Source organism: Rhinolophus hipposideros, assembly GCF_964194185.1.
Source record: "Rhinolophus hipposideros genome assembly, chromosome: 23".
Taxonomy (NCBI): Eukaryota; Metazoa; Chordata; class Mammalia; order Chiroptera; family Rhinolophidae; genus Rhinolophus; species Rhinolophus hipposideros.
The window spans coordinates 25,020,344-25,092,432 of NC_138069.1; the positions used below are offsets into that span (position 1 = coordinate 25,020,344).

Genomic DNA, 72,089 nt, shown 5'->3' on the forward strand with positions numbered 1-72,089 from the left:
AGCCAAAATGATCCATCATAACAAAATAAAAGCAATAAAAAAATAGTGATAGGGATGGCTGTCCCTGATACAGCATTTACCAGGCACCAGATCTTTTTTTTTTTTTTCAAAATAGCTTTATCAAGATATAATTCACATATCATAAAATTCACCTGTGGTGTCCAGAAATGATTCTGTTTCACAATGTAATTTCACGGAGTGACAAATGCTCTTTGTGGTGGAGCTCTTTGTGGCACACTCAGTCCACATGGCCCTGGGTGCCTGAAGGAAATGGATTTTACTCTGTGGAATTACCTTGGGAATCGCTGAAGCACCTGGGAAGCCATTTCTGCCAAGCAATACTTCGTTCTCTTTCTCCTCGGAAAGTGAAGGCGGGGTGGAGGTCTGGCTGGGGAATCTGTCTCCAGTGAGAATTTGCAATTTGAGTAAAGAGAATCCCATGAGTTACTCAATCTATTAACTCATGTAGAAATGCTTCTGTGGCTTAGAGCAGCCATTCGTCGAAGGCACAGTCTTGGTTTTATGCTTAAAAGATATACAGACAGTAACAGCTTGGGAGAGCAGAAATATATTTGTTTATTGACTTTAAGGAAAGGATTTTAAAAGAGAGAGAGAGAAAGAAAGGAATGGTGTTTTTCAGATTAGATTATTGGGACAAAGTATTGCCCCTAGGCAAATGTTGTGTTCATTTAAAATGTAAATGAATTTCCACCAGCATTCACTCTGAGCCCTCTCAGCCTCCATTATGTGAAATCAAATGGGTTTTTATATTGAGAAGCTGTTCAACTAACAGCAGGCGATTCCTTCTCCACACACTGACAGTTGTCCTGCCTCAAATTCTCGCAGGCTTCCTGCCTATTCTGTGTGGTGCTGCCAGGGCCAGCTCAGTAGGATGGGCCCATTCCTACCTGCTAAAGAGTCACAGAAGCGTCCTGTCAGTTAAGAAGAACCTTCGGGCGCCTTCCTCTGAGGGAACCAAGCAGGGAGCACTGTGCAGAGGATGAGAAAGTCAGCAAAGATAATGCTTTAATGAGGGACAGGTAGTTTAAGAAAGTGATGGTTTCTGGGGCCATGGCTTCAGAAACCTGGCAAGTGGTGAGAAGCAATGGGTTCGAACTAACAGGGATCGCATTATGAGGGAGAGGCCAGCACAGTGAGGAAGAAAGATCAGCAAATAGCAAATCTGGAAACTGGGTGTGAGCCTAGGTTCAGAATTAGCCATCTGTGGCTTTTCCTGTCTGTGACATGGGTGGTTTGGATAAGCTGACCGCCAAGGCTTCTCCCAACTTTAATACTCTGCCAGACAGAAAAGGCCATGTATTTCAATTTCCATTCAGTTATGTGTTTATGGGATTGTCCACAGTCTTTTATGATTTCCACATACCTTGCATTTACATGAGATTTTCTGTCTGTGGAAGAACTTTAATATGTCTCAGCACCCTTCGTTGTAATTTGTGGTCTATAAATGTAAGGTATGTAAGGTAGACAGAGCAGTTATTACCTGAGATCTGGATGTGTGTGAACTTTAACAGTGCTTCAAGGCAAGGGATTAAGACGCACTGCCATGGGAGAAGGAGGTGATTGGTTACCTGGATGTCTGACCTTGGAAGTATCCTTCAACCCCTGTGAAATCCACAGTGGTGGTGACGCTTGCCCTGCCACGAAGCACAGGGTACAACCACGTTGCCATTTTAGGGTGTCTAAAACACCAAATTCCATAGTGTGGATCGCTTGTATCTCTGGTTGCTGTGAGAATTTAACTCAATCCTGGGGTGCCTCTTGCTTTCATTGAGGCCATCCCCACAACTGTCTTTTCAGCCTACCCAGAGAGGCAGCATGGTGCAGTGATTGAGTCTAAATCCCCGAGTCTGAATCTTGATTATGTCACCTGCTGGCTCTTTAACCTTGTACCCCTCTGGGCCTTAGTTTCCACACCTCTAGATAAGAGCCACAATAATAGTAAATTTAAACATTTTCCTAAGAGTAAACTTAAATCATTCATATAAATCACCTATCTCAGGATCTAATGTTTAGTAAGAACATAGTAAAAAAGTAATAATCAAATAGTTATTATTCTCATATATTTTAGAGCCAACCTTAGGTGTCACCTTCTCAATTAAGGCACTTTTTATGACTTTGACCCGTAGAGATCTAGTCTTAAATGATAGCAATTAATATTTTTACAGCCTAATTTAGCTCTTGCCTGCACACGGTCTTGGACTAGTCCTTAACAGCAATATTTCCCGATCAGATAATAAGCTCTCTAATGAAAGAGGAGGGACCTGAGGCAAGTTGAGTGTCTTCATCACAGTGAAGCAGCTAATAAATGACTCAGTTCTTGTTTTCGGGCTCCAAGGCCACTCTGTCCCACACTGCTTCTCAGAACACTCCCCCACTTCTTCAAATGAAGTCTGGATGTGTTTTCTCGTAGATGGTACTAAGGAGAAAGCACTTTACTGGGAGGTTGTAAACAGGTTTGAGGACGTCACTGCGAAACTTATTCTGGAAATATGGGTCTGGAAATATGGGTCTGGAAATTGCCTTCTCTGAGCCTCAGTGTCCCTTTAAAATAAGATGGTAGGGAGGGTAACTGATAAGAGCTTGGGTGCTAGAGCTTAGTCAGGACTGGCGCCATCCTGGTGTTGTCACCAGTTGCATAGCACTGAGCAAGTTACAGGACCTCTCTAAAGCTCAGTTTCTTCAGGTAAGGTGAAGTTATTGACACCACGGCCCGGGCGATAGTGCCAGGCCCCTGGCTGTGTGTTGTTCCTGGTATGTTCAGCATCTCCTGTAGCTCTTACAGCACAATGGGAAAGGACACAGGCTATGGAGTCAGACTCTACTTGGATTTTAAGACCCAGTCCATTTCTTACTAGTGGTGTGACCTTGGGCAAGTGACTTTGTCCATCTGATTCTTAATTTATTCATCTGTAGAATGGAGGATTTGATAACGCCTACTTTACAGGGTTGTTGTGAGGATTGAAGCAGGTGTTATTAAGTGTTTCGTATATTGCCTCGCATGTGAGTATTCAAATGTTAGCTGAAGTACATCATATTGACAATATCTATGCAGCTACAACTTCCATGATCTCCTAGTTATAAGTTGAAGCTTTGGGAAGAAGTAGAAGGCTGGGGAACTTGGTAAAGCCATCTGTGGGTAGGCGTGGAGTAAATAGTATCCTCAGATGAAGCCTGCCAGACATCTGTCCACAGCCAGTGCAGTGGCCTTTGAAGGAAAACAAATGGGATGTGGCAGGCTTTTGGCGTCCTTCCCTAGGACCTGCATCTTGGCACTGCTGCCCAGACCTTCGCAGACCAGCTGGCCAAATGAAGTCCAGCTGACTTTCTCCCCACCTCGCTCCTCACATTACCAAATGGAGGAGAACACACAGAGGGTATATGCAAGGTGTGATGAAGCCTGAGATCCTGTAATCAATAATGAAATGCAACATTGATGAAGACTTTCTGGCGGGAATAAGGGAGGCCAGGAAGTAATGGCTACTGGGAATGAGTGTTCTTTGCAAAAGTACTTCCCTTTTATTCAAAGTGACCTCTGATTAGATGCATTTGAACAGAACCCTCAGGTGATTCACATTCATGTTTGGAAAGCACTAGGCTAAAGAATTTCTAAGGTCCCTTTCTAGTCTAACTTTTTAGGACTAAAAGGATTTAGAAGACTAAGAAACAAAAGCAAAACAGCTTGGGTGATATTGATATTTTATTCTCTCTGAGGAAAAAAGAAAGTATTTGTGATATAGATTGCAATGCCCCCTACAGATATAGTCAATAGGATTTCTTTTTTTGTTAGTTGAAAATTAGGGAGGCAAAAAATGCCCAGGGATACAAGATTACTTATTGTATTTTGTGATCTTATAGCTCTGTTGTAGTTTCCAGCCATCTCCTTTTCTACCTCCTTGGATCTTCCCATCTGTCAGCTTCTCAAGGTTGCTTTCAAGAATTATATTAGAAACAAGCTGGAAAAAGGAAGTAGAAGGCAATGCTGAAAATGCCAGTGACAGTGGATGACAGCACTGCCCCAGAAAGTGCCCCCAAATAGGCTGGGGATTTAGTTAAATGAAGCCTAGAACAGTAAGTGGGTTCCAGGTGACTGATGACATGGTTGAATAAGTACGGGAAAGGGAGTTACTGCATTCATATTTTAAAAATATTTCTCCCTCATTGTAGCCCAGTATCTGTATGCAATGGGGCTTATTACTAGTGAATTTATTCTTTCTTTAATCCTTTCAACAAATGTTTATTGGGCATCTATTAGGTGTCAGGGGCTGTGCTGTGAAAAAGGACAGGGGTTTCATCTTTTGTTTTTAATAGCTTTATCAAGATACAAGTCACGTGCTATACAATCTACACATTAAAAGTGTAGAACTCAATGGTTTTATTGTATTTACCAATATATGCAACTGTCACCATAGTCAATTTTGGAACAACTTCATCCCCTCAAAAAGAAATCCCATACCAGTTAGATATTGCTCCCATCCTCCGCACCCCTCCCAGCCCTAAACTATCATTAATGTGGTTTCTATCTACAGTTTTATCTGTTCTGGTCATTTTATATGAATGGAATCGTATAACATGGTCTTTTGTGACTGGCTTATTTCACTTAGCATAATGTTTTCAGGGTTCATTCGTGTTATAACACACATCAGTACTTCATTCCTCTTTATGGTAAAATACTCTGTTATTTGGATATATCACATTTTTCTTATTAATTCAGTTGATGGACATTGGGTTGTTTCTATTTTTTGATTACTAAGAATAATACCGTGTACACATCTGCATACAAGTTTTCTGTGTTTTAATTTCTCTTGGATACATAACCAGTAGTAGAATTGCTAGGTCATATGGTAACTCTACGTTTAATCATTTGAAGAACTCTCAGACTGTTTTCCAAAGTGGCGGCGTGAAACTTCACACTTGGCGAACTTAAAGAAATAGAGTCACATTGGAGTTGGCAGTGTGTGGGACGTTTGACAATATGTAGTCTGTCTCTCATCACCCCATCCATTTCATTCTTCCCACCTCCATCTGTATGGGCTCCTCAGAACATCTCTTTCAAAATGTTATTTCCCTGCTCAAGAATCTACCATGGAAACCCGATGACTAGTCAGATTAAACCCTCAAGGATATGATTCTCAAGGCCCCCATATTTGTGACATAAATAGAGCATAGTGGTTTGAATATAAAACTTAACATGAAAAAGACTTAGGTTTTAACTCAGCTTTGGAACTTGATTTGCTTTAAGTCTTTGGCTATATAATTAAATTATTTCTGCCTCAGTGGCCTTGTCTCTTAAATAGATTGCTATGAAGATTTTAGTAGAGAATGTTTAGTATAGTTTCTGGCACATTGTAAGTACTCAGTGGATAATGATTGATATAATATCAATGTAAAATAATAAGTTGTATTTCTGTATACTAGCTTCAAACATTTGAAAAATGAAATTTAAACATGACATTTACAAGAGGATAAAAGATAGCCATAAAATCTAGGGTTAAATTTAACAATAAAGATATGTCAGACCTCTCTACTAAAAACTCTAAAATATTCTTAGGAAATTTAAAGAAGACCTAAATAGATGGAGGTAACATGTTAATGAATTGGGGGATTCAGTATTGTTTCCATTAAGCACAATCCAAAATAAAATTGCAAGGCTTTTTTTTTTTTGGAAACAGAAAATCCTATTCTAAAATTTACATAAAAATGCAAGGACTATACAACATTCAAAGCCATCTTGAAAAAAAACAATCAGATGAATTATATTATTTGATATAAAGAGTTATAAGCCATAATAATCAAGACAATATTTATATCAACGTAAGGATATACAAGTTGAGTAATGGGACAAAGTAGAATTCAGGAATAGATCAATACACGTATAGTTAATTTCAATAAAAGCTCAAAGGTAATTCAATGAGAAAAGGAAAGTCCTTTTAACAAGTGGTGCTGGAATAACTGGATAAACAGATGGAAAAAAATAATTCTTACCACCATTCACAAAATTAATTTAGATAAATTACAGACCTAAACAAAAACGTTACAACTTTTAAGGTTTTGAGGTAAACATAGAATAATATATTTATAATCTTCGGGTTGGGAAAGGTTTTTCGAGAGGAAAGAAAAAGCATTAACTACAAAAAAAGTGATACATTGAATTTCACCAAAAGAAAAAAGAAAAATCCTCTGCTCATCAAAAAGAAATAAGTTTAGCAACAATCTGGGGAAAATATTTACACTGTATATTTTACAGTGAACTGGATCCAGAATAAATAAAGAACAAGCCAAAAATAAAAAGAGAAGCCGTTTTTTTTTTACAGTTAGGCAAAATATTTGGACGCTTCACAAGAAAGGATATATGCATGGTCAGTATGCCCATGAAAAAGTACTTGACGCCATTATTCATCAGAGAAATGCACATTAAAAACACTCCGTTGTAGCAACACCAAATGTTGGGGAGGGTGTGGATGAACCAGAGCTCTCATATTGCTCAGGGAAGTATTTATGTATGTTCCCTCCACTAGTAAACAGTTTAGTAGTTTCTCATAAAGTTCAACATAAACCTATATCTAGTCACCCAGAAAATCCACTTCTAAGTATTTACCCAACAGAAATGAACATATTATTTTCACAAAAAGATTTGAACAAGAATGTTTACAGCAGCTTTACTAATAAATAGCCAAAAAGCTTTACTAATCATAGCAAAAGGGCCATAAACAGGATAATGGGTGAAGAAATTGTGGCATATTCATACAACAAAATACTCCTCCGCTGCATGAAGGTAACAAACTACTGATCCTTGGTATAATGTGGATGAAGCTCAAAGAAAATTATGTTGAGCAAACCAATGAGAAACAAATGAGAACACACTATGATTTTATTTATGTGAAGTTCTAATTCATGGTGATAGAAATCGGAACCACAGTTACCTATGAGGAGTGGAATGACTGGAAAGGGATGTGGGGGACTTTTCTAGGGTAATGGGAATTTTCCACGTATTGATTGCAGTATTGGTTACATGGGTGTATCCACTTGCGAAATTCATGTAGCTGTGTGCTGACATCTGTGCATTTCTCTTCATATAAATTTCACCTCAAATAAAAAGATAGACTTTAATCCATCCTTGGAATTTCATCAGCTTTGTGTACTTGGCAAACTAAGTCATCTCTCTGTTCCTCAGTGTCTTATCTCTTTAATGGATGGTTATAGGATATGAAGAGAGAATGTACGTTAAATGTTTAGCTATTTTTGGCATGTCATAGGCACTAAGAAGGTGCATTGTATCAGTAATGCAACTAAACCTCCAACTAGCCAAATAGGTGCTGTAGTCAAGAACCTGACAGGTTTTGCACATTTCCCTTCTATTATTACTTTCTCTATGCATTTGCTTCTGCACGTCTTCTAGTTTGGAACCTCTGAGTTACTCATTGATAATTAAGGCAGCACTTGCTGCCTGCCGAGTGCCTGGATGATCTTGGACAAACCCTTTTACTCCTTTCAGCTTTCGTTTTCTCTTCTCCTTTCTCATGCCTGTACATTAGCATCTTCTGTTCCATCCGTGTTGTCACCCTAATACACCTTTTTAAAACGCAAACAGAATCCCTGGTGAAATTTTTAAATCACACTGATGCTTGGTTCTCACTTCTACAGATGCTCATCTACTTGATATGGTAGGGGGCCCAGGCATTGGCTGCTTTTAAAAGCTGTCCAGGGATTTCAATATGATGGCAGAGTTGAGAACCACTGGATCAGGTGGTCTTTAAAGATGGGATTCTACAAGCTGAAAGCATTCAAGCATTTGGTGAAGCCACACTATTTTATCATTGTTGTTACTGATATTGTTGTTGAATTACAATATGCTTAGGGAGGACACAGAATTTCCAACTAGACACCAACACTGTGCTTCCTACTGCCTCATACCCAGCTTTTCCACCTCATCTTCCTGGGCTGTTATGCTAGTAGACTTTCTTATTATGGCTGTATTTGTAGTCTTTGGTTCTAAATATATTCAGCGCCTACTATAAGGAAAGGATTTTTTTTTATGTTCCTATTTGTAGCCATTGTTATTTGTATTGTCCTCTTTGCTGAATGGAAGCCATGATTTTACGCATCTGGAAAGGCGAATTGTGATACTGAATTTTGAATACAGTCTCTCATCCTGTGGCAAGTTGGCTAGAAAATGGCCCCACGCAGCTATTGTGTCTACCACTGTATCAGCAAAGTAAGGAAAAGGAAATCGGATATAAAACCTTCTGATTAGCAGAAAGATTTATTTTTTAAAAAAGCCTGGAAGTCGCTGAACAGATGAAAAAGTAGCTTCATTCTTTCTACCCATGTATAATAAGGTATTACATTGGGGTGGGGGAGATGAGGTCCCTGACTGCATTACAAATAGCTTGAACAGGTGGGCTGATTTGCAAGGATAATGACAGAATTCACAAAGAGAGAGAAGAATGGGATACTGGAATTGCCCCTGAGCCTCCTTCAGTTCAAGGGAACTGGACTAATACTCCCCTCCAGTGTTAAGTGAATGATTTGCTATCATCCAATTTTCCAGAATGGCTGACAGTGTAATCTATTTCTCAGAAACTCAGAAGTAGATATAGATGGCACAATTTTTACTCTTATGTGGGGAAAAATAAAAGAGTAAATCCTATGATGATGGAAGTAGGTGATCTCTCATCTCAGCCATCTGAGTCCATTCAGTAATGTGACATGCCTCCACTCTCCTTAATTTTGGTTTAAAAAAATTCTGCTGCTTCTTATGGAAAAACCCTCACTCCTTTTCCTGCCCCATGACTTCTTGTGCTTAGCAAATAAAGCATACCAAATCTTTCACACCAGTGCCTAGTCAAGGTGAAAAGATATCTTAGATTGTCTATGATCCTGAGGTAGTTAAATGCGTGATATTCTCAAGTCCCTTCTAGCCACCTGACATACAGCATTTGTAGAGTCATTTGGAAATGAACAGCTCAGATATTACTGGCACTCACTACATCATAGACAGTTTTAAAAAATTTTTTGGACAGGTTTTGGAATTTCTAGTACCCATGTTCTAGTACCCTAGTACCCATATTCTCTTTTCTAAAACCATATTTAAAAACCTAATCCGTTTTCAATATGATAGAACTTCTAAGTATCAGGTAAAACATGATAACTGGTGGCTCAGGTGGTTAGAGCTCTATGTTCCTAACTCCGGAGGCTGGCGGTTTGATTCCCACATGGGCCAGTGGGCTCTCAACCACAAGGTTGCTGGTTCAACTCCTCAACTCCCGCAAGGGATGGTGAGCAGTGCCCCCTGCAACTAAGATTGAACACAGCACCTTGAGCTGAGCTGCCCCTGAGCTCCTGGATGGCTCAGTTGGTTGGAGCACGTTCTCTCAACCACAAGGTTGCCGGTTCGACTCCCTCAAGGGATGGTGGGCTGTGCCCCTGCAACTAGAAAACGGCAACTAGATCTGGAGCTGAGCTGCGCCCTTCACAACTAAGATTGAAAGGGCAACAACTTGACTTGAAAAAAAAACAAAAAACGTCCTGGAAGTACACACTGTTCCCCAATAAAGTCCTGTTCCCCTTCCCCAATGAAATCTTTAAAAAAAAAAGTTTAAAACATGATAACTGTTTTCAGGTCTTAAATCTTTCTTGAAGGAAGGCAGGGAATAAATAAATGGCTGTTGTTCTATTTAACAGATTTAGATTGCATTAACTTTTTTTTTTTTTTTTTGCAACCTCATTTTTCCTGTTCAGTGAACTCAAGTTTTGTGGCTGGTTAATTCTGTCACTTGAGAGTGCGATTCAAATGAAGCCAGGCTGACTGCCAAGCCTTCCATGGTCACAGTCCACAGCCCTCTTTCTTGCCAGTCGTCAGCGCATAGACCCTGGTTATAATAGAGATTGAGACATGCTTGGTTCATCCCACACTGCAAAAGCAAACTTGGGGCCATGGGGAAAATAAACTGGTTCTAGCAGTTTGGGATAATAGTTCTGAATCTGTTTGGAATGGCTCAATGACCTTGGTAAGTTATCTAAACAGGGCTTTTGGAAGTTGTCGTAAATTTTAAATTGACACAGCATACTCTCTTTACCCATATCAATGTTCATATTAAGCATCATATTGTTTTAGGAAGGTGGGCGCAGTGTTACATTTTTGGATGGGTAGAACGGTCATACCTTTTGAGCATTGTTTAAGTGTTAAAATTTCACTTCCATTTCCTTGTCTTCTCCACTGAGGATTTTTGTTTGTTTGTTTGTTTTTTTCTTGTTGTTGTTGTTTTGGGTATGAAAAGGTCACTTTCTTTAACTGTCATATGACTTTTAGGCATGTATTTAAATCCCCACTGTATTATAAGCACACACAAGAGCTTTATTGTTTATTTTTAGTAATAGACATGGGCATGGACAGAGTTTAAAAAACCAAGATTGTAGCTATGAAATCATGTTGTAATCTGGAGGATAATAATCTAAGATCTTAAGATATTAAACTGTTCTAGCCATCTAGCACTGTACTAGGAGGTCCTTGCTTATATTCAAACCCATAAAAATGTTGCTATTATCTTTGATTCTTCACTTCTCACCTATCATATTTGGGCAAGGTCGCGCATATGATTAGTGTTGCTTATCTTCTGGAATCCAGGTCAATGTTGCAAATACTCACTATGCATGTTTCCATTCACCTCCCTACCTGTGGCACACGTCATTGACTACAGCACTCCTTCTTGTCAAGCCCAGATGCAGTCAGAAGTACCTCTCTATATAGCATTATAGACATACCAGTTGGTAGTTGGCATCGGAATGAAATATCCTCATTTTAGAATGGTCTTTCAGGATTAGACCACCTGGATTCAAATTCAAGCTCTGCCTCTTCCTCAGCATACTATTTGTGATATTACGCATAATATGTCCTCAGCATAATTTCTCCATGTCTCAGTTTCCTCATCTACAACATAGAGATAAAAGTTGTACCTACTCCATAGAATTGTTGTCAGGATTAAATGAGATCACGTGAAAATGTGGGGACAGTGACTACACAGAGTACTTAATAAATGGTCGCTCTCAAGTGAACTCAGTAGCCCTTTCCTTTATGTAGTAGCACATTCAGATATACAATTAAAAGCCTATTTAATAATTCAAAGCCAATATGGGCATTAGGAGTAACATATTTGATAATTACAGATGTTCCCAAGGGTGCGTTTGTATGTTTGTGTCACAGTTGATTCCTATGTGCATTTGGGGAGATGAATCTAGAAGGATAATGATGTATGTTCCTAGAACTTCCTATTTTAGCTAGCATTTGAATAGGACCATTTGGTAAACATGTCACTAAAATATCCTTTCCAAAATAGGCACCAATCTGGCTAATGATAGTGCTCAGCCATTAACCTCAATTTCTTCCATCTTCAGTTCTATTTTCAGAAGCACAGAAAAATTACCACTTGCTTTAGGAAGCAGGAGTCAGTCATGCTGACCTTTCTGTTGGCATTTGATTAGGTCTTTCTGTTTTCCTGATCGACTCTTGGCCAGACAGCCTCTGTCTTTAAGCCTGTCTTTAGAGAACCTCTATGCTCCATTTCCACGCTTGTTTCAGATACCTCTGCTCAGATGCTGTTGCCACTCTCATGGATGAAAGGAAACAAGCAGGGGGCAGAGTGTGTGTGTGTGTGGGGGGGTATTACTTGTGGCAGTGTATTTATGTGTGTGAGTGGACACGAGTTCATATTGAAGATGAGATTGTGTGTACATCACAGTGTCTGTTGGGTGAGGGAACGTGTCCCTACGTGTGTCCGCATTTGTATGTTTGCACATGTGCACCTTTGAGAATGTAAAGAACAGCCACTCCTCAAGTGGTTATTTTCTTTTTAAACTTTCAGTCTGTTCAATGTTATTGTGCGTTTTCTTTCTCCCTTCGCCTCCTTTTTCATAGTCCATCTCTTATCACTTTTCCTTCCTCAGCTCCACAAGTTTTACTTGCTCAGATGGTTACTACGACTCAATAATCTGAACTGTACCCTCCTTCTTGTAGAGCTGAGAGCCTTTTGTATTTACCTGAATAGGGTTTCACATGTTGGATCTACCTAGTTTCTCACTGGTTCTGTGCAACATAGCTCATGTTTACCAGGGCACATATCACTCCAGGTTTTCTTGGAAAAAAACATGCCTGAAACCTTGAATTTCAACTCTTCTCTGCTGCTCCTTATAATTATGACCCCTGAATGGTGATGAATTTGAGGCCCGTAGTTAGGGAGTCAGAACTAGAATCTGGTTGGTGGGTGTTCTTTTTACAAAGTCACTTCTATGGAGGGTTGGGGGGAAAATCCAGATCAGACATAGGTGGGGAGGGGTGTCTATCAATAAAATACTTCTAGAATATTATTTCACATCCTAGCCCTTTCCTAAACCCCAACATTGTTGCTAAGTCTTTGCCTATCACAGGCCTTAGTAGAGATCTTTTGATGGATTGATTATAATCTCAGGGCTTTAGTGAGCTGTGTAGCCTTTCCTTTTTCAGTGACATTCCTTGGAGAATTAAGTTTTGGGTAGAGGAGTCTTGCTTGCTTCATACTTAGTACCCATGTTGACAACCTACCCTGGCAAAATAAGTAGTAATATTAATAATTATGGCAGGTCATGAACCAAATCTGTCAGTATCACAAAAGATTCATGCATTCTGCACTCCGTACGTTCTGTTTACCGTTTTAATAATTCAGCATCTCAGAGCTCTGTTAGAGAAATAACAACGGAGTTTATTAATGATAACAATTATGAATATGAAATTATACAAGGTATCGTTTACATAATGCAAATAAGAGAGTTGATTACACACTTAGAGAGCAAGAGGTTCTGACTTGTCAGTGAATTCTAAACCCATACATTTGCATTAGGAAAGTGGTTTTTTGTTTTGTTTGTTTTTTTGTTTTCTGGCAATGACATTCACCTACCAGGTATCCATGGAAGGAGTACTACAGTACTCAGCTTAGGAATCCAGAGGATATAGGCTTAAATATGACTGCTTTACATCTGACTCACAGAGTGACTTAAGTTTAAAGCTTGTGCCTGACAAATATAAAGCCCTTTGCATTTCACAATTTTTTTTCCTGTACATGGAATCATTTAAGACTCAAAACCACACAAGGGAAGAGAAGTCAGGTTTTACTCTTGAAGGAATAAAACTAGTGGATGCTTTTGAAAATGTTGCCTCAGCTCACAAACAGTCCCCCTGCCATGGGAACGAAATTCACCTTCTTCTATTGGGTCACAGAAGAGGGCCTCAGGCATGGTATCTACAAGTGATATGCCCTCTATTCACACCCTTGGGGTCTGGGGAAGACAATTGGCACTAGTTTGGCCAACCAGATCTTTGGCTGGAAATTAGACGTGGAAGCGAGAATGAGAATTGAGATTCAGTCTCTCCTGGTGGTTGGACCTATACCATGAAAACTTGGGTTAGCTTGTCTTCTACCAGGCTGACTAGGAGAAAACAAAAGACAGAAAAGAGGAGGAAGCAAATTCACCGAAAGAAGTAATAATGAAAGAAGAAGTGAGTTTTCTTCCTGAAGTCCTAGCCTGCAGTCCATTTTTAAGCTCCCTTATCCACTACTTTTGATATCCTGCTGTGTTCCTGCCTTTAGCTTCCATGAAACGCCCATGGATCCTTGAATGAAACTACTTGTTTTACTATTTTTGATTAAGGTAGCTTTAGAGTATGTTTATTGTTAATAAACAGAGTCTCTATTAAGACAAATAATTCGCCTACGTCACAAAGCTGGGGAGTAGCACAGAGAGAGAGAGAATTCAGGTTTCCTCACCACTTCTCTGCAGCTTTTCTATAGCTCTGCAGCTGCTGCGTGTATTTCCCAGTCCTCAGTCCTCCATCCGGGACCAATCCAGCCCCGTTAGGCGGGTGGAGCCCACCACAGGTTTCTCAGGTCACAGAGTTTGGAATGAGAGCATTCTGCTTTGCTTCTAGCATGTACAGATGTACTCTATCGCGATGCGCCTTGATTCATTAAAATTCTCCATGAAGGAAATGCAGCCAGCTGCCATTCTCCTTGCTCGTCTTCTTTCCTGGTGTCACTAGCACCTCATTGCACTTGGCAACGTTCTTGACGTGAGTGACATTAGCCAGAGCACAAATCAGGTAGCATCTGCTGAGGAGTAAGAAAAAAGACTCACACAAACATTTATAAAAGGGAAAACAAAATCGGGGTGACATCCAATTGTCTTTTTGATAGACTCTGTTTCCGGGTTTGTGTTTAGGATAGATGGCTCCATTTTTTGGTGTTCCAATTTCACTGTTTTAAAGGTGGTCTCTAACTTTTATCTCAGAGGGAATTCATACCACTGAATAGATATGGCAGGAGAACATGGGGTTATAACTGGAATCACCACGTGGCCCGGTTTGTCTAGGATAATCTCTATTTGTAGCTGTTGTCCTGGCAAAATTTTAGTAGGAACCCTTTCCTTCTCAAACATTCTCTGATTTGGATGACAAGTTATTTGATTACCCCAATCTTTGTCCCCATTTGACAAACCACCTACCAATGATATTTACTGAGGTCCTACAATACATGATTGGAGGAGGTGTGTGTGTGTGTGTGTGTGTGTGTGTGTGTGTGTGTAAATGTATCATGATCTCTGTCTTTAATGAACATTCTTCCAGTTTAGGGTCACCACAAAAGCAAAACTGAACTGAAAGTCCAGGAAACAAAATCTTTGTAATTGTGGGACTGGAGAGTGCAAGTCAATTGGTTCTCAGTTTACCTGTGGGAGGCAGCATGAGCATTGGTCAAGGAAAGAGAGTCTGGACACATATAACTTGGGCTCACATTCCAACTCTGCCACTTGCCAGCTGCGTGACTATAATTCACCCGTCTTCACAAGCCTCTGGTTTCTCGACTATACATGTGGATGGTAACAGTGCTATCTTCCTTTTGGAGTGTTGTGTGTGTGGATTGTGTTGTACGTGGAAGGTAATTAACATAGTGCCCAGTGCAAACTAAGAACTCAGTAAATAAGAGCTAAGGTAGGATTCGTAGCAGCAGGTTCTGGATTGAAAAATCTTTAGAATGAGCCCTTGTCTCTGTCATTCCAACTCTGTCACATATCTGATAGGGCTAATCATAGAATCCCAGTGTTGTAAGACTGTACTGTTATCCAGCCGCATCCCTACCACTCAGTGGTGGATGGTTGGTAGGTAAACAACATTCCTCAGACTCATTCATCACATTTCTTCTCGACATTTTCAAGTAGGCTTGTGCAGCAAGGCAAACTGTGTTGTGGGCTTAGGAGAACAGATGGTGTCGGAAGAATCTAGCATGTGATGGAAAAACATGGTAGGTTCCCATCCAGCACAGGGAGGGGCAGGAACAGTGTGTACTGAATAATTCCTCCTTCCAGGTGGTGGGGATGGAAAAAAGAAAGGAGATAGTGGGGCTCCCAACAACAAACTCCATGGAAAAAGTATAGACTGCTACTTCTCTAGAATTTCCTCCCTGGACCTAGTGAGGTACTAAATTTTGTTAAATGCTGTTTGAACACATTTCTTAGAAATGTACTAGGGACTCTTTCCATGAATCAATTGAAAAGTTTGAGACATCTTAGGACTTTGGTCAAAGGACATGGGCCCCTCAAAAAAACAAATAACCAATATGTACTTATTTAAATTACTATTATTATTATTTAAACTAATGCCTAGCATTTATTGAGCTCTATAGGCCAGACTGAGCTAAAACCTTTATAAGAATTATCTCATTAAGTGTTTACAACCACATTCTGACACAGGTGCTGTATGCAAACCAGTTTGCTTATAAGGAAACCAGTTTGAAGAGGCCTAAGGGTCACACATTTACCTAGGTCAATCTGATTCTGAATTTTAGGCTTTGACTATTACGCTCTGTGGTATGATGAACTTGCCCTCATAATAATAGATTAGGAACGAGGTAATTTCTTTGATGATCATTGTATTCAAGGATGGATTACTATTGAATTATAGTAAGAAGAAGAAGAAGAGGAATTATAATACTGGGGGGTCTAAAAGTGCGTTTCTGGTTTGGCTGAATCTTCCTCTTGTTCCCAGTCTGAATTATACAAGCTCTGGCCTTAGAGTTGGGCAGCTAGTCTTGTTTCACAGGGAAGATCTTTTATCTTCCTCTGGAAAACATTCCAAGACTTTAGCACTATTAAAATGCCAGAAAGGTCTTCCTGATTTTGAACCTAAGGTAATGGTATGTAGCCTAATTGATGATATGAGGTAGGAATTTGAACACAAGCTCTTTTGGTTGTATTGGGGAAGACACTGGTTCCTTATTTTTTTCTTTATTTCTATTCTATAGTTCTATAAATATTTATGGTATGAGGTCTATAGACCAGGCTCTGCGGAGCATATAGAAGGCACAAAGTCAAAGAAAATGCCTATCCTCATTAAGTTAGTTATCTCGCTTTTTCTTAGAAAAACAAAAAAAAGATTATGAATCCCTGCCATATTCAATAGTGGGTGTATTAACTGCATTTTGCCCATCATCTATATTTAAAATTATTTCCTTGCCTCTCTTTCTAAATGTATCCTCATGCTGTCTCATGATAAAACCACAGAGACATCAGTAATATAGTGTTTAATGGCTGATTGCCTCGATTCAGAAAGATAAGAGGGTGACAGCTTTGCTGAGTAAACCAGAATAAGTTGTTATATTTCTCCAAGCTTATTTACTAGTTTAGAGAATGACCCTCCCCCTCCCTCCTTTCTCTGCAGACAAGCCACCAATATCAAATTAGTTTTCACATGAAGATACATCTGTCCCAGAGTTGAACAAGCCCCTGGAGCCAGAAGACTCTGAAGGGTTGGTCTTAAAGAACAAGCTTCGTCTCCTTTTCCCTGTCTACCTGTGGGTGAGTCACCTTATCTTCTGTTAAGTGGGAATGCCCTGCCTACCATGTCCTGTCTGCCTTGGAGATAACACAATGTTAGGATCCAGTGGGAGGGATTTGAAAGTGCTCTACGGATTCAAGGTTTTTAGTTAAATGGAGCTTAAATCTAAGCCACTTAATGGATAGGTGTGAAATAATTTCAAACTATGTACATGAATATCTTGCAATATTAGATGATTTCTAATCATCTAATGGGCTGTATGGGACAAGTATAATAGATGGCAATGTGAAGTATTCTCTGAATTCAGACGCCACTGTGACAAAACATCTCCTGTAAAGTAATTTCTGGTGAGTGACCCGAAATTACATGCACACACATCTATGCATACAGAAAATAGTCTGTGTACGATAGTGAGTTGGGCCTCACACTTCCATTCCTTCTCCCTGTTTAGAAGAGCTGTGTATAGCTCCTGGCACCAAGTTCCCAAACCTGCCTCCAGAATACAGAGTATGCTCAGCAAAGAGTTGTTCCTTTGTCAACAACGAGCATTAGTACAGCAGTTGGACTGGAAGGAAAAGCCTTTGTCTATTAGGAAGCCTGCAGAGCTTGGTTGCTAGGCAACCCAGTCTGGAGACAGCAACCAGTGTGCACCACACAGGAACCAGAGAGGTGGGCCTGGAAAACAAGGAGAAACAATTCTTAGAGTCAGCTGAGGCAGAAGAAGAAAAACTGCTTGTTACTTAAGAAAAGAAGTGGTGCATGCATTGAACTAAGTTGTGCATTTCGGCATAAAAGTACTAAGTGACAGCACTCACAGGTGACTAATTATACTGTCACCTGGAAAACTGTGTGACCTAGAGTAGGTGGCTTTTTCCAGCCTCAGGTTGTCTGGCAAAAGGAGAGAGCCAAGGAGCCAGGTATCACTAACTTTCCCCAACCCTGCCACTGCTGCCACCACACACACATTCCTTCTGAAAAAGAGAGAAACATGGTCTTTTACATACTGTATTTGTGAGAAAGGATTCAAAGAAAAAGATATATTACTAAAAACTGTGATGGTCTTCGGGATTCCTTAAGCTAAGGTTATAAGCAAAATGACAATTTCTTATTCATAAACAGAACTAAGTCTTTGCACAGGACAGAATGTGCCAAAATACAGATATAGGGGAAGTTCTCTTTCATATAGCCACGCTCTTATATATCTCCTCTATCTTAAAATACGTTCCTCAGGAGTCTGCCAGCTGATTTGAAAAATGCACAATTAGATACTTTTGGGTGAATTAAGGCATGAACTATTCCCGAGCCGCACGGAGGTCTGACATATCAAGCAAATATTCACTAATTCTCAGTGTAAGCCTGACAGTGAATTTGAATTTGAACTCAAAGCAATGAGGTACCTCCTAGTGAAATTTGCTGTGAAGGGGTATCCAGCATTGAGAATCGGGCTGAGGTTGGCACATGCAGGCCCATGTGAGGCAGGCCCATCTATTGTGATGCCAGTCTTCAGGCATCACAAAGAGAAGGCCCTAGGTCACAGATTTGCAGACGGGAAGACAGAGATGAGAAGCAGGACTTCACTTATTTTAGCTGCTCACCTTGGATATGTTACCGAAATTCCCTGATGTTTAGTTTACTCACCAGTACAATGGGAACAAGAATAGTATTTACCCCTAAGAGATGCTATGAACTTTAAATGAAATAATGCACGGTAACCACTTCGCAGAGGGCTTGACATATTGTAAATGATGAATAGAGGCTGGTGAGTGTGTCCATGTCGGTGCTTGGATCGTATCACAGAGTAAAACTGGCTGAGATTATGGTTTAGAAAAAAAAGAAATGCTCACACAGCTCAGAGGCAGGATGTTGTCGTGGAAAAGTACTGTATAGTAGGAGTTGTGAGACCAGGCCTCTGTGAAGGTATAGACCACTGTCAAGCAATTAGAGTCCCGACGTGCGATTGTGACAACTCAGAGGTTGCACAGAAAAAGCAGGCTTATGCCCAAGACCACCGTCCCCAGCACCATGGAGACCTACTCCAACCAGACTTCAGCTCCAAGTGCAGACGCTTCCGGTCTGAAATCTTATTTGCCGATATCACTTAACTTTGAGTACTTTCGGAGCCTTCTGTGTCCTTGAATCTGGGACCTGGGCTCTGAGTGGCTGGCTTTCCAGAACACCACGTTGGCAGATTCTTATCTTTTGTATAGGCCTTGCTCTACGTCATGTGTGTTCTTTTCCTCTCTGGGTTTACCATTTTCCTCCCCAATAACAAGAAAGTTTGGCCTACTTGATCTTTGATTCTGCTCCAGCTTGTCTTTTATACATTTTCCCTCAACTTGTCTTAAGAGTCTTGGAGCTTTTTATTCATTCATCCACCAAACAAATTTTCTTGCGCACCTAATAGGTGCCAGGCACTGTCAGAGACACTGAAGATACGGACCGTGGTAAACCATCGGGCAGGATTTCTGATTGTCATGCAGCTGACCATGGCGGGAGATGGGCAATGGCAGGAATGTCTGTTTATTTCCGACGGTGGTAAACGCTACTATGAAGTACATTGAAAGATAGAACTCTTTCAGTTACCTAGTGCAGTGTAAAGAGCACCCTAACTTGTCTACTGCCTTACGACAACTATTTATTAATTCTCATGAATCTTGAGCTGACTGCCTCAGCTGAGTAATTCTCCTCCTCTATGTGCGATAGCTGAAGGGACGCATGCAACTGCATTCATAGGGGAGGCTGGTTGTGGCTGGAACACCCAAGACATCTCATCCTCCAGGGTCTCTTTACCTTGTCATCGTTCCGTATTCCTCCCCAAAGTTCTTTATAGAACGGCAGCTGGACATTAAGCCCTGAGGTGTGAGGGCTCTCAAAGCATATCTGGTTGTGAGTTTTTTGATGTCTCATTGGCCAAATCAAATCATGTGGGCAAGCCCAGAGTCAGTCTGGAAGAGGACTACACAAGCACATGAAAACAGGGCCATGTTTCATAAGGACTTACCAAAGAGAGGGGTCAGTGACTCATTTATATTGGAAAGTGGGTGAAGCCTCTCAGAAGCAGTGCTATGTGAACTGAGACTGGAGGCTAGGAGAGTATCAGCGAGAAGAGGGCAAATACAAAGGAGTTGAGGTGAGAAAAGCTTGGGGTTTTGGGGGGTCAGAGATTAGGCCTGTATAACTGGTACTTTGTGAGAAGAGGGAGGAGTGTGAGAGGATCAAATCAGTGAGGTTGGGCAGAAGCCAGATCATAAGGCCGATAGGCCATAATAGGAGTTTCAATTTTATTCTACGGTGAGCAGCCATTAATATGTTTAAGAAAGAGAGTCAACTGATCTGATTTTACAGAAACAAACATCGAACATATTCATGTAAAAAGGATGTTAAGAAAATTAGCTCAGTCTTTTCAGTAAGTCCAAAACTTAAGAAAGAGACTGTACTAAATTAAGAGTGTGATTAAAGTATGATGCTGGAATAGGGGAGAAATAGCTGTAATGACATTTCAGGATGACTGGAGAAATTTGTAAAATTACCAAAATGCAGAGGTGATAGCAACTAGAAAAAAGTTACAAGACTGGGATATAATGTTCTTACTTTGGCTAAAAAAACGACCCATGCACGCACAGAAAAAGGTGCACAAAGACATATACTAACCTTGGTGACCATCCCTGAGTGTAAGATTGCGATGTGTTTATTTGCCTAAAAATAATGGATGGTAAGGAGACTAGAGTAAAACCTGGGAGACCAGGTAGGAAGCTGTTACAGATAAGAGATAATGGTCATTTTTAAAGGCTGATTGCAGTGGAGTTGGTGAGAAGTTGTTATATTGGAAATGAAGTTTGGAGATTGAGGGGTTAGGACTTACTGATGTTTTAGAGAGTCAAAAAGTAATCAAGAATGACTTCTAGGGCTTTGGCTTGAGAAATGGTTAGAAGTGGTAACATTTTCTGTGAGGAGAAAGAACCAAAGAAGCCTGGGTTGGGTGTCTTTCTTAGAGGGAGCTTCAAAGGTGACCAAAGGCCCTATGAATAGGTCATCTATAAAGTGATGTGCCATTCTAAGTTTCTAATCTTCTTGGATGTGTTCCCTTCAGTCTCCAGAGTTCTATTCAGGCCAAGCCTTATTTATTAAGTGGTTACCAAAACATTTCGTTAAGCAGAGGCTGAATGAATGAGAACATGTCTTGAAAAGTCGCCTGGAATGCTAGGTAGAATATAAATAATATAGCATAGGATGGTGTGACAAACAATGGTTGCCTTCATAAGCCTCTCCATTTTAGAAAGTAAGTGCCAACACTTAAGATGGTCCAGAGGAAAGCAACCCAACTTTTTATGACAGATGAAAACGAAACCACTGAAGAACAGGAAGAGAAATAAAAGTTACTGGGTCAGAAAGTGAAATTGCACGTTTTGGAAAGAGATTATCAAGATAAATAATCAATGATCAGAAGAGGATTTTTAGCCAGCAATCAGTTACCCAAATCCCCAGTTAATCCAAACGCCTATCATCTATGTGATTGTGATTTTTATCTTGATAATTTCACAACTTTGTATGATTGCCTGGAAGACTTCCCTGTCTATGCTAAAGTTAAACAATGCAATGTAGCCTTTTTATTAATTGTAGCAAGAAAAAGTTTGGCTAGTTGTGAAGAAGAGTTTCTTAAATAGTAAGTCAAGACAAAAATAGGTGACTCTTTGAAAGGGTTTTCACCCATTGAGAGTATTTCTTAATTTATGATTTTATGGCCAAGTCTGTAGAGCAAAAATAACTGAACTCTTGAAAGGCAATTCCATCCAGTGTATTTTTTTTTTAACCTGGCCCATAACCATTCTACCCAGAAGCACCACGGCTGAATCAATCCAGGCAGTACTTTGAAACAGACAAACTGAGCATTTCAGATGTGTCACCCGTTTGGATACTGAGATCTCAGACCTTTCGCTGAACAGAAAATCTGAGGTGTCAATTACAGAAGCTCAAGGACAACCTGAATGAAAAGGGCCGGAGTAAAATGTGAAGTCATGAGCAGGTGTGGATTTTAATGTAAAAAAAAAAAAATTCCCCAGCCTTCACTTGAGTTCAGGTATTCAACATAGTTCCCTCATTAACGTTTATCTAATTTTTATTAATAATTTTTTTTTTACACTCTCTGAACAACAAAGTTTCTCAGGATACAGGCTTTCAGTGTTCTTATTATATTTAAGAAACAAATTCCGAGTGGAAAGAAGAGACTGTCCAAATGTCTTAACAACCTGTACAGAATATTTGGATGTATACTCTGAAGGTTTGCTTTCTTTAGCAGAGCTGGACTATTAAATTATAACTGTTCTAAACATTTTATTTCAAAACACACACACGTGGAGTCATAATGTTTCTTACTGTCTCACTTAGAAAATACCGAGGTCAGACATACCACATTTCATTCCATAGTTATGAAATACAGGATTAGAAAGTGACCACTGTGGAACTAGGATTCAGGGTACTTACTGCATGTCCATCCGATAAGGACAAGCCAGATGAACCACTAGGGTTCAAGATGTTTCTAGCTGGTTTCTATGGTGAGCAGAGGACCAAGAAATATGCCAGAATGGATGAGAAATTGTAAAGAATCCAGAGAAGCCTTTAAATGCTGAGTGAAGAAGCCCAGAGGTGGGCCATAGCCGCTCTGCTGGATCGCTCCTTGTCGGTAGTTCTGTCTTTATAGAGGGAAGAGCAATGCCAGAGACAAAAATAACTCAGGTCATGAACACTCTCTTTCCAGACTCATACTGAACTAAGTTCATGTTCTGATGCCATCAGTTAGATTCAACTGGACTCTATCAATTGGGTCTGGTACTTCCCTTCTCTAAGTTTCCATTTCCTCATCAGTAGAAGGGGTGATCATGATAATTAAATAAGATACTTCTATACAAAATATTGGTACACAGTGTTTGAGATCTAAGAAGTCTCAATGTTAGCCATTTCTAATATAATCAATGGTAATGAAGAGAGCAGATGAACCAAAAGTAAAGGTTCACAGAGAACAAATATTACTGATTTTTCAATTTTATAAGAACCACGTTTCTGAGAATGCCACACAGTAGTCCTCCAACTCTCCTCTCTCTCTGATAACTGACATGGCTACTCAGTGACTAACGGGTGGGGAGAGTACACAGCGTGGAGACTCTGGACAAAGGGTTGATTGTACGTCCAGGTCGGAATGAGTGGGATGGTGCAAGATGTCATCATGCTAATCAGAGCAATATGCAGTTTATGAATTGTTTATTTCTGGAATTTTCCTTAGACCACTGTTGACCACCGGTAACTGAAACCAAGGTTAAGTGGGACTACAGTATTTCCTTCAGCTCTGGTAGGGGATTGAATTACATTGAAAGGTACTAACAGTTAGCAAGGTTGTGGGTCTCTGAACATTTATCTCCTGCAATTTTGGGGGGCATCTGTTGATATCTATATCTATATCTATATCTATATCTATATCTATATCTATATCTATATCTATATCTATATCTATATCTATCTATATCTATATCTATATATTTAACCACTAGCCCAAATTTTAAATTTTATGAGAAACAGTTGTCTTAAAGCTTCATGGGACCACCAGAGATAAAATGACTAAACCCCAGGGTGGACTCACCCTTAGCTCCCTATCTTTCTGGCTTTGTTTAATAACTTTGTGTTGAGGCCGTTTAGCTGGGAGGGCAAAGAGGGCACAATGATCTACAGCTTCTGCCCTGGGGCAGAGTTCAGTCCTGCCCACTAGAGCTATTCTTATCAACCCATAACTGCCCCAAATCTCAATTTTGCATTTTTCTCTGCGGGTCTGGAATCTGTCTTCATCTTATACGGACTTGAACACCTTGTAACATGGTGGCTGTATTTCTTTACCTTAACTCCATTCCTTATAATACTCCTTCTCTGACAGGCCAATCAGGTTTTAACAAGTCACACCTACTGAAAATAATGGGCAGACAATTACAAGGCAGTGTTTGTAACATGCTGTAGTTCTAATACTGTGTTGCCCTGAAAATAAGACCTAGCTGGACCATCAATTCTAATGTGTCTTTTTCAGCAAAAATTAATATAAGACGCAGTGTCTTGTTTTAATACAATATGTGACCGGGTCTTATATAATATAAGACTGGGTCTTATGTTAATTTTTGCTCCAAAAGACGCATTAGAGCTGATGGTCCAGCCGTCTTATTCTCAGGGAAATATGGTAATAGCAGGTGTATTTATATGACACCCTGTTTTACTGATGTGGGATCTGAGGTTCAGTAAAGACCCAGTCACATGGTAGAGCAGAAGGGGATTATCATTCCAGTTCTTGTGTTCTGACTGTACATTCAGTATTATTTCTATTCCCTCATTCTGCCCGAATGTTTTGACCTGAGGAGTTGGGATACACAGAATGATAGGAGTGTGATAGAGCTAATCAGAGAAAACTGGACAGAAATGAGTCTCGAAGGCCGTGATAGACAAGAGATGGGTCAGGAAAGCATTTTAATTCAGGCCAAGCCTCACATATCCTAGTCAGAGGGTGAAAACTCACACCTTGCATTTCGAGGGAAATTCTAAGTCTCTCATTTGGAATTCTTTTTATCCTCATGACAGTTATGTTACTGTCTAGCGAGGAATACTTTCCTGCTCAGGAGGTGGTCTAGCTGTGTTGCCTAATCTTCCACTGACTATATTCCCTCAGATACAGGGTCTTGGTGGACAGTTATTAAACACCTGGTTGACACCAGACCTGGAAGGATTGAGGAAGAACCATTCGATGCGGCAGCCTCATTTAGCAATCAAAGAACTGCTGGGTAAAGAACGCCCAGAGCAGATTTGTTTTCAGGATGAATGGCTAGTTGCTGTATGAATTGCAGTTCCTGAATTTGTGCTCTTCATCAGCCTGCCAGAACACTCCAGAGGCACTTGTCTGAGGCCTTCCAGAGATTGGCTTTTCAATTCTTACTGCTGCTTCGTGATCAGTCTTCTTGGAGGCCGAAATGCATTTTCTTCTCGCGTGCATTTTCCTTTCCTCCTCCACCGTGCGTTTGGTTTTCCTTGTTATCCTAGCTGGTGTACCGCCTGTTACTTATCAGTTCCTGGGCCCTGGTACCTATAGAAAGGGGATTGGTCAGATCCTGTCCTCATTTTCCACTGCGTCGTGGATTGGTCAGATCCTGTCCTCATTTTCCACTGCGTCGTTTGAAGAGCTAGCAGAGTGGCAGCTGCTCTAGAATATCAGGCAAAGTCTCATGAAACCATGCACTTGGTGCTGTTCTTTGCATTCTGAGTTGGAAATGTGGCTAGATGTCCGCCCTCCCAGATTTCTACTTCCTCACCCTGCAGGGTCGGCCTTCTGCTCCATTAGTATTTTACAGAAGGTTGGGTCAAACGGGGGACATAAGTGAAGTTCATTGTATACTGTCTTGATCATAAAGGGTGGTGAGTATATAGTAAAGGAACAAACACAAATGCCTGCAAAGGAGAGACAGGTAGCAGAAATATAGGCTGGGATGGGTGGCAGCAACGGTGAACAGAGGAGAGCAGGCTCTGCTGACAAATCATTCTCATTGTCTCTCATCATCATCATATCATCTTTTTTTTTGAAGGGCCCCTCTTTCAGGCCAACCTTGAAATATCTGGGGGCCAGATTGGCCCTGGGCCTCCCTTTTGTAACTCCTTAATTAATACTTTACAGTTTGCAAAGCCGTCTCATTTATATGTATGTTTGATCCCCAGGACAACTCACAGATAGACAATAATGGTTACTTCTCTTATGCAAATGAGAGCAGTCAGCTCAGCAACTTAGAGGGGACCAGGGAAGAGTTAGGGCTCAAACCCAGTGCTTTCATCTACAACTACTAGATGGAGTTCTTCTCTTAGAAGAACTCAAGAAGAACTCTAGTTCTTCTCCTTGTGGCATGTCTCTCTCTCTGCCTCATCTCTCTACTTCTTTTCCTCGAATTCCCCTTTTCTTAGGTAACCCGGGTCCTGTCCACCCCACAGTTATGCAGGAATGCTACAGTGATTCCAAGTCTGGGGAGAGCCTGTCTGGGTCCCAACAGTTTCTTATTTCCCTTTGAGATTTTTTTATTCCTGCAGAACATTTTAGAATAGCTGTTAATGTGTTGACCTATGAGTGAGTGACTCTAGATGAATAATAAGATATACCAAGAGTTTCAGCCATCACATTTCTGGAATTCCTTTGTGAACTTTGTGTTTATTTGTTTGTTTGTTTTTGAGAGGAATAGTGAAAATTAGTGGGTTTTGTGTGTGTGCGTGTGTGTGAACAATACATAGCATACATATGTTATCTGACAATAATCTAAAAAAGTAAGTCTAATTATCCTCAGCCTTCCTCATTTAGAAACTGGAAATAGTAAGTGGAGAGGACAAACTTTGTGAATGGGTAGACTTTGGATCAAATTATAAGATCACTACTTTCAAGCTATGTGACCTTGGGGTAACTTCTTTCAACAACTTACACCTCAGTTTCCTCAGCCATAAGATGGGTAGCAATAGCAGCTACCTTATTGTTCTGCGGATAAAATGAGATAACGCATCTAAGGCACTGATGCTAGTAGGTCTTCAGTGGATGTTAATAACTTAACCCAGGTAGAATGTGGCAGGGGGACAATTTAAGGCCAAGTTTGTCAGACTGCACAACCTGCCATCTTTCTTTCCTTCTGTTGCTTTCCTTCAAGCCACGCTCTGAGGCAATTACGGACAGAAACCCTATCCCTCCCACCGCAGTCCACAACTAGTCCCCACAGACTCATTCCTCACCCCAGGTGTTATGAATATCCAGTTAAGAGTATATGAGAGAGGCAGGTTCCATTTGTCGCTTGATATTTCTGTGTGAACACTGGGGTTTTGAAGACTGGAAAACTAAATATATACAGTACATTTTCTAATTGGTGTGGTTCTCTTTTTTAAGTTAAGTCATAGTTTCTTTTTAAATAACCCTGTAGCTTGTTCAGATTTGTTCTGCAAATTTGCAAAGCAAATGTTTCCTCTGGTTTGGGGTGAGAAATTCTGTAAACACAGATCTTCCAACATTCCAAAGGAAAGAAGGAGGGTGATTGAACTATAAAATTATAAGGAAAGTTAGAGAAAATGTAAGCCAGCACTGTGAGGGGAACAGCTGAGAAGGGAAGGAGTGGGAGGAACATTGATCCGAGTGGTGTCGATTTTTCAACAGCATAATAATAAAGAAATAAGATGGTCTAATGAGAGTAAGAGATCACATAGATAATGGTCCGTCGGTATGTGATCTCTTGTGGTAGCAAAGGAATATATTAAATTAATAAGTTAAAAAATAAATACAAGGCTATGACCTAGCGGTGGGTGACAGTTTACTTGCATAGCTGTGGACTCGTTGTCATCCCAACTCTGAATGAGGTCCATGTAATCATTGCCAATTGCCTGCAGGATGACCCAGCCTGGACTGCAGGAAGCTCGTACAGTATGCTGCTTCTTTAAAGCACCTCCTTTTGACCCTCCGCTTCCATCCTGAAAAACTCTCTTGGGGGTTAGACATAGGTGTGCTTCAAAATCCTCCCCAAAGGGAATTCCCATGATGCGATTGCTTTTATTCAAGCCAAACTCTAAGGCAATGGGGCCATCTGGCCATTTCTTCTGAGAGGGTTATTTTTCAAGGCATCAGGCAGGTTCTCTGTTGCCTTTTATTTACTTTTTTTGGTTCCTGAGTTTTTGCCAACTTAACTCAAATCCAGTTACATGCTTCCCGCTGTGGAATAGTAGTTGTCACCTGGCAAGCCAGGTGAATTCCCAATTTGGTTGATCCCTTCTTCCTACCCATAGTTAGGAAGTCCACGTCACACAGATCTGAGATGGGCACATAACTGCATCGCTTTACTGGATGTGAGACATTAGGCAAGATATTTATGATAACTTCTCTAAGCCTCAGTTTCATGATCTGTATAATGGGGAACACAACTGTGGAAGTCTCTAAGGTTATCATTTGTGAAAGACTTAGCATTGATTGGCACACCCTGAATGCTAAGGCTAGTTAACGTCCTTCAATCTTAGTCACGGAAAACCTTGTAGACAGTGGTTGTGAGATATATATATATATATATATATGTGTGTGTGTGTGTGTGTGTGTGTGATATATGCATGATATGTATGTATGTATGTATATACACATACATACATACATACTGGGGGTGCCAAAAAATGTATACAAGTGGACCTTTTGGTCAACGTTGCTCAAATATTAGGATGATGCAAATATTATTGCAACTTTTGCAATTTTTAACCTTTTAAACCACAATTACTTTTGAACCAACCAGTAGTTCGCCATAATCACAAGTGTCTGAACCCTGATGGTAACCTAACTACTTTGAGCACCACTTGTCATTGCAGAAGTCAAACGTGACTTGTATTCATCTTTTGTTATTAGAATATATTGAGTATTACAATTTTAATACAGTTTTCCTTTCTTAAATTGTGTATACCCTTTTTTTTTTGGCACCGTGTGTGTGTGTTGTGCGTTTAATATTATTTTATAAAGGAAAAGCTTATTGAATTTATTTTGAGAAATAGCTTAGAATCGGATGCTATTCCTTGGCATACTGAGAAGGACAGTGAACAAGAAAAGCACTGAGGTTGTTCCCCTTAAAAGGAGGCCAACATATACACCCATGGGCTATTTAAGTAATGACTAATTTTTTACCTTTGCAATTATAATACTAGAAAGCTAGATAATTTTTAAAGGCTGTGCCATCACAACTTTTTTCTCAGAATCCCAGAATCAGAAGAAACTGCATTAAAGAGCCTACATATCCTCAGGTTGGAGAGTCTGAAGAGTAACCTAGTCAAACGTAACCCCAATGCTTACATTTTTCCCTACACTGACCCTCTTTCTGCTTACGCACCTCAGATAGCAGGGTGCTTGTTGCCTTGTAAGGCTGTTTATCCTCATCTGGCCTTGGACAGCTTGAACTGTTCTATTTAAATTCGATATAAGAAAGACACTTCTGGCTCCTTGAAACTTCCAGGAATTCAATTCCTGCTGTCACAAGGTACATGATGAGTCTTTCCTTAACAAGGCAGTCCCTTCATTTGATTCAAAGAGGGTGTCATAGACTTTAGAACCTTTTCTCCCCAAACAACCTGAGATTGTTCAGCTATTCTACGTGGGATATAGTTTTAAGATCCTTTTTTCCGTTTGGTAATTTTCCTCTTAAAACACTGACGTGGCAGTAGAGTGTCCTCCTTACAGGGTGGCACCCAGAAAAAAAAATGCACACTCTTCTAATCTGAATTCAATATGTCATAGTTTTCATAATCTCAATTGCACATCAAATAGTTTCCACCTTCATTCCACATAAGCTCCTGCCAGGTCGTGTCTTCCTGTTTCCCAAGTGTACACTTGTATAAATTATATATTTAAGATATACAGTTCTTTCTGTTAGCTTGTCTGGAGAGAATTTTCCTCTATTTTTTTTCCCTCTAGCCAGAAAAATGCTTGCTCATCTTAGTAAAGAATTTTTTGTACAATGAAAAGAGTTTGGATTTTGTTATATTGGGCAAGGTCCTTAAACCCCCTTACCATTCTATGAAATGGTAGTATGGTAGGTCTTAGCTTTCTGCCCAGAAATGACTGTTAAGAACTTTTCAAGAGTTGTATAAGTTCTAGTGCAATGCCCATAAGTAAGTCCTCAAAAAATGGTCCAAATTATATATTAATAATGATAGATGGTGACTTCCAGAGAAGTCGAACCCATAATCCCTCAAGTAAATCATTTATATTTTTCCATAATTTATATGTCCCTGAAGTTATTTGTGTCTAGCCATTGGTTTTATGTCTTCTGGTTTAATTCCTAAAAGAAAATTGGTTACCAAACTCCAAGAAATAACCTTAGTTTAATACTTCAAGACTTTATCATCCTGCAGAGGTTAAAATAACTATAGCAGTTGCCTTGATACTCATTCTTAGACCTCAATTTTCAAGGCACCTGAACTCCCAGGAGAAAGGGATCATGTAAGGAGCCATGGGAATTTTATCTTCAGCCTTTCTAGGTAACACAATTTTTCCCCCCATTTCTTAAAACTTTAATGGGAAGATTTCTACAAATTGTCAGAAGGCAACAGAACCATCTCTTGAACTATAGAAGCTTCTAGTTTATCTGCATGCACACTGTTAAGTAAAGAGTTCTGGAAGTGAATACTCGATATAAACTGAGAGTTAAGAGCCTGTGTTTTAGCTTTGTTATGAAATTAGAAAGCCTACTTATCAAAATTCTACAAATATTGTTCTGTTGCAGACAGCTGGAGAGGAAGATAGGATAAATGAGTTGTTTTTGTTGTTATTTTGCTTGTTAAGATGGAAAGAAGTCATATCTATGATCTGATGGGAAAGATCCAGTAGAGAGAGAGAGAAAAATAAAACTGGATGATGTATTTGAGAATGCATCAAATTGCAGGAGTCGTGTCCTTGAAATGCTGAGAGGAAAGGGCACTGAGTGCACCACATAGGGACTGACTACACGAGAAGTGAGTGTGCAAGGGAAGGCTTACGTTGCCTCACTTCGGAGTCACATGGCAGTGGCCTGAGTTTGCCTGCTGTCTCTGCCACTCAGTGAGTATGTCTCCATTGGGTTTTAGGAAGGTTGAATGACTGCATATATATAAAGTACACAGAACAGTGCCCCGCGCATATAAAAAGCTCAAAAATTAGTAGTTGCTATTATTCTTCCACCATTTGCTAAAAGGTCACATTTTCCAAGATCATAGCGGGATTTATTATCAGATGTAGTCTTTTCCAGGCTGGCGGGATCTGCCTCTGCTTCTTCTGAGCTCTAGGAGGAGAATAAAGATAATCTCAGTCAATGGGAGAAGCCAGATGTGGCAAGAGGCCGATGTGTGGAGTCTAATATTCCTACTAGTTCTTTATTAGGCTCTAGAAACATGTGTTGAAGATTCAGTGGATGTTTCATTTATTTTTATATATGTTATTTAGTTTTCAACAACCCTGTTGAGATAAACAATATTTTCCTTCTTTTATAGATAAGGGATCTGGAAGTCATAGAGATTAGGTACCTTCACCAAGGTGTGACATAGGTGGTAAATAGTGCAGCTGGGTGGTGAGCCCAGCTGAGTCAAGTTGGACTTGACTGCCTCTCAAATTACTCTGTAAGGAAGTACTTACAATTTGCATTATGCTTTCTTGGTGCAAGACATTCTTACCAGAATGTTCCTATACATAGGTAAGGATACAGAGGAAAATATTAAATTAACCAAGCTATGCCTTTAACAAAGAAGGGGGCACACTCTGTAGTCATTATCAAGTGAAACAGAAGGTGAACAAGGCTGCTAGGAAGAAAGTAAAATAGAGTGAGTCATGAAACTTCCCCCTAAAGGATTCTGTATCACAGAGAAGAATTGTAGAAGAATTACTGGGCTATAATTTAGTATGCCGAACTAGGGTCTCTTCCAGAAAGGCCTGAGGAGTAATGAGTCAATCACTTGGTGACATTTAATCAACAGCCAGGAATCTAACCAATGGCTGACCCATTGTAATATTGGGGTACAGGCCTGGTTTCTTGCCTGGACTGTCCAACCTTAATTAGCAGTTATCTCAGCTGGGTAACCCTTTGCCCCTAGGAAATTTCAACAAGGAATTTCAACTATTTCTAAGTGGAAATTTCACCTTTTTCCTCCATCACTTGTTATTAGGCAGGATGTTTATTCAGTTTTCAATGTCTCATTGGGCCTGTTTGATGGAAAGATCTGGCATTCGAGCAACAATTACTTTAATGAGAAAAAATAACGAAGCTTTCCTAAAGCAGGTACAAGATCTAAAATTTCCTTCACTTTCATCTCCTTCATAACTTTCTCCCTTTCCATCACTCTGAAATGTGGCCTTATGTATTAATTTTAGTTCTTTCTGGACTAAATATAAAAAGAAACCCAACCCAGAGTGAAGAAGAATTTTTGTTTCAACTCGAATCAGATAGTTTTCAACTTAAATTGTTTTCTCAGAATAAAGACAAACCTCTACTCTGAATCTATCAATATCTTCTTTTGACCCTCGTTTTGGAAGGTTGAGATTCAAATTGTTGCTTTGCCCCTTTGTATCCGTGGGCAGGTGATTTAATCCAATATTAATCCATATTTCAGAGGGGATGGTCAGGAAAGTCCCTCCTGTGGAAATGTCACTGAGGTAAAAGCGAAAGGATCCCATTTCACCATAATCAGGAATGAGAACATTCCTAGAAAAAGACACAGCAAAGGAAACAGCGTCGAGCCAGTGTGGCTGAACGAATGAGCCACAAGAAGAGTGGCACGTGCTAGGTCAGGGATGGGCAGGGACAGACTAACAGCGCCTTGGGGACAGGGTGAGGTGCAGGAGGATTTTATTCTGTATACCACGGGAGTGACATGATCTAATTTACCTTACAAAACGATTGTTTGCGTTTCTGTGTAGAAGATTCATTAGGAGTAAATGCAGGTAGAGTGCTTAGCAGAATGTCTGGCTTGTCCTATTGGAGAAATGTTAGCTGTTAACATCATTATCATTACTGTTGTTCTTAGTGAGGACCATATTTCCTAGGAGGAGATGTCAGAATATTCCATGGGGAGGGGGCTGGGCCTCAAACCACTAATTCCTTGACCACCCCGCCCCCTCCCGCGCCCAAAGCATCTAGTCAAGTTCTGTAGGAAGATAGGCTTTTGCCACCCCCTCAGCCTGTCGAGTATAATCAATGGCCGTGATGTGTGTTGTCCATCTTACGTGTGTCTGGGTGGAAATAATGGTGAGGACTTTCACATTTATATCTAATCAAATCCTCCACCAGAATTATACTGCCACTGGGATCATATCACATTCAAGTTTGGTATGCACATCATTAGAGAACCCATTTCTGTACCAAATGGAGAAACATAATATTTGCAGATAAGGCACTTTTCAAGGAACTCATTATAACCTCAATTTTAAAAGCTGCACAACTGAAAGCAAGTTACATTTTCTAACTTGCTTATTTACCACTGTTAATAATACCAAGAAGTGGCCTTGGATGGCACGGAATGCGTGGGAAAGCAGCTTGAAAATGTTGCTCCTTTGACCTTCACAACATGACATTCACATCGGCTGACTTAGGTGAAGTGAGATTGATGACTTCCGGTGTGTGGGGGAAATGCAGCACGGTGAGGCTTGTGTGACACGCCCAGGCCCACAGCCGGCTCCGAACTGGGATCCATCTTTGTGAAACACAGTCTGCTGTTTTCATTTTCCCCAACGGCTGCTGCCATCACTTGCCCTGTGTTCACTACATGGTATCCTGGAGGGCAATAGCATTTTAAAGTACTGTATAGAATTGGGATTTCTAAAATGCCGTTCTGGGAAGCATGCCAGTATTAATTTAATAGTATTCCAAGAGGGGGAAAATGCTGAATTTGTGTTCTCAACAGACAGACACAAAAATGTGTCCTAACTGATACAAAATATAAGTCTTTGTAATGTAGGGGAAGCCTAGGTTTTACTTAGAAGCCAAATTTGTTTGGAATTGATTATCTCTCTCTGGCACATGCAAAAACCCACTAAGGTTTTGGAGAATGAGCTGGCCAGATTTATTTTGTTTGTTTTTAACCTATGATGTTCACCAATCTTTTTAATAAAGATCCCCAAATAAAAGAACTGATAGATTGAGGAAATTCCAGAAATAGACCACACCAAGACTCCCGCTTCTAAAATGGGTCACAGTTTCCTATTTGTTTGTTTCTGTTTGTTTTATTTTGTGAAGCATTTATTAAATGATATTTAGAGTCAGGCCGCACATTCTAAGTCAACCATTTGAATCATTTTTACGAAGTGAATATGCCCACGTAATTACCACCCAGATCAAGGAATGGGACATTAAGGATACCCCGCAAACTTTCCTCTGTCTCACCCAGTCATCTCCACCTTCTCCAGGAAACTATTCTGACTCTTGTACTTTAAATTCATTTTGCCTATTTGGAAATGGTGGGTATGATTTGGTATCACATTTGGTGGGGCTTTATTTTTCCAAACTACCTTGAGGTACAATTTATATAACATAAAATCTAACCATTACAAATATACACTTAATGGTTTATAGTAACATTACAGAGTTGTGTAACCATTACCATATCTAGTTTCAGAGCATATCTATTATCCTAAAAAAGGTCCTCTGCTTGCTTAATCCCTACTCCTATTTCCATTCCCACTCCCAGACAACCACTAATCTGTGTTTTGTCTCTATGGCTTGGCTTTCTGTGGGAATTTTAGAAAATGCAATTATACAATATATGCTGTCTTGTGTCTGGCTTCTCTCAATTAGCATAATGGTTTTGAGGTTCATCCATATTTAGCATGAATCAGTATTTTGTTTCTTTTTGTGGATGAATAATATGCCATTGTGTGTTTTTTGTTTATCCATTCATCAGTTGATGCACATTTGGGTTGTTTCACGTTTTGGCTACTATGAATACTGCTACAAGAATACTTCTGTACAAGTCTTTGTGTGAAACATATGTCTTCATTTATTTGGAAAAGATATCTAGAAGTGGAATTGCTAGGTCATATGTCAAGTATTTGTATATCGTTAACGTTTTAAGAAACTTCCCATCTGTTTACAACAGTGCCTATACCATTTTACATACCCACCAGCTATGTAAGATGGTTTTAGCTTTTCCACATCCTTGCCAACATTTGGTATTGTCAAATTCTATGATTATAGCCCTACCAGCAAGGTCGTAGTATCTCATTGTGCTTCAATTTGCATTTCCCGAATGATTAATAATATTGAATATCTTTTCTGGTGCTTATTAACCATTTGTATAATTAATGAAATTTCTACGCTAAACTTTTCCTACTTAAAGATCTAATCATATTATTATTGAGTTATAAGAATTGTTTATATATTCCGGAAAGAAGTCATTTATTAGATATATAATTTGAAAATAGTGTGTGTCTGTTTTCCGACTCTGTGGCTTTTCTTTTTATTTACTTAATGGTATATTTTGAAAAGCAAAGGTTTTAATTTTGAAAAAAATCGAATTTACCTTTTTTTTTTCTTTATGGCTATGCTTTGGTGTCATATCTAAGAGATCTTTGCCCGGAACAAGGTCCCAAAGACCTTACGCTTTCTTTTAGAAGTTTTATATTTGTAGCTCTCACATTTAGTCATGTGATGCATCGTAAGTTTTGTGTAAATTAAGGATCTGTGTTTGTATGCACATCCAACTGTCCCGGCATCATTTGTTTAAAAACTATCTTGTTCACTTTGAATTGTCTTGACACGAGCATAATATAGGGTTTATTTCTTGACTTTTTTCTGTTCTTTTAATCTATGTTTATCCTCATGTCACTAGTACACTGTCTTGATTACTGTACCTTTATAGTAAGTTTAGAAATCAAGTAATCTTAGCCCTTCAATTTGTTGTTTGTTTTCACACTTGTTTTGCTTATTCTAGGTCCTTTGTCTTTCCATGTACGTATTAGGGTCAACTTGTCAATTTCCACTAAAAATAAAACAAAAGCCTCCTGGGATTTTGATAGGAACTGTATAAAACGTATAGATCAATTTGGGTAGAATTGCCATCTTAACAATATTCAGTCTTCCAACCCATAAATATGGTATGTTTCTTCATTTACTTAGATTTCTTTAGCTTTGTTGGCAACAAGTTTTCTATGTTTGGAAACCACCTGAAATTATCTGATATTATGAGTTCTTTGCAGCATGTGCTGAAATTTCTAGCCAGTACAGTTAGGCAGGAAAAAGAAATAACAAGTATAAGGATTGGAAAAGAAGAAGTAAAACTACTTTTAGATAACATGCTTTTGTATGTAGATTATAATAAACTTCATGTATAATAAACTTCATGTATATAAATTGAAAAGTATTAAAAATAATATTCAGATAATGCATTAGAATGAAGTGAATCTAACAAAGTAGATGATATAAAATCAATTGCATTTTTATATATAAGCAACAATTAGAATATAAGGTTTTGAAACCATTTAATTTAGAATCCTAAAAATATTAGCTGTTTAGGAATAAATCTAATGAAAGATGCACAAAACCCCTGCTCAGAAAGCGACAAAACATTACTGATAGAAACTAAAGGACGCTTAAATGAGGAAAGGTAATAAACCCTCATGAATTAAATGACTGATATTTTACAGATATCATTTCTTTGTAAGTTTACTCCCAATAAATATTACAACAGGAACATTTTTGGTGGAAATTGACAATCTGGTTTCGAGAACGACCAAGTCAAAGAGGTTTTACTGCCAGATATGAAGACTGAACATCTGGCAACAGAAATTTAAAAGAATGGTAGTCTGTTGGATAGGCGAACGGACCAATGGAATAGCCTATAGCATCCTGAAACAAATGGAGACGTAAATAGTCACCTGATTTCTAAAACAGGCGCCACTGATACATAGTGGAGAAAAGACAGTCTTGTCAATAAATGGTGCCAGTGCACTTGCCTTAAAAAAATAAAAGGTCATCCCCTAACTTAAATCATAAACAAAAATCAATTTTTGATTGTCCACAGACCTAACTATATAAAAAATAAATAAATAAACCAACCAAGTTTCTAGAAAATAATAGATAGGAGAATAGCTTCGTGACCTTGAGGTAGGTAGGTAGCAAAGAATTCTTAAACAGGGCTAATAAGAGAAAAGAATGGTAAATTGGATTTAATATTTAGTTATAGATTTTTAAAAGTTATCTTTCTATTTGTAGAAGAAGAAAATTGAAATTTGAAAACAGATGAGAAATAAGGAGGCAATAGTGTCTTTTCCATTTGTAGAAGAAGAAAATTGAAATTTGAAAACAGATGAGAAATAAGGAGGCAATAGTGTCTTTTCCATCACAACACATACGCATACTCCTCTCTCTCCTTTTCTCCTTCACAACTGCCCAGAAAAAAAAACACACACCATTTTCTACAACCACCATACTGGTCGTTGACTATATGTAGTTTGGTGATATTTTATGAGCAAAGTCATATTCAAATTTAGAAAAAGCATTGGATTACAATTTCCTTGAAGTCATGGACTACGCATATGTCAGATTTCTTCAGGTGATAGTTTGCTATGACCAGCAATAAGAGTCATAACAGACTTCATCTGCAGGACTCCAAACAGGAACACGGCTAAGTGGGAAAGGTCTTGTGAGCAGCAACGTGCATAGCACTGGACTCGATACTGGCCTGGGATCTAATTCAGAGTAGCACCCCAACCACAGAGTGCCATTCACAGCCATAAATTGGAATAGGTACAGTAACGTGAGAGAAGAGGCAGCTGGAGGCCTTAAACGACTTGCAAAGCGTCACTTTTTCTCAGAATAGAAGAAAAAGAGCACCAAACAGCCTAGAATTAGAGAAAGGCAGTTATGGCAGAGAAAACGGCACTTCGTTGTGGCATAAAGAATGAGGAAATGCTCAGAGAGATGTCCTGCATTGTGAGAGGAAAGAATAGTGTAAGTGGTAGTAGGAGACATTAAAAGAGTAAATTGAGATGCTGGATTAGGAAGGGTTTTGTATAAAACTACTAATTCATCTGGATTTCATTCTGTAGGCAAAGATTTTGAGTAGGGGGTTAATACTTCTAAATCTCAGAATCTGATAACTCTGAAAACACAAAAATACAGTAAATGGGTGCTAGAAGATTGTTTTGGAGATTTTCTTTAATTGGCAAAACATGCATGATCATTGTAAAAAATCAAACAGAACATTGATGTGTTAAGAAAAGTGAATGACACCCACCTCCCCCCACAGCTGTACCTCTTAGATAACCAATGTTAACAGGTATTTATCGTTGTATACTTTTTATCTATAATCAAAATATGCATGCACATATGGTTTGTCTTCTCAAAATTGGATTGTACACCCTGCCCCAAAACTTCCTTTTTAAACTTAAAAAACAGTAATTATAAATACTGATAACAGTACCTGGCGCTATTCTAAGGATTTTATTTGCATCATCTCCTTTTTAAACTTAAAAACAGTAATTATAAATACTGATAACAGTACCTGGCGCTATTCTAAGGATTTTATTTGCATCATCTCATTTAGTCCTCACTGCAATCACGTGGCAAGCACTATTACTTTCTCCACTTAAAGATAAGGAAACAGACTCAGAGAGGTTAAATAACTTTCCTAAGGTCAGGTCACCCAGCTGGTAAATGAGGGAACCTGGCTCCAAACCTGTGCACTTTTGATTCACGGCCCATGCTCTGAACTGCTATGCCAGGGGAAGTGATTCAGTTGGCCAGATGGGATTTTGTAAGATGGAGTTATAAGAGAAGAAAGACATCGAGAAAAGTTGAAAGGTAAAAATCTCTAAGGCCCAGTAATTCATTGGACATATTGGGCTGAAGGAGAAGGTTGAAGTTGAACTTTCAGATTTCTAGCCTGAAAGTCTGGGCAAAGGGGTGATGCTAATAACCAAGAGACGAAATGCAAGTACGTGAATTGGGATCAGTTTGAGGGGCGTGTTTGGGAGTTTTATTTGGAGCTGTAAGAAAGGACCATTGTCTCCATTTCCTTGCATTCCTGCTGGCTTTTAAAATAGGAACTTAAGGATGTGTGTGTTAGGGAGAAAGTTCCTATCCTTGTTTCCCTTAGTGTTTTCTCCCTTCAAAAAGAAAATCATCTCATCTCTTGTTGAGATAGGAGAAAGAAACTTGGAAAATGCTTAGCTCACTTCCCTTCTGATTTGTTGTGTTAAAAGTGTGCACACATGGACACACACACACACTTAATTTTGTGAATTTTTCTCTTTAACTTTAAAAAAAAATTAATTTAGGTGTGTTTTTCCAGGACCCATCAGCTCCAAGGCAAGTAGTTGTCTCAGTCTAGTTGTGGAGGATGGAGCTCACAGCGGCCCATATGGGGACTGAACCAGCAACCTTGTTGTTAAGAGCACCTCGCTCTAACCAACCGAGCTAACCGGCCACCTGGTTCTTAATGGGATACTTCTGTGGCCGCCTCAGAACACGAGAGCTGGTGAAGCAGCCTGCAACGTTTATGCCACTTGGCATGAGACTGGGTGGTTAAATATAATCTGGGATGTATGAGGGGGTTACAGATCCCATTCTGGAATCAGCCCAGGGCCTCTTGTCCTATCCAACTTTACCAGGAATACGCTAAATGTTTTGGCCTCCTCATCCTCCTGTGTTTTTTTCCTCCACTGGTTCTGAACTCAAAGGGGAGCCAGGGTGGAATCAGTTATCACACTCAAAACCAAATAATGGCCTCCTGAATGTGATGCCATCATAGGACATTCACACAGAGGAGATGTTTGAATAACAACCTTCCAACACAAGGGTCAGGAGTTGGCCCATGAGGAGAGATGATGGAGGATCCAGCATTTCCAGTTAAGTTGCTTTGAATATAATCTCTGAGCTATTAGGAGACAGGGAAGCTCTAAGCCAACATATATATGTTTGTTGATTTATTATTATGTTAAACTGACATCTACTGAAATTTGTAGGTAATATAGCAACGGTTGATTTTTCTTCTTTCTCCTGTACCACAGGCCTTTCTCAGGGCTCATACAAACGTATCTCACTGTGGCATTTAGAGAAGTGGAAAAAGACGGTAGTGGTGCAGGTGCCCGAAAATAAATTGTTATAATACTGCAGCTGTATTAAACTGTCATAAGCAGTATTCCCATCAGGCCCATGGATAAAATACGGGCTTTAAACAGTGCCTCATGAATAAGTGCAGGATTTTAAATTACGTCTGGGTTGAGCCACTTGGTACAGAGCCAAGACAGACGCCTGGGCCTTACCCAGGCCAGCTGAAGCCCTCTAGAACATTGACAGAGAGCTGTATGAAAAAAATGGATTCGCTGCAGAGGCAGAATCCTGGTGAAGCTTGGCCTGTGTTGATGCCCTTGGTGCCTCTGAAAACAAGGCAGAGTCCTCAAGCCTTCTCTGCAGTGCATAGAGACGATGGTAAGGGGCTGAGCGACAGGTCAGAAACACCAGCTCTCGGCCTTCATCTATAAAGTCAATAGCTTGTGACTTATGTCTTCTCACCGAGAATGGGGGTGGTAAAATTACATGATTTCTGTGGGCCCTTGTAACTCTGATATGCTTGGGTCAAATGAAAGTGGGTTTTTTAATCAAATGAGTAGGGCTTTTGGTTATATTTGGGACTTTCTTTTCTGTAAGTCTCAGTCTTTCATTTGTCCCCACAAAACATTATTATAAAAATTTCAAACATGATGTAAGTATTGTTAGCTTTGTTTAATGAGGTAACAGCGTTGTGCTTGCTTAGGAGAATATCTTTTTACTTATGTTAGGCAACTTACTGTAGGAGTGAAGAGTTAGGATGACCAGCAACTTTCAGTGTTCCAGGTTAAAAGGTTTCTTTCATTGTTAATGTAAAATATAACGTAAGGTATATACATACCATCTCTGTTAATACTTTACAGCTTGCAAAGTAAAACACTTTCACATCCATTATCTCTTGACCCTTGGCTTTCTAATGTTCTTAGGATTACATCTGAACTTCTAAGGTCCTACAAGATCTGTTCCATACTTCAATTTTCTCTTGGGCCACCCTCTCCCTTCGATTAGGAAACCTCAGCAACATATCATGTTATCTACCGCCGCAGGGTCTTGGCAAATCACGTTCCTTTTAAATCTGCATCACTCTTTTCCAACTCTTACTTGTAGTACCGCTTGGTTTTTGCTTGGTTATGCCACAGTTACAAACAACCCCCAGATCACAACAGCATGCAGTAATAATGGTGAGTTTCTCAATCTTGCTTTGACTCGCGTAACAGCCTTCTAAGGATGGTGGGAAATGTACGGCCTACCCTGGGCTTTCTCCCTCATCTATAAAACGGGCTAATGGCACCCCTCCTTCCCACCCCAGATAGGCCCACTGTGCTAGATGATAATCCAAAGCCCTTAAGCACCGCCTGTATGATGCGACCTCAGCCCGGAGCTCAGGCCTTACTGTGAAGTCCTTTCTCTATTCTTCAGTTTGCTCCCAGACAGTTGTCTCCTTCTGGCTCTTTGGAGGCACCTACTCTTCCAGGGTCATGTGATGTTCTGTGTTTCTAGAAGGCTTTTACCCCCTTACTCCCACGCCCACCGCACTTCACAGCTAACTAGCTTCTACTCTCCAGGCCCCAGCTAAAACATCCACTCTCAGACAATCCTTTTGAGTCTTCCAGTTTAAAAGATCTTCACTGCTCACAGGAGCTAGTTTTCTTTCATAGCAAGCAGCAGTAAGTATTATGGTTAACAATGCAGATTTGCATCTCCGCTCTGATACTTCCCTACTAGATGACCTTGCAAAAGTTACCTACACTTTGTTTTCTCATGTTTAAAATGGGTATAATAATTGTGCCTACCTCATAAGGCTGTTAAAATGATGATGATAATTAACATAAAGGGCGAGCATAATGCGTGGCACATACTAAGAACTTAACTATTATATTTCTAATAATTTATCATAGATTTCTCTCTCTATATATATATATCTTGAACACTTGCCTTTTCCAGTCGAAAGGAATCATAAAGATCTTAGCTTATTACTCCCCCAATTCGGAACTCCTTTCTTTAACATTCATGACTGTCACCTAGACCTTGGTTGAACAATTCCTTGGAAGAGTTCACTACATTACAAAGAAATCATCAGTTTCTGTAGATTTATGTTCTTATAAATTTCACCCCTTAACTCTTGCTTCTAGAGCAGAACAACACAATTGCCTTTCCCAAATGACAACTGCAGCTTACCTGGCAGTGCAAAGAATGCCATTTCTAGTACCTGTATCCCAGGTCCCTATGTCATCCCTCTCCAGTCAGCTTTCACACCTGCAGTGATCTTGGATGCCCCCTTCTCCATGCCACGTGAGTCTGTCAGTTTGTTTTCTGGAGCTCAGTGATGAACATATGGTAGTGTTGAAGGTATGAGTCAGAGCTAATGTAAGTGAGAGGCTGAGGAAGTGCTCTGCAAACATGCAGGGTTGGGTCTTACAGTCAAGGCTGGGTACATGCTTGCAAGGCAAGCACATTGACCAGAAGACATGCTCTCATCTAACGAGACTTCTTTTCTGGATTCCTCCTCCTGTGTACCCTCTCGTCTCTCCAGGACATTTATAGAATAGAGCTGGTCAATCAGTACTCAGTGCCTGTGATGTGCAAGGCTCTCTTCTAAATATAGGGGGAATAGGCACTCTGTACCCCTGGACACTAGAATCGTGGAAATTTCCAGTCTACATAGTAGGAAACTGACATGTGAACTCATAATGGACTTTTGGGCTTTTTACACAAAATTACTGAGTTTGTGTCAAGACTTTAGCACTCAGCCAGTCTTTATCAAATAGCTACTATATGCCAGTCATTGTAGGTGCTGAAAAGAAATAAGAAACACAAAGGCAAGGAAATAGAACAATCTCAAGTTGATAGAGTGAAGCAAAAGGTAAAAATGTGAAATCTTGAGGACTATTCTTTAGATGTTGCTAATGCTTGTTCTACAGTGAGGGTTGGCCCATGGGTTTGGTGGAAGAGAAACGCCTTCACCATCAGAACGGTAGACTAGAGAATCCCAGAACTGATAGGGGCATTTGCCCAAGTGCCTGTCCATTTCCAGCCTTCAGGAGGAGAGCTATGTCTTAATATGCTCATTCTGGAACCGGGGAGTGCATAGTTTCTTAGTAAGGTTCTCTGGGGACAGACTTTAGACTTTCTGTGGCTGATTCAGTTACATCCATTCTTCTTCCTTTCTAATTTCACTCTTTCTTGCCCTACTTAATCCCATTTCTTCCTATTTTGTCTGACAACCATATAGACAATCTAATCAACACACTGCTCCCCAAATGATTCTCCCATTTCTACTGCACAACTGCCAGGGCCAGTGTAGAGGCAGCAACATTACATTTTCGGCCAAACTTGAAAGGCTGCTCCACTGGCAAATGGCTCTGGCTTAGCTCAGGAAGCTACTTGCCTCTTTTGTTACTATTGGTACAAAAACGTTGCCAGAAAGAAAGCCCTGTAATAAAATCGCCAATTGCTCCTAAGCATCAGAGCCCTTACTGAAACCCCCATCTTTTTCCCCAGAGGGAGGGGAGAATTGTTGGTTTTCTCTCTCAATTATTTTTCCACTCTATTAAATTGTCACAACCCCTGTGTCTTTGTGAGAGGCCGGTGCCATGAGACAGGGAACAGTGGTGCCAGAGGAGATGCTTTTGAGTCTGTTTCACCACCACCAGAGTAAAGAAGATGATGGAAGAGCTCAAAAGCGGGGGCAGTCGATGTCCTGGAGAGATTTATGAGACGCGCATCAAGCAGAACGAGGACGTTTGTGCCACCGGGTTATGCAAAATATGCAATTTTAATCCCCTAAGCAGTTTATCTTTTCACGTAGCTTAGTTTCCTGGGATAATTACCTTTCTGAGCAGTCCATGTCATGTCTGAGGCAAAGCGTGTGCAAAATACACAAATCTAGTGTGCCACTGGAAACTATGGCAGAGGGAGGCCTGGTATTTCAAATTTTAGAAAAGCATGCTGTAGCCGGTTAATCCGGGAAGTCTGCTTAAAGTTTCTCTTTTGCTGTTAGCAAATTGTTAGGCTGTGTTTTGCCTTATATCAACAACAGCTAATGGAGCCCTGTGCTGAGTAGTTTTCAAGCACCACAGAGTTTTGGGGGGTTAAATAACTTACTCAAAGATATCCAGTGAGTGCATATCTGGGCTGAGAGTTGACACCGGAAGGTCGTCTCATAGCCGGATCTCCTGCCCTGAAATGAGCCATCTGTACTGCCACCGAAAGCCAACCCCTTCACCAGCACACCAGATCCCTTCCCCTCTTGCCTGAAGACAAAGCTCCAGCAATTCTTCCCCACCCTCTCCTGAATCACTGGTCTCCCTTTCTCTATTGGATCTTTCCCATCAGCATGGATAATGTAGAAGTTTCTCCCATTTTAAAGAACCTGTTGACTTAATTTTCCCTTCCAGTTATCCCATCATTTCTCTGCTCTCCTTTATGACAAAACTACTTAAGAGACTTGTTTATACTTATTGTTTCTAATGCTCTCCTCAACCCCTTTTCCTTAGGCTTTTGTCCCATCACTCTGGACACCGTTCCTCTAATGGGCACCTGTACCTTGTAGCTTGTAGCATATAACACTGAGTACTCCCTTTTGCAACATTTTCTACATTGGGCTGCCAAACATACTCTCCTGGTTTTCTTTCTTATTCACTGTCCATTTCTTCACATTATCCTTTGCTGTGCTGGTTTCTCTTTTATCTCCCTGAAATTTTTATGAAGTGATACACAGAACTATTCCTCGGATAACTTCTCTTTTCTGTCTATACTCACTCCCGTCTGCAGATGACTCTAGAATTTGTACCTACAGCATGAAGCCCTCTCTCTCTCTCTCCATATATATATATATATATATATATATATATATATATATATATATATATATATATATATATATATATATATATATGCTGTAGCCGGTTAATCCGGGAAGTCTGCTTAAAGTTTCTCTTTTGTTGTTAGCAAATTGTTAGGCTGTGTTTTGCCTTTTATATATATATCCATATATATGGAGAGAGAGAGAGGGCTTGTTTGAATGTCTAATAGCCATCTCAAACTTGTCTAGTGACATCTCCCAATTCTTTGCCAAACCCGATCCATCTATCATTATCCACATCTTAGCTCATGACAAATCCATCCTTTCATTTGCTCAAGCCAAAACCATGAAGTCATCTTTGACTCCTCTATTACTCTTATACTCCACATATACTCTTTCAATTAATTCTATTGGCTCCATCTTCAGTATATATCCATACTCTTATTAGTACTCACCACCAGCACTGATACACCTGCTAGCCATATCAGTATCAGATTTTACCTGAAATACTGTGGTTGCCTCCTAGATGCCTCCCTGCTTTCACCCTTACCTTCCTCCATCCTCGTTTCAATACATCAGCCATATAAATACTTTAAATTTGTCAGTCAGATCATGTAACATTTCCCCTGCAAATCTCTGGTCTTATCTCTGAATCACTCTGATTGAGACATAATAGCTTCCTTGCTGGGCCTCCTTTGGTTAAAATGCTCTTTCTCCAGATAACTGTATGGTTTGCTCCCATTTCTTCTTTCAGGTCTTGGCTTAAATGGCACCTTCACTAAGTACTTTAAAATGACCTCCCCTACATACATACACATTATCTATTTCCCTTCCCTGCATTATTTTCCCCATACCACTTATTACCCTTTAATACCTTATTGACATGCATTTTCTGTTGTATCTGTTCCCCTCAACTATGTAGTATAGGATGCAAATTCCTTGAAAGCTGTTTTGTCTATTTCCTTTCCTGCTACATCCCAGAGCTTAGAACGTGCTAGAAACATTGCTAAGTGACTGTTTGTTGAATGAATGGATGGACAAGTCTTAGTTCTTACCCAGAGAGCGGTAGAAATGACATCGCAGTTCTGGATTCATCGTCTAAGGGGATTGGTGGTGTGCTGCCTGGATCAGTATTAGGAACCATAGCTGTAACCCCATTGGTTATAGTGTTTCTATTTACTTGAGAGATGCAGTAGAGTGTAGGGGTTGTGTGTGCAGTCCTGAAGACTTGGTTATGGATTCTACCTTGTGTCTTATTTTTTTTCCTCATCGGCACAATGACATTAATAATATTAGCACCTGAGAGGGTGACTGAGTAAGTTAATATACATAGAGTGCTTAGATCAGCACTGAACGTGTGGTAGTAATAACAGCAATGGTTTAGAGGATAAAGATAAGAGTCATGCTATGTTCATCAAGAGACATCAAAGATGTTGGTCAAAGGGTAGAAGTTTTCAGTTATTAGATGAATGAGTTCTGGGGATCTGATGTACAATGGAAAGTTACTGTAAGAGTAGTGCTTCAATGTTCTCAACACAACAACAACAAAATGGTAATAGAGGTAAGGGATGTGTTAAGTAACTTTTTTGTGGTAAACATTCACAGATGTGTATCACATCATCACATGACATATAACATGGTGTAACTTGAAGATTTACAATTATAGCTCAATAATGCTGGGGGAAAAGAGGTCGACAAGATAGTAGGGGAGACCCTGACAACCTTTTCAAATAAAGCAACTTAAAATGGATGCTATAGTCGATGAAATACATCTTACTGACATTATCTGGAGACAACATGTATATCATAAAATGACCTGTGAGTGTATTATACCAGCAACATTTATTGAGTCCTTACACAGGACTAGGCACTGTTCTAAGCACTCTACGTGGATTAACTCACTTAATCCTCACAATAAATCTGGGATATATGTATTGTTATTAGGCTCATTGTAAAAGATGTGGAAACTGAGGACAGAGAAATTAACTTGCAAAAGTACCATACAGCTATTAAGTGGTGAAACCAGAATACAAACCTGATCAATTTGCAAATTTGCATAGCTACTGTAATAGAAGCAAAAAATAATAATAAAAAAAGGATCTTTCATGGAATACTCCTAAGGTATAAAGACATGCATTCAATTCACTACGTAAAGACGTGGGTTACTGATAACAACCAGAGCATGTCCCAAATGCAAGTCTATCTTGTAAAATTTTCGAGTGCAATAGCTCTCAGTGTGCGGTTATGACACTCGTGTTTTCAAACAATCGTGAGATGGGTGCTTGAATAATTTTTCCTCATAATAAAGTACTGAAATTTCAAAATGATATAAACATTAGCATGGAGGTAAGGTTATCACAGAAATTATGCCACTGTTACTACGTGATGCTTTCTAAACAGGAAAAGAAAGGAATGGAGTTAGAGCTAGGATGTTGAGAATCACCCTTAATGCCACAACCACCTTAGATGGGGGATGATTACCAGTGTGTAATTAATAACTGTGCTGATTATAAGGTGTGATCATATCTTTACATCAATTTTTGAGGCTTCATCAAGTCCTGGAGATACCCATGGGAAACTGTCCCTTACTGGAACAACATGTGTTGTATGCGTTATAGCAGAAGGGGTTTGAGATCTCCTGAACCTGGTGGTGAGGTGTAAATAAGTGTAAGAAATTGCTTAGTTAAGGCTGCACTCTGCACTTCAGGAGTTTGGGATGTAGTTGAAGAAATCTGGTCTTATATTCAGAGAACACACAAAGAAGTACTGATTGTAAAGACAGTTTAGAGAGAGGAGAGCTTGTGGCTGTGTGATGGTCACTAAAGATGTCATCAGGACTTGTGCTGAACCCAGACAAGGGAATAAAAATATATACGAGAAGGGAGGCCCAGGAGTCCTTGGTAACCCATTACTCTCCAGACCCTAGTAATCCCAGCTCTGCCTACCCCTTCCTCATATCCTGCCATCATCTAACTGTGTCCTTTCGGCTTCTCCCACAGGCTCACCGTACCTTCAATGTCTTCGAGAAATGTTAACTTCCGGTCAAGATGGTAGAATAGGTAAATGCTGTGTTCACCTCCTCCCACAACCACATCAAAATTGCAACTAAATTATAGAACAACCATCTCTGAGAAACACTTGAAGACTAGCTTAACAGAAGTCCTACAACTAAAGATATAAAGAAGACACGACTGGTAGGTGAGGCAGATGCAGACCGGGTAGTTACCACACCCATGGTGTAGATTAAGAATCATGAGGGAGATCTGAGCTGCAGAGTCCCCACATGGGGCTCCTCAGCTCAGGGAACCAGTGCTGGAAAGAGGCATCTTCAAAGAAGGTGGCTGTGAAAACCAGCAAAGATTGCATCAGAGACGGAGGACTGTTGGAGAGATAGATGTCCTCTTAAAGGTCCAGCACACAGACTCACTGTCTCTGGGCTTTAGCACAGGGGCAGCAGCTCAGAAGATGCTAGGGCCATCCTAAGTATCCTAAGTGTCCATCAATAGACAAGTAGATAAGAGAGAAGCGGTACATATATACAATGGAGTATTATTTAGCTATAAAAAAAGAAGAAAATCTTGCCATTTGCGACAATATGGGTGGACCTAGAGGGTGTTATGCTAAGTGAAATAAGTCAGAAAGACAAGTATCATATGATTTCACTTGTATATGGAATCTAAAAAAGAAAATAAATAAAACATGCAGATACAGAGGGCACATTGATGTTTGCCGGTTGGGAGGATGGGTGAAAAGGTGAAGGGATCAAGAAGTACAACTTGGCAGTTATATAGTCAATAATATTATAATAACTCTGTATAGTATCAGATGGGGACTTCATGGGGTGATAACTTCATAAGTTATATAAACATCTAATAACTATGTTGTGCACCAGAAGCAATATAATATTGTGATGTCAACTAATTTAATTAAATTTAATAAAAAGCAAATTTTAAAGAAATGTTCATCACCTTCTCACTCTAGTAGAAACCTGGATGGCCCCTGAGGACACTGCTCCCTCGAAGCCTTCTCATTGGCTGGTTTTCTCTCCCCCACATCTCTCATACAAGGAGCCTGAGGTTGGGAAAGTATCCCCGCTCTTCACTGTGACTTCCAGATCTCCTACTGAATCTTACATATTATTTTGCTCAAATACATTTTACCCCCTCCTTAGTTCATTTGTTAGATGACTCTGTGCTGCTACCCCTACACGTCTTAAACATTTTGGTTCACTTTCCATTTAACCTTTCTCCTGGATTACTTTTTAGTGAAATAAAAATTCACCGGAGGGGATTTTTCACCCACCCGTGGCCTTTTAATTTCCAAATTGTTCCTTCTCATTCCCTAGACTTTATGAGTAGCAATAACTACTCCATAATCTCATTTTCAAACAATTCATTTGCAAACCACCATCTCCTATACCTCTAGCTCATTTCATTTTGTAAGCTGACTTCATCATTCTGTTGGTCCCACAGTGATCTAAAGTCCCTGCTCTTAGTAAACGAGAGTCCATTTTATATTATCATGCACACACCTTCACTGATACCATAGAAGAAGTGCATTAAAAGTGCAAGACGAAGGACCTCAGCAAAAATGGCAGAGTAAGGATGTCTGAAAATCCTCTCCTCCGTAAAAGCAACAAGGCACTAGCATAAATTGTCAGGATCAACTTTTTCAGAACTCTGGAAATTAACTAAAGTCTTACAAAAACCCTAGAAATATTTATTTAAGAACAGTTGAATCCAGATAAGAACAGTGAGCATTATGGCATTTGAATTTGTCCTACCGTGTTTCCCTGAAAATAAGACCTTATAAGGGTCTGATATTAAGGTTTGCTCCAAAAGGCGCATAAGGGCTTATGTGCAGGGGATGTCATCCTGAAAAATCATGCTAGGGCTTATTTTCTGGTTAGGTCTTATTTTCAGGGGAACACGGTAGTACCTGACTACCCTCCCCAGTAATGCATTAGCTTTGAAAACCAACAGCCTGCAATCATGGTGAAAACCAGCAGCCTAACAACCCTGGAGGGAACAGAATGAGATTGGAGCTCTTTCAAAATCCCATTATCAGAGAATTTGTCATTATTTGACCTGTTTCATGATTTCCTGGGAGACTCTACTAGCAGACTTATCTTTATTTGATATAAGTGGAGCTCAGTGTTTGAGGCAGTAGGTAAGAGTTGGGGCAAATAATAGGCTAACCAAAAAGTTTAAAAGGAAATTTGGGGAATGAAATGTCCAAAGGAGGCTTTGAAAAGTACTGACGTTTATATTCCACAGAATCTAGAAAGTCATACATGTGCACATGCTCAGGGCTATATATATACTCCAACACCAGAGAAGGCCCTAAGCTCTTATCTCCCGACACCCTTGAATTTTAGCAGAAGCAGGAGAAGCAGAAGGCTAAGTCAGGGTTGTTAGCTGCTGGCAGAGAATTAGAGGTGAGTCCCAACACGTATACAGAGCTTGTCAGCAGCAACCGGAAGACTTGTCAGGTCTAAGAATTTAAGGAAATCTCTATCCAGTCATTAGCTGACAACTAATTTCATTGAGCAGGGACTTCAGTGGCTATAAAGAATGAAGTGAGAAAAGTCACTAAACAAATAAACAACAACAAACCGTGGAGAGGGAGGAGAATCTGCTTCTCAGAGCTGCCACATTTACTTAAAATGTCCAATTTGAAAGAAAAAAAAGCACGAGACATACAGAGATACAAAAAACAACAGCACATATACTATGTTGAAGAAAGAATGTTCAACAAGACTGTCCTTGAGGAAGCTAAGCACAGATATTGGATCCATTTGAAGAAATAATGCCTAAAAGCATAGCTAAGAAGTTCAGTATACTCCAAGAAGGATAAGCTCAGACTCATAATAACCAAACTGTCAAAAATCGCAGACAGACTCTTAAAAGGAGCAAGATATAAGAAACTGATCATGTAGAAAGGATCTTCAATAAGAATCAGAGGCTGATTTGTCATCAGAAACCATAGAGACCAAAAGGTAGTGAGATGACATAATCAAAGTGCAAAAAGAGAAAGAATTCTATATCCAGCGAAACTGATGGAGGTGATGTTGGATCTGCCGGCAGTTTCTGAGTGTGGGCCGGGATCTTGTCTTGTGAAGCCGAAGAATGGAAACACGGACCACGGAGAGGCAAAACGTTTTAAAAAGAGGATAGTTTATGAGAGGCAGGAGAAGAGGTGGCAGGAGAAGAGGTTACAGCTCCGGAGCGGGAGGGGGTCCCGAATGGGGGTGCCCCATGACTGAGGCAAAAGCTCCTACTTTTATACCATCCCTTGCCCGCTTGGGGAAGAGGAGCTGTTTGGAAAAGGGAACTGTTTGAAGAAGGGAACTGGCACCTTTTAATGAAATTGGTCTACCAGGTTTGTTCTGCTTGCCCATCCTAAACGAATTAGCAAAGTAACCCACTCTTTATCTATCAGATCTGCTCCATTTGTCAGGCCAAAAGTAATTTTATGATTAACCTCAAGGCCTTGTTACATTATATCCTGGAGCGAAGGAATGATTTCAAAACCAGAAGTTTTAGGATATAGCTGTCTTTGTTTATTCCACCAGGGACCTCCCTGTCTACCTAGGGACATGCTAACTAACCTGTATCAAAACCATCCTCCAAAAATAAGCAGAAATTTAGACATTCCCAGATGAACAGCTCTTGTCCCTCTTAAAGGACCATCTGGGAAAAAGTAACATATGGTAGACCTTCCATAAGATCTTAATTAATGTAGACACTCTTACGGCATTATGTGTGGCTGATCCCAGAGACCGGCCTCAGAAATTCATAGGGCTTCAGAATTAGAAATGAGCCTGTAAACCGTCCACCAGCTTTTCCCAAAGCATGTTCCAGGTTCCCCAGGTTCCCTACAAGGATGCCACATGGATCACTGTGGGAATTAGAAGGGAAGAAAGAATAGCCGGGACTTGAGCTCCTCTAACCCTCCTTCCAAACTCAATGGCTTCACCTTCTTGTGTTAGAGATAAAGACTTCCATGGAACATTCCATTAAACAAAGAGTCCCTGCTATGAAGAAATAAAACAAAAATGTTTTAAAAAACACTGCTCACACCCTGAGTGGTGGGAGACTTCCAGAAATGTGTAACCTTTCAGAGATGAATAGTTTTACAGTAGGTACTAGGAATTACACATAAACTAATGCTGCAGCCCTACACCTGAAACAGCCACAGAAGAATGACACCTGGAGATCACTGGGGGAGTGTCAAGTGGAGAAAGGGATTCCTTCAAGGTCACATGATAACAGAGAGCAGGAACAGGGGGCCACTGGCTGGGTCTCCTGGCTCCCTCTGATGTGTCCCTTTCACTCTGCTATGGTTCTCCTAGGATTGAGCTAGACCCAGTCAAAACACAGAGAGCACAGTAGATGTTACCAAGAAAGAAGGAGTATCAAAGGACATTAGCATCGATGTAAAAAAAAAAAAATAACTCATCCAAGTCCCTTGAGCAGAATCTTTTTTTTACAGACAACGTTGTGAGGGGCCACCATACAGTGAACAAATGAAAGTTGAACTGCTGTGATGGCAAGGCAGGCAGGGGTCAGCTGGAGTCTGGGGGTTCCCCTCCTATTTGACCTCTGTCTGTTTTCTTCCCACTTTATTGTGGCTCCTGAATACCTCAGTAGAATTCCTGGCCTCTAAGTGACATGATTTAATGAAATGGAACGTACCAACCCTCAGAATGGCACGGCCCCTTCGGTGTTATAAGTGGGTTAGCTGTAAAATGAGCCATCTCATCCTGCCAAACCACACTACAACACCGCCTTTGAAGGCAACTGCTGTTCTCAAAAATCAGAAAAGTTTAGAAACAGAAAGCTTTGGGCTCGGAAGGTACTCTTTCTTGTGATATAAATTTGAGCCCGATAGCAGCCACTGACTTGAAAGTATCCATGGGGTTCAGGCCAAGCTTAGGACATTTATCTTCACACATGAACTAATATGGAAGGAACCGTGCTATCACGCTGGGGCAGTTGATCCTGCAAATCAGACAATTGACATAGCAATTTACATTTGTTGATCCCCTTCCTTCTTTGAGCTGATAACCAGCTCTCCACTTACTAAGGTGGCAAGAAGCAGCAAGTTTGGGAATGAATGAGATTACCTGCCGAAATGTACACCTCATTTCAACTTCCCCATCCTTACTATATGAAAGGACTTAAATTCTATTCTGTCTTACTGACTGGGTGGACTGTTGACCATCTCTCCAAAATGAGTCTCTGTTCAGAGTTTAGCATCACAAAGCCCAGGAAACTGTAAAAGCAAGCAGTCCCCAGGCTACACCCAGGCCCTTGTTTCCTGGCTTTCCCATTCATTGCTCTCTCCTCTGCACCACCTGACCACCCCACCTGCTTCTGACACCATCTCACCACTGGCCCCTCAGGCGCTCCAGAGATGCTCAGAAAAATCATACTTGGAGCTGCTCTATCTCGCGAGTCAGAAAATCTGATTAGATTTCCAGGCTCTCCAAATACAATGCTGCATGTGGTCTGCCAAACAAATCACTGGGCACTTTTAGTATATGTGCTGCCGAAAGGAGCACGCCTGGGCACGTTTAATCAATCATTTCACAGCGAAGCTCCTGGGTCCCCGGGCAGCAGCTGCCTTCCAGAAAGGAGGCATAGGAAAAGTGCTCACGGAGAAGTAGCCGAGGCTGTGTGGGGCCAGGCCTAGGAGCGTGTGTGATTGAAGACAAAGCAAGTACAACTTCAGAGTACTTCAGAGTTTACAGAGCACATTCATGCTCAGTATTTCATTTCAGGTTCTAAACAGAACTACGAGGTAACACACAAAGGAAATATTCTTCTGATATCCATTTTCCAGTTGTTAAAAAATTGTGTTCACATAGTCGATAGTCGCTAACCCAGTCTCATGCAGTAATTGACAAGGCTTAGACTCCAAGCAGGGGATTTGCGATCCCAAATCCCGTGTTGCTGGCTTTTTCCTGCACAATGCTGATGCCCTCCATCGCTAACGGGAGCAGCTAGCCCGTGGTGAGGTCTACATGCCAGGCGCTCTGCACGACGCTTTTCCTGCATTATCGTCACAAACACCCACCTTGTGCGGTGGGTACTGACATGTCCCTGTTTAGCACAGTGAAGCTCAGAGAGATTACAACATGTCTACGTTTCCATCTCCAAGCTTAACCACGGTCTTCAGCTATGACGCTAAACTACGACTTACTCACCACAGAGAAAGCATGACCCACACATGTGATTTCTCACGCCTACCCTAGAGGATTACAGAACTGTGTGGGTGTCACACATACTCCCCTCTCAGCAGCAACTAAAGGGGCAGCTCCTTAGGAGGCTAGAGAGATGGCAAAGGGTAACCACGGAAATAGGATGATAATTCCACATCAGGTAACCAGTCAAGAAACGTTAGTAATAAGACAGCAACCCTTCTACATTACATAAGAATACTGCTCTTATCATAGCCCTTCTTCCACTCTCCCAGTCTCCACAGTATACCCAGGAGAGGATGTCACCAACTTTGAGGGGCAGTTATAACCTTAGGAAGAAGGAACGGAAAAGATTATTGTGCTTTGTGTGGCCCTTAAATCTGGGTAATGCACAGCTGAACCCTTCTGTTGTGTCTACTCCTTGAGAGGTCCTTTTGATTCTAACATGTTGGAATACAAGGTGGGAGAAGGCTAAGTAGGAAGAGAAAGAGGCAGTTTGGGAAAAGAACAAGGAGGGCAGGTAAGTGTACAGAAGGGGAGAAGTAGGTATAAGTGCTTCTCGAGCTGTCTCTGTTGGTATTTTGAGTGAGGTGGGACATTGGAGGAAGGGGCACCTTCCAATTGTGGTAGTTTGAACTGAGCAGGCCATGAGAACTGGCACCGTCAATCGAATCCTGTTTCTTTTCATTCTAGAAGGTAGAACAGGAAGTCAATTGGGGAAATGATTGTCATTACAGCTGTTTTTGTAAGGAGGCATTTCTTTAAAGAAGTGAAAGTACACATCGGAGGATGAGGCTCTCCTGCCTTCTGTATGCCCTTCCCCTCCTCACCATTCCAAGTGGCATGCCTCCGTTAAGGTCCCCTGATGCCAAGAAAGCCTTCCCGCCTCTTCCACCTGTTCAGGTAACCCCATAGCACTTATTGTCTGAACCTAACAAACAAGTATGGGTTATATACACTTCCATTCTTCTCTAATTATTGATTCAGTCTTGTAATCTCCACTAAACCTCAAATCCTGAGGGCAATGATCATACTGTCATCCTCTGTTTATTGCATCTTACGTCACCTGTGACTTCTTGGGGCTGGATACATAGTGATAAACAGGCCTTAATAAATGCCTCTTAGTTATAATATACATGTAAAACTTTATCGCAGAGTCTCACATCTCTTATATACCCACGCACACAGCCTATGTACACAAGTTCAAGTTTGGACAAATACCTATTGATGAAGGAAGAGAATTTGCAAGTGGAAGTTTACTATTCACATAACGTTTAATCTTCAATTCCTAAAGCTAATGTTTTCAGAAATAATTTTTTTTCTAAAAAGAAGGCTTCTGAACATGTATACCTTTCAATGACCTTTGTGGATCACATTTTGTTTTCTATACGTATCAGGAAGCCTGCCTGAACAAATATGATGTCCTAGTCCAAAGAACTCCAATTAAAGCAGAAGCCCTTCATTCAGCAAACTGGAAAACAGGCTCAAAATACATATTCTTGGGTGTTAAATCAACCAAAAGCAATATATTGTGGATTAATTTGTGTCTACCACCGGAGGACAAGGTTTATTGCTAGACTTAACCAGTAGTTTACATTTCTTAATTTCAGGGACCATTTAGGAAAATAGGCCCATACATGAAATATTTGTTTAAAAAAAATAGCACAGGAGAGAGCATACAAAGACTGCTAATTTGTTATTGTCATTCAGAATAAAGTCTTGGTGCCATAGCTTGGAAGCTCTGTAAGAAAGAGCTTGGAGATGGGCTAGTGCAAACTCCTCACGTAGAGGGAGAAAATGGAAGCTTGGAAGTGTTGAACGACCCACTCAGAGTCATACAGCTGCATATTCAGGAGATTGGTTCTAGTCTCAATCCCATCTCTAATGAGACACAAGCACTTAGGAATACACAGATGGTAGATATTAATGTAAGGTAGACGAGGCTAGGACAACGAACATAATTTTTCACTTATATCCATTTACTGTGTTTCTTCAAATTAGGGGAAATGATTGGCCTTTTTAATTTTGGAAATGCTCTATCCCAGGATACTAAAACACGATAGTAAATAGTCTGAGTGCTGGCAAGCCAAAGAAGGCCTCATTCCTATTCATCAGATGTAAATGGAATGATTTGACTGCAGTTGTCATTAACTGGCTAATAACTATTTATGACCTCAGGATGCAGTTTCTACCCAGTCAATGGGCTCCATTGTGACAACACGATGGTTTTATCTGAGCTGTTACGCTCCGGTTTCAGTTGCTTGCATTAAGGGATGAGCAGGTTGTTCTGATTATCTCCATAATAGAAGATCACGTTCCAAGGGCCTTCAGAAAAACTCTCATTAAACAAATTTAGAGCTGTGCCTGAGAAGAAGCCTTGCAGAATGACTCGTTGATTGCCTCCAAATGACCCTCACGAATCACACTTACAGGAAATTGATCATACGTTTTTCTCAGCCTCGTTTTCAAGCAATTGTGAAGCACTAAGCACTGGGAATTTATATCTGTTGACCTCCTCAAGCAAGATTTGTCCACACTGCTTCCACTTAGCCTTGGAGACGGCAGCCACATCTTACACAGTTTTAAGGAATGTGCAGAGAGTCAATTCTAGCTGAGCTGTGCTCAGAGAGCAAAGTGCTGTTTCTGAATGGCTGGCCAGATGGGCTCAAAGGAAGAATCACGCTTGGCCATGCCTAGATCTGCTGTCCTTACCATCATCCTTCAAGCCAACCTTCACCATCTCCTCCCACTCCTATTTTTTCCCCTCAAGAAACTGTTCTTTTCAAGATTTTACACCTTTATTTAACCTGTATTGAATGGCCATCCATAATGTGTCAGGAGGAGGGAAGATGTGCAAAAAGTTTAAGATAAGTTCCTTGCTCACTGCGTTTGCAACTATGATTTTGCAATTGAGTTTACAAGATGAAATACACACAGAAGCAATTCTTTTTAGAATCTGGCGGCTTCTTCTTATCTCCACCACATCATTCTTGTTGAAATTACCATGACTTGTTGCCTGGATTATGGCATGGCAAGTCCTAACTGACGTCCCTTTGTCTATTCTTATTAAAACATCAGTTACATCCTATTACTTTGTTCCTTAAAATCCCCCAATGGTTTTGTGTCACATTCAGAGTGTCAAAGTCCTCACCATGGCCTATGTAAGGCCCTCTGTCAGCTGGCCCCATTTTTTTGTCTTACATTCCATCTGTAATGTACATTCCATCTGGCCACCTGTCCTCTCATTTCACTCTGACCTGACCCCACAGCCCCCTTGCTGTTCCTCTAACACAATAAGGATTCAAGTACTTCAGGCTTTGCTGTTGCTGTTCGCTCTGCCTCAAGTGTTTCTTGTTTGTTTGTTTATTTGTTTTCTTTCCTGTAAGCATGCACATGCTGTTCGCCATTTTATTTAGGTTTCTCACCAAATGCAAAATTCTCAATGAGGACTTACTTCCCTGACCAACTTATCTAAAACACACCCATCTCTGTCTTCTTCCCCGGCCTTATGTCTCTTCTTAGCATTTAAAACCACTCAGCTGATTGATTGATCTGTCTCACCCACATGAAGTAAGCTTGATGAGACAGGAAATTTGCGAGACCATGTGGTGACCCATGTGGTGATGAACTAGATTTGGAGACATCCGTCTGAACTAATATTTAACTTAATATTGATACATACGGTACATATAGAAATATTTGTTGATCTATGGATAGCCACAGTTCAGTATGTTTACATGTATTTCCTTGTTCTGTCACCTGAGAGGATCTGGAAGCCATGGTACCCCAGCAGCAGTGACACAGTTGCAATGAAAAGCCTCCTAGGAAAAGATATCTGGGAAAGCTAGACATCTAGAACCGTGCCTCACATAGTCTACTGCTAACACATTGGCCAAACCGCAAAACATAAATGCCTCAATGGCGGAAGCCAAGTGCATGAATGAATAAAATGCTAAGATGAGCTAAGATGAGACTATTTCTTTATTCTGGCCTTCAAAGTCATTCTATTAGGGATACTTTCAGATTCAGCTAACCACATACTTAATCAGCACTGGTTTAAGTGATAAAGACACTCAATCGGGTCATACAAGAAGACTGGAGAGAAGCAGTCTTGACCCGGGAGGTGCTTAAAGATGTATCAAAGATAGAATCTCTTTCTCGCTTTCTCCTCACCACCTGTACCATGGTACCTACAGCCTCCTGACTATAGGGTGGCAATTGCACAACTGGGCAACGTGCATATATTCAAGGCAGGTAAGGTAGAAGTGGTAGTAACAGTGACATCTGACCCATTTTTCAGGGAAAAAGCAGCTTTCCCAGCTATCTTTTCTTAGGAGGCTTTTCATTGTAACTGTGCCACTATTACTGGGGTACCATGGTTTCTAGATCCTCTCAGGTGACAGAGCAAGGAAATACATGTATGCATACTGAACTGTGGCTATACAGAGATCTACAGATATTTCTATACGTAACCATACATATCGATATTAAGTTAAATATTAGTTCAGACGGATGTCTCCAAATCTAGTTCATCACCACATGGGTCATCCTAGCTCCCTCCCCTTGCGTATCTACAAACTCCCACTGCTACAGTGCAAAGCCTGGCTTCCCATCACTTGCTGTCCATTTACTTAATTGTTCAGTTCCAGTTTCTATATAACAATAGCAGAATTCTTAACCTACACCCCGTGAGAAACAGCTTTATCAACTAGAGTAGTCATCATGGCAGTTCCTTTCGTCTTCAGACTTACAGACCCTACTCATTTCTAAGTACTCAGGTCAGCACCTTGCGCACTGCTGTCTTCAGTAAGGCTGTTTCATGCATCTGTAATACAGTTAGATTCTCTTGTCACGGTCTTCCTTCCTGAGATCTCTCAATTGCCTACATGATTTGTTGAAATTTATATACATCATCATTCACTCTTTTACATGCTATAAAGTTCTGTGGGTTCTAAAGTTCTAAAGTTTTGACAAATGCATAATGTCATGTTTCTACAATTACCACACCGAATATTTCATTGCCCTAAACTATCCCGTGTTTCACCTATTCAACTCTGTCCCCTACCCTTGAAACCCTGGAGACTACTGACTTTTCACCATCTCTCTAATTTTGCCTTTTCCAGAATGTCATATAATTGGAATTATATGGTATATAGTCTTTTCAGATGGCTTCTTTTACTCAGCAATATGCATTTAAGCGTCCTCCTTATCTTTTTGTGGCTGAATAGTGCATCTCTTTTTATTGATAAATAGCGTTCCATTGGATGAATGCACCACAGCTTGTTTACCCATTCACCTATTGAAGGACATCTTGGTTGCTTCCATTTGTTGGTGGCCATCCATAAAGCTGCTTTAAACATCTAATACCTAGAATTGTGACTATATTTAGCTGTGGAAGAAAATGACAAACTGTCTTCCCCAGTAACAATATCATTTTGTATTCCCACCAGTAACGAATGAGAGTTCCTGTTGTTCCACATCCTGTCAGCATTTGGTATTACCATTTAAAAAAATACATTTTAGCCATTTCAATAGGTGTGTAGTGGTATTTCATTGTTGATTCAATCTCTTCATTTTATGCCCTTCCTCACAATAGGAAAAGTCTTTCCCTTACCATGTCCTATGTCCAAACCCTTCAAAGCCACTTTCAACGCCACTTACTCCAGGATACAGCACCTCTCCAAACATCTACCTTTTCTACCAAGTGAACGTTTTCCTTTCCCCCCCCATTTTTTAAATTGGTTTCAGGTGTTTTTCCTTTCTTAAATTTCTAATATTCTTTATCATTAAAATAAATCCTTAACATTTGAAAGAGACCATGAGATCTCCAAGAATATCATCATCTTGCTTTCCCCATAAAAGTCAGAATTTTGAAAATTAAAATATTTTTCAACACTTTAGATGCCTCTTGATAGGTCCTATATAAATGCCAATGAACAGAAAGCAACAAAATCATGATGAGGTGCAGGGAAGGCAGCTTGGCTCATTTACGGGTGAACGAATCACATACCAGTCTTACCCCAGAGGGAATTCAATCATCTCAAATTCTATCATGCCATGGGCCATTGCAACAACTTTTGAATTGTTGAAATAATGAATACTAAATCTGTGAATACAAAGTATCTACAGAATCTTTTCCAGACCACACCCTTTTTTTTGAAGTATAGTCATTTCTGCTCATCTCTTATTTTCCTTCTAGACTGTTAGCTCTTAGGGATAGAATGTTTCTCATTAATTTTATATTCAGTACGTATTTCTCAAATAAATACAAACAGTAGTGCTATAGAGTTTAAAAAGGAAAACGCATACTGTTTCGTATGAAAAAATTATCTTAGTTTGATTGCTTGAGATTTCAAGGAAACCTGAAAGAGAATAACCAAACACTAAAATAGACCAAAATGTAGGCACCTTGTAGAGAAAGCAGTCCCTGCATTAATATCAAAGCCCTCAGGAGGGACCTGTGTTCCCTTTGTCTCCATGAAGGCTCTGTCTATGGAGTGGGTGATGGTGCACAAGTGATCAGCTTGCTCGTTGCCATGGCGATTTAGCCACCCTTGCTGCAGTCAGCAGGTCTCCCTGCTCTGCCCCTGCAGACTGAAACCGCCCACCTGTTCTCTCTCTGTGTTTTCTACCTGGCACACTGCCTTTTATCACACACAAAGCAGAGATGAGAATCTGTCTATGCTGTGGATTACTCAAGTGCCAGAATATAGGTAAGTATATGTTTTAGGGGAAGGGAGATTGATGACCTCAGAAGATTCGGGGACATTATCTCTGCCACACAGCTAGGGATCCCACTGCACCTTTCTTTGAAGGAGCAAGACATCTGCAAGGAGAAGCTTTTCAAGGAAATCCTCCTTTATCTCAAAAATGTGGCTCTATCTTGGCATTGTTTCTAGAACACAGGTGACCCCACAGACTTAAGACAGTACAGGAGGTTGGTGTTCAGTAAAAAGAGGCCTTGTGTCAATAAACTCAGTGTTCCTGGAGGTGTCTGATGCTTTGCACTTTCAGGACTAGTCCTGGCCATGGGAATGAAAGTGAGCAAACCTCAGGGGGCAGATGAGGGGTTAGTATGGCAGATGACGAAATGCCATCTAAGAGCTAGCATTTCCTTTCCTTATTTAACAGTATTTTTTTTTTAGCATCAATTCACATCAGGCTCTGGGGACAGAACATAAATCAAGACAGATATGTCCTGACCCTCATAAATTAAATAGATCTTTAAATTCCAATTTGCTAAGTTTTCCTTTGGGCTACATTATTATACTTAGAAAGCATCTATTGCAATTCATATATTTCCTGGGTATAATTATTAACACAACTATCAACAATTCTAGTACATGGTCTCTATATGTTTATGGCACTTTATAGCTTTCTCAAAATTGAGCATCTCTTAAAACAACCCTGTGAAGTAGATCAGGCTGGAGTTTCCAGCCCCATTTTGCAGTTGTGGAAACTGAGGATCAGAGAGAGTACCTAACTTGTCCAAGTAAAAACATCAGTATTTCAAGGTGTGGCCAGAGAACCACTGACATTCAAATTACTAGGAGAGGTCCTTGTTGAAAATGGGATTTTGGGGTCAACCCAAGACCTACTGGGTCACAGTTTATAGGGGTGTGCTCAGGAACTTTCGTTTTTGATACTTCTAACTCGCCTCTGCCCACTGCCACATACCTTGGTTCATTCAGGATTTTAACTCGCGTCTTCTGAGCTTTTCACACTTTCTACCATGTCATGATGAGCAAAGCGTGACCTGAGAGAATAGCTGCTTCTCAGGAACCTGAGGCAGATTGAGACTTTATGTATCTTTCTCAGTAGTTCCCTAGCTAAACGCTTCTGTGGAAATGGAAAGGAGGCCTTCAGAATGCTGACTCAATTTCCTCCTCATCACTACCCTCGGCCCCCAAAGTTTGACCCCTCAGAACACAGAGCTGTAGTGAGCCGCTCAGATCACCAAGAGCCTCTTGTCTTTTCACTGGTGGCAGCATTTTGTCCCTACTGTTTTCTATGTTGACAGCTCATCAGCAGAGCCACTGGAAGGTGACAGGAACCTCACTGCTCAATTAAGGCTTACATGTCACCAGAGCATGTGGAGGATGAGAAGAAAGAGACCTGAGTGGGGACAGCTGAAAGAAATGAGCTTTCCCAAGCTGATCTGCCACCCTTCAGGAGGCAGGGGCCTCCCAGGCTTCCAAGCATGGCGCCTCACACAGTGGCACACACTGTCTGTTCTCAAGGCCCCCGTTCTCCAGATTTACATGTATTGCCCTTCATGAATTATCGCGCTCTAGAAAGTAAGGAATTGTCCATCTAACAGATATTTATAGAGGATCACTCTGCTGTGGATTATGGCTGAACGACACAGATGAGGACCCTGCCCTTGCCCTGTGGCACACAGATTAGCAGGACTACAGATTTAAAAGTAATTTTTTAAAAATGCAGGATTCCACGGAGAAGTTTAAAAAGGTACTCTGACATCATACAGCAAGAGAAGTTACCATCACTGAAAGTGTGGTCTGCCAGTCGGGAACCCCTGGGGATGCTGTGGGGCCAGAGCCCCCGGGAGCGGTTTCCAGGCTCTCGGCCTCACGTGGACAGGTGCTGGCTCGGGTAGTGGATGGCCGTCAGCTGTGGCTGGTTGGCCGTCAGCTGTAACCAGTGAGCCGTTGGCCACTAATATAACTGCTGTGGCTACGCTAGCAGAAAATGGGGGCTAGCAAGAAGATGGTGGCTGAGCCTGCAAGTGGCGCGGTGAGGGTTGCGGACAGTGTGGCTCCAGCCTCCAGTGAGACTATAGTGCCGCCAGTGAGAATAGAGTAGTATGACTCCCCGATCTATGGCTCCATGGGTGTTCCTTTTTGGCCTCACCATGTCCTGCGTTCTTATGTGGGGAGCGGGACCAGAGACCCCGCCTGACACCCTCCATGACAATAGCCATTTAGTTGACTGGCTACTGCAGGGATGAGAACGTGTTCTTTTAGGAGACCTCTTGCCCCCAGTCTCCTTTGTGGCCAAGCACATGCTTTGGTCTGGATAAGAAAAGGCTGACTGGGATAAAAGTCTCTAATTCAAGAGCTCAGGAGACCTTTGGTTTGTTCCAGACTGCCACTAAGTACCTCCGGCCCAGTCAGAGCCTCAGGTTTCTAAATTAAAGTCATGCCATTTTTATATACTGGTGGTGCCAAAAAAAATGTATACACATGACTTGTATTCATCGTTTGTTATTGGTATATGTTGAATATTACAATTTTAATAGTTTTTTCCTTTCTTAAAAAGTGTATATATCTTTTTGTCACCCTCTGTATTCTCCTTGTATTCTGTACTTTTCCTTCATAGCACTTATCACGACTTATAATTAAGTGAGAAACACCTCCAATTATTTGTTAAATATCCATCTCATCCATGAAACTGCAAGTTCTGATGGCTAGGAGCCAGTAGGTCTATCCATTGCTATCTCCAGTTCTAGTATACATGAAAGAGCTATGATTCCTGCCCTTATGGGACTCACTCTTTCCAATATGGATAGGTGAATGTGATACTTAGGAGGTAAAACGTGGCAGAATCCAGTGACTGTTTAGATGTGGAGAGTAAGAATAAGAAGGAAGGAGAAGTCTAGGAGGGTTCCCATGTTTGTAGCTTAGGTACCTGGATAGATGGAATTACCATTGACTCAGGGAGAAAAATCTCTAGGAGAACTACAGGTTTTGAATGTAAGACAAGTTGGAGCATCTAAACTATAATGCAAAACATGAGGATGGAAATGTATGATGGGAAGTAGGCTATAGAATTTCAGGCTCTGGTAAGAGATCCAAGTCAGAGGTTTTGCATGTCCTTTGGAAAAGTAACATAATGTCTTTTTTTTCTTTTAAATCAATAAGATGGCATATGATTCAATAAAATCCAACGAATAATAATTGTTATTTATAGCTACGTGGCAGCCTCAGTTCTAAACGCTTTGGCTTATTTAATCCTCAGAGCAATTCTATGGGGGTAGATACTATTACGATTCCCATTCCAAAGATGAGGACACAGGGGATAGAAAGTTTGAGTACCTTTTCCAAGGTTTCACAGGCAAGAGGTGGTGGAGATAGCATTGCAAGGCCAGCAGTCAGGATGTACCGCATCGACTCATAAAATGATGGTCTCCGACCTGTCACACGTGTGCTCTAATAGCAGCCAGGCCATCCTTCACCAGATCTCACACTGTAACAGCCGTGCACTGTCTCCCTCCAGGGCTTGTGAATGTCTTGGCCAATTGATCTTTTATTTGTTATTTTACAGATGAGGAAGTTGAGGCACAGATCAGTCAAATAATATCCAGATGGTTACACAGTTAGGGTGCAGGTGGATGGACCAGTATTTGAATTCAGCTCTATCTACTTCCGGGACTAATAACTCTAACTGCTATATGACCATACAAAACCCTATTTTTGGATATAATTTTTTGATGACTAGAGGGGGACCAAGAAAGGATGAGGATTGATCTGGGAAGTAGATAAAGTAAAAGCTAGTCTAGGAATTGCCATTAAATTTGTGATGTCAAAGAAATGTCACTTGCCCTTTTGATCTTCAAGTGGAAGCATTTAGATTAGTCAGCCCATCAAGCTCTAGGACTTGTAATTTTTAAATAAATTATTGTAGAGAGAGGGAAAAATGTTGAAACTCTTTAGAAGGCACCAAAACCAACTTTAAAATACCAAATCATTTTTGTTGTTAAACAGAGACTGCTTTAAATGCAGCGTCTTACTTGACCCTTACAATCAGTCTATGAAGCAGCTAATACGTCATTGACGTATTATCCATTGGTAAGAACAAGACAAAAGGCTCCAAATGGAGTCGCTTACGCTAAACCCCACATCACCAAATTGAGACTTAGTTACAGTTTTGGATCTCCCAGACATGGAATCTTAAACCACCCAGACAGCCATCTCCTTATCAGCATTAGTAAGGTAATCTGCCTGAGAGACCCCTGCCACCCCTGAAAGGAAAGTGATTTTGCAATAAGCAATCTCTTTCTTTCTTCCTTTCTTTCTTTCTTCCTTCCTCTCTTCCTCTCTTCCTCTCTCTCTCTCTCTCTCTCTCTCTTTCCCTATCTAATGTCCTTGTTTCTGCTCCCTTCTGCGTATGAAAGTCTTCCATTTTGTACAGCTTTTTGGAGCTCCTTTCTATCTGCCAGACTGGATGCTGCCTGATTCATGAATTGTTGAATAAAGCCAATAAGATCTTTACAGTTTACTTAGTTGAATTTTGTTTTTGTTTAAACACTATCCTGCCTCCATCATTTTACAGAGAAGGGAATTGAAAAGTACATTAAACAAACATCTCAAGGACACACAGCTAGTAAAGGACAGTGTGATTTCAAATCCAGGTTTGTCTTACACCTAAGCTTAAGTTCTTAAATACTATATATTATTTCTTTTTGACTTACTGTAGAAATGATTCTGCTAAAATTAGCACTTAATCAAGACACAATTGGGGCAGGTAAATTTACTGGAGAAAATTGTTTGTGAGAGAGCAGTGAATTAGGTGTGCACCACAATGAAAGCACCCTTTTCTTTGCCTTAGAGAGAACAGGGTTATTCACTACTTTTCAACTGCTCCATCCAAGTTTTCCAGTCTGCTGCTCATGACGATGCTGAAAAATACTAGAATAGGTTCTACTCTACTGACTGGGTCCTAGGGAGAAGTATAAACTTGATCATTCCTAGTAGTGTCTTTTGGATACTGGGATGAAAACAGGTGTTAGGAAATGAGTAATGCTGTGATTGGTGGTGATAAAAAAGTTCACCCAAATATGTCTGAGGGACCCACTACAGGGTCTCTTCCCCCATTCCTTCACTGGGTTTGTTTTTAATTTTGCATTTTGTATTCTTTCATTTTAAAATGATCCTACCTATCTCCTGGATTTTAGCATGTGTTTCGTAGAATCTTTAGTTGAACTTGTTGTTCAACAGAATGAACACACGAACAAGAAAAGCTGGAGAAGTGCAACAAAGACAGGTCACACATTACATAAAAAATAAGTGATGGCCTAATTCCTAGTTGCCTGAAGGCTTTAATTGCCTCAATTAGTGAGTACTTGGCTATTTGGTTCCTTGGGTAGTTCCTCTTTGAAAATGCAAATGTCCCTGCAGGGCCAACAGATGGTCATTCATAGCCTAACATGAATTAGTTTATGCAATTTACATCCAGATTTTTAGGCCAGTTCCTAAATTAGAAGAGTCAGAAAGATCACCTGATTTAATCCCTCTCAACAGATCTCAGTCATTGAGGCCAGGAGAAGCGGGGTGGTTTGACCAGGAATTCACAGCCAGTTTCAAAAAATCAGCTTTGGAATCCAAAAAAGAGGAATCTCAGTACACTGCTCTTTTCTTCAATAGCTTGCTGCTCCTGACATTAAAATACAGAAATCGTGTTACAGGCACAGCATAATGTATAGTCAGGAGTGGTATGTGGTGACAGAATAGAGTTGGCTTGAGAACCTGAGAATGTCTTCTCTAAGCCTCAATTGGTTCTTCTGTAAAACGGAGATAAATATTATCTATCTCACTATGATGTGATGAAAATTAATTAGAATTATGCCTATAATGTTCTTAGCAGAGTTCCTGGTGCCCAGTAACTAGTCAATACACTCTAACTCTTAAAAATTTACTACTTTAGAATTAAATTATTCAAACTGTGGGAATGGTTTATTATAATACAGGTGGACTAAGAGCTTAGATGAAGATTTTTGGTCAAAGGGACTTTTAACATTTTTTCTGGGTCTAAATCAGTGTTACGTTAGCTGTGGCTGGCAAGTGCTACGATAAAATGTGAATACACATCTCTAAAAATGTCTCTTCTCAACATCATCCCTAAGTGTGCTGAGCAGAAAATATCTTGTGCAATTGGTAATTCCTTGAGATAGATGTTCAAGTTTAGCATGGAAGGGCTGGTCCTTTTAATTAATCTCTGTGAATTTTCTAGTTTACATGAAACAGCTTTGGTCTCACTAATTACATCACAGGATAGGTTTCTAAGGTCTTCAGAAAAGTAGAGATGAGTGAGACTTTTAATGAGAATCACACTACCATATCTTAAAATGTTGGAGGGATATCATGATCAGAGATAAGAAAAACAATAGCTGAAGACACAATTTCCCTAGAAGATTTAGAACCCTGTTATTTGTCAAAGTCCTGAATATTAGATAAGCACAGAGAGAATTTTAGCAAGTTTTTAAATACAATGTTCATTGAAGATTAAAGTGAAATAAATTGCTTTTAGAGGCCTCAGTACTCAGACTTATGCAAAATAAGAAAACATTCTACTTCTTTCATCTGTGAAGACTGGGCTCTTCCTACAGTGAAACTTTAATCAGATATATCAGACATAATTAATTATAATAAATGGATTGATAATATTTCAGATTAAGATTATGTTACTGAGAAAAACCCTAAGCATATGTTTAAGAACTTAAAGTGGATTTCTGGCTTCCACTCAGGATGTCAAAAGCTAGACAGTGTGGCTCTTAACAATAAAAAAGAAAGAAAAAAGTGGCGTGATTTATAAGAGCATAACTTTAATGAGTTCATCAAAGAACTGAGGTTGCAGGGCAACTAACAGGTCTGAAATCTCAGAATAAAATAGGTACCTCCAATAAGATGTAGGCACTAGCTTTTGGGGGCAGAGCACTGGAAGAAGACAGAGCCACCATACCAGCAAGTAAGAAGACTTTAGCTAAAATGTCTAGCTGATTGCTAAGATTAAGTGGACTATCGTGAGAATTTAGAAGCCACTAGAAATGGAGACACAAAGGGAATTTGCAGCCACTCACAGACTCTTCTTCATGGACCTCCGCGGGGGCGGGGGGGGCGGGGAGTTAGAGAAAGGTTAGAGGCAGGGGAAGAGATTGAAGGGAGGCTTCCAGGGATGTCAGGCCTTAAGACTGGGAGTAGCCACTTCTTCCTGTCCTCTAAATCCCTGCCTGGATCCTTCTACTCTATGGGGAAAAAGCCTTTAACTTTTTGTGGCTAAAGAAAGAAAATGGGGGGAAAAATAAAAACCTCTGCCTGATACAGGGCGGAAAATCTATTCAGGGCCCAGACTACTGCAGGAGTACAGTCAAGTTCACTGAGCAAGACATATCCAACACTCAGGGACACAGTGCATGGCTGAAAACGACGGAATGCCACCTCTGAATCCTGCCGGTAGGCCATCAAATAGCTATCAAGTCATCACAGTATACTTCTGAAAAAGAGTCAAAAACCTGAAGAGAGAGCTTCTCTGAGGTGTAAATTAACAGAGAAAAACCTAAAGCGGAGAGGGTAACAGGAATATTTACAAAATTTTGTGTCAACCCAACCCCCACCCTAAATACAAGGTAAGCCTAGAGGAACATAAAGTAGGTGGTGGACTGACAGTAACCATAGCAACGACCAAATGCCAACTCAGTTCAATTCCTAACAAGAGTTACTCAATATTAACAGTCTCCAGAAAAATAGGCATATTCGTTTCCAGGCATAAATACTATCTGCCTCAGTTTATTTTGTTATACAGATGATTTTCAAGACACAAGGAAAAGAAAGAGAGAAAAAAAATCCAGTCAAGGGACAAAACAATTAATAATGCCAGGTTCAATGAATAAAACCAGGTGCAAATAAGAACCAAACGTTGGAACTATCAGGTAATATAAAACGACTGTGATTAATAGGTTAAAGTTTCTAGAGGAAAAGTTAGACACAAATGTGAACACAAACAATTGCAGCAGAGAGATGAAAACCATCAGAAAGAATAAATGGAAATGCTAAGAATAATTAACATGGTAACAGAGATGAAAAATGCCTTCATGATCATCAGTTGACTCAATTGATTAAGAAAATCAATGAACTTGAAGATAAATCAATAGAAATAACTCAAACTTAAACACCAAGAAAAATAAAAGTGTGGGGCAAGAGTACAGAGAATCCAATAGCTGTAGAACAATATGAAATTGTCACACAGACATGTAATTAGAATCCCCAAATGAGAAGAAAGCAAGAATAGGGTAGAACAAACATTTACAGAGGAAATGACCAAGAATTTTCAAAAATCATAAAAGACATCAAACCACACAGATAGAAGGGTTCAGAGAACACCGAACATAATATACGAGTATGCACCTTGACATATCATATTCAAATTGCTATATACTAAAAGAGAATATCTTGAAGGCAAACAATCAAACAAAATACATGCTATACAAAGGAACAAAAATAGGAGATAGAACACACTTCTCATGAGAAACTATGCAACAAGGTGAAAGAAATGGGAAGTGTATCTTTAGAGTGCCAAGACAAGGTAAAGTGAAACGGAGCACCATTTAGCCTGATAATCAATATTCACTCAACAATGAATGGTAACTGATATTTGTCAGTTATAGCATTATTAGGGGAATTTTCAGTGTTTTTACGGAGACATGTTTACTATCTAGACAGTGAAATAGCAATACAAAGTAGTAATAATAATTGCCAGTGTTTTCTAAGCAGTTAGGTACAAGGCACTGGAATAATGTTTTTACATGTGTTATCTCATATAATTAAATATTACTAACAAAAAGATTGTCAGAATTTAGAGGAGTACTTCTTTACTGGTAAAGAGAGAATTTAAGAAAGCTCCCTGGAGATCATGGGTATAGAATCTGGCTTTTGTTTAGGGCTTTTGCCAGAGACTAGAGAGTAGGTATAGCCCCACAGGGAAAAACAAGCTGCCTCACTCCCAGCAATGGTGAATTTGTAGTGATATGTAACATAGAGCGGCCTCAGTAATTTGCACGACTTCTCCCATTTCTTGTAGCCGTTGCTACTTCCTAACGCTACCCGGACTATTAAAAATAATTTTTCAAATCCATTTATTCCTGAGTGTGTGGCCACAGCCTGTAGATGAAACAATCATCACTATTCCTCACGTTACTCAATTCAATGTGTCTGAGTGAACAAAAACCCATGCTTGGAATCTCCAACTCTCAGCTTTTCTAGGCTTATCCAAGAACTCTATTCCCCAATGTGCCATTGCTTTCCTCTTGACAATAAAATCAACCTATTATGATGACTAAAACATGAAGTCATTTTTCCATTCTTCATTCAAATGTTTACAGTATTCCAGGAACTGAACTAACCACTTCACAGATCTTTTCTCATCTAAACATCACATAATCCTAGAAAGTAGGCTATGACATTATCGTTTCTATTTCAAGGAAGCTGAGGCGAAGGAGTGCAATGAATTTCTCAAAGGTACACAGAGAGTACACAGGACAGGTATTGTGAAAACCTGAGTCTGAAGCCTGTGCTTTCACTGTGTTTCCCTGAAAATAAAACCTAGCTGTACCATCAGCTCTAATGCGTCTCTTGGAGCAAAAATTAATATAAGACCTGGTATTATTTTAATATAATATAAGACCCGGTCTCATATCATATAAGACCGGGTCTTATATAATATGATACAATATGATATATTATAACATAACATAACATAACATAACATAATACCATAACATAACATAACATATCTTATAAGACCAGGTTTTATATTAATTTTTGCTCCAAAAGACGCATTAGAGCTGATGGTTAGGCCTTATTTTGGGGCAAACATGGTCTGTGCAGCATTATATTCTCCTATCCCAACCCAGCTGCCAATCCTGACCCCTGCAGCAGTGTGAGGACACCAGTACTAAACCCTCTTTTCTCGAAAGAGTGGGCCACAATCAGAGTCTGATGGTGATCATCTAGTTAAAACAATACCACATCACAGTTGCATTAAAACTCACTGTGAGAGCTATTAATCAACAAGTATATATTGCTAATCAACTTTGCGCCTAACATTGAGTTTTATTGTTATAGTAATTATATTAAGACAAGGCTCAAGAGCTTCTAGCCATATACCTTGGCAGGTTTCATTTTATCAACGATTTTCAAATTGTGGCTCATGGAACATTTATGCCATGACTACCTAAGAGCTTAGTTAAAAGTATGGATTCTGGTACTACAAGTTTGTAGTAATCAAAACAGCACAGCACTACATAAAAAAAGACACATAGATCGATGGAACAGAATAAAGAGCCTGAAAATAAACCCACGCCTATAAGGTCAATTAATCTATGACAAAAGAGGCAACAATACACAATTAGGCAAAGACAGTCTCTTCAATAAATGGGCTTGGGAAAACTGGATAGATACATGCAAAAGAATGAAACTGGACCACTTTCTTATACCACGCATAAGAACAAAGTCAAAATGGACTAAAGACTTAAATATAAGCCAAAACCATAAAATTCCTAGAAGAAAACATGGGCAGTCAACTCTGTGACATCACTCTCAGCAATATTTTTTTTGGATATGTCTCCTTGAGCAAGGGGAGCAAAAGAAAAAATGAACAAATGGGACTACATCAAACTAAAAAGTTTTTACACAGCAAAGGAAACCATCAACAAACAAAAAGACAGCCTACTGAATGAGAGAAGGTATTTGCCAATGATACATCCAATAAGGGGTTAATACCCAAAATGTATAAGGAACTCACACAACTTAACACCCCCAAAAGAAATAATCAGATTTAAAAAATGAGCAGAGGACCTGAGTAGACATTTCTCCAAAGAGGGCATACAGATGGCCGATAGACATATGAAAAGATGCTCAACATCACTTAATCATCAAAGGCATGCAAATTAAAACCACAATGAGATATTACCTCACACCTGTCAGAATGACTGTCATCAATGAATCAACAATGAAAAGGGAACCCTTGTGCACTGTTGGTGGGATTGCAGATTGGTGCAGCCACTATGGAAAACAGCATGGAGGTTCCTCAAAAAAACTAAAAATAGAACTACCGTATGACCCAGAAATTCTACTTCTGGATGTTTATCCAGAGATATCCAAAGTACTAATTTGAAAAGACATAAGCACCCCTATGTTCATTGCAGCGTTATTTACAATAGTCAAGCTAGGGAGGCAACCTGGGTGTGCATTGATAAATGAATGGGTAAAGAAGAGGTGGTACATACACATAATGGGATATTACTCAGTCATAAAAAAGAAGAAAATCTTGCCGTTTGCGACAACATGGATGGACCTAGAGGGTATTACGCTAAGTGAAATAAGTCAGACAGAGAAAGACAAACACCATATGATTTCACTTATATGTAGAATCTGAAAAACAATATAAACAAACAAACAAAACAGAAACAAACTCATAGATACAGAGAACAAATTGATAGTTGCCAGAGGGGAGGGTTGTTGGGGGGGCTGGATGAAAAAGGGGAAGGGATTAAACAGTACAGATTGCCAGTTATAAAAAGTCACAGGGATACAAAGTACAACATAGAGAATACAGTCAGTAATACTGTAATAAGTACGTATGGTATCAGATGGGTATTAGACATACGAGGGTCATCACTTCCTAAGGGATATAAGTGTTTAATCACTATATTGTACCTCTGAAACTAATATAATATTGTATTTCGACTGTAATTGAAATATTTAAAATATTTAAAAACAATACAAACAAACAAGAAACAAAGTATGGCTTCTGGAATCAATCCAGACCTCCTGAATCAGACAGATTCACTAGCCAAGTTTAAGTTCCTCAGTGTAAACTTTGCCTACACTGAAGTTTGAG

General features: G+C 40.1%; 1 long non-coding RNA gene across 1 annotated transcript; it reads left to right on the top strand.

Moving 5' to 3' along the window:
* Positions 1–9,889: 9,889 nt before the first annotated feature.
* LOC308491565 lies at positions 9,890–48,202 on the top strand. Its single transcript, XR_013992378.1, has 3 exons — positions 9,890–10,028; positions 16,757–16,893; positions 47,251–48,202. It is a non-coding gene; the product is annotated as an uncharacterized lncRNA (long non-coding RNA).
* The last annotated feature ends 23,887 nt before the right edge of the window (positions 48,203–72,089 follow it).